We start from the raw sequence: 69,896 nt of genomic DNA on the forward strand, positions 1-69,896 counted from the left end.
CATAGTGTCATCGATGAGGAGGTCCTAGCGGTATGTGTGGGTCTGGTCTCGAGGTTAGACTCACATTTGGCACGTAAATAAATTCTTATCCATTGTTTCAAAAATCCCTCTTTAATTACTTGAAGGTTCCGAGTGACTTGGCTTAATTGTCTGCACTTACGTAATTTTCATTTCCATGTTTCTCATATCTTTAGAAAAGGTAATCGTTTGGCGGACATGTTTGCAAATTATGGTACAACTCATGAGGGTTCTATATGGTGAGAGACTCTTCCTACATACAGTGAGGTAGGCCTTGTGCCCTACGTTGTCAGAAATGTCCTATATTGTCCGATTTCATGAACTAATAACACCGAATCTCTTAAAAAAATAAAAAGATGAAAAAAAACTTAAAATTATCATAGTAATTTTGACTAGAAATTTCCAAATTGGATATTAGAATACAAGGTTTAAAATATAGATTAAAACCGAAAAAATATCAAATCCAAACCGAAACTCCTATTTGGGTTTCGCTTTGGATTCCTCATAGGGAAAAATTCACCAACGGTGTCTGGACACTTAGGGGACTTTCAGAATGATACCTGAACTTACAAAGTTATCAATGTGATACCTGGACTCATTTTTTCATATCAACGTCGTACCTACGAACAGTTTCCGTCACGGAGCCGTTAAATATTGCACGTGCAATGCACATGAGTCACTTAATGAAGATAAAAAGACCGATTTACCCTCAAAAAATTTTGGAAAAATTCACCAACGGTGTCTGGACACTTAGCGGACTTTCAGAATGATACCTAAACTTACAAAGTTATCAATGTGATACCTGGACTTATTTTTTCATATCAACGTCGTACCTAAGACCAATTTCTATCACAAAGCCGTTAAATTTTGCACTTGCGATGCCATGAGTCACTTAATGAAGACAAAAAGACCGATTTACCCTCAAAAGTTTTTTTTTCCTTTTCTTTTCTTTCTTTCTTTCTTTCTTTCTTTCTTTCTTTCTTTCTTCTTCTTCTTCTTCTTTTTCGGATTCTTTATTCTCTCCTTCTCTCCTTGCCAACACCACCGTTTTCGGAGAACCCACCATCGAATATGTAGGAAGAAAAATGGGGGAGAGCCACAACAACCTCCACCACCGCGCAATGACGTCGTCCTCCGTTGCTTCTTGATTGGGTTTGGGGATAAGGATTGCTTCTTCCTCCACCGCTAGCGAAATCGTGGAGGCTCAAGGCCACATTCTAAGGGCCACCGGCCGGAAGGACCGCCACAGCAAGGTCTGCACCGCCAAAAGCCCCAGGGACCACCCCGTCCGGCTCGCCTCCCACACCGCCATTCAATTCTACGACGTGCAAGACCGGCTCGGATACGACCGGCCCAGCATGGCCGTCGATTGGCTCATCAAGAAAGCCAAGGCCGCAATCGACGAGCTGCCGCCGTGGAACCCGAACTCAATTTCTGTTCAGACAACATCTTCTCCGACGGTGTCGATATTCGCCGCCCACACCGGCATTCAATTCTACGACGTGCAAGACCGGCTTGGATACGACCGGCCCAGCATGGCCGTCGATTGGCTCATCAAGAAAGCCAAGGCCGCAATCGACGAGCTGCCGCCGTGGAACCCGAACTCAATTTCTGTTCAGACAACATCTTCTCCGACGGTGTCGATATTCGCCGCCCACACCGGCATTCAATTCTACGACGTGCAAGACCGGCTCGGATACTACCGGCCCAGCATGGCCGTCGATTGGCTCATCAAGAAAGCCAAGGCCGCAATCGACGAGCTGCCGCCGTGGAACCCGAACTCAATTTTTGTTCAGACAACATCTTCTCCGACGGTGTCGATATTCGCCGCGCAGGACACGCAGAACGTGAGCCTCCATTTCTCGATGGTGGAGGCTCCGAGTTCTTTGTTTGCTAATCGGCGAGGCGCAATGGTGGGCAGCAGCAGAGTGGCAGAGCTGGTGAATCAGAACAGCTCGAATTTTCTGCAGGTGAGGATGGTGTGGAGGCCGAAGTTAATGTTAATCTTTGTCTGCCTACAATTGCCTCTGATCGAAGTTGGGCTAGAGGCTGAAGTTGTCGGCTAGACCGGTGAAGTTGCAGGTGAGGATGGTGTGGAGGCCGAAGTTAATGTTAATCTTTGTCTGCCTACAATTGCCTCTGATCGAAGTTGGGCTAGAGGCTGAAGTTGTCGGCTAGACCGGTGAAGTTGCAGGTGAGGATGGTGTGGAGGTGGTGTTGCATGTCGGGAACGACGGAGAGGCTGGCGGGGTGGGATTGGAGCTGTGATTTGAGAGTGGAGGGCTGGCGGGGTCTGTGTTTTTTATCAATGGTGTATAAAAAGGGGTCGGAGGAGAGAACAAGAGTGGTGGTGGCTAAGTCGTCGGCGGTGGGGATGAACTCGGAGTGAGCATTTTGTCTTCATCAAGTTACTCACATGCAAAATTTAACGGCTCCGTGACGGAAATTGGTCGTAGGTACGACGTTGATACGAAAAAATGAGTCCAGGTATCACATTGATAACTTTGTAAGTTCAGGTATCATTCTGAAAGTCCCCTAAGTGTCCAGACACCGTTGGTGAATTTTTTCCTAAAACAAATTGAGGGCAGAATGTCTTTTTTGCCCTCATTTTTGGGCTCACTTGCTCACAGTTGGCGGAGACTTGACGGAAGTTCGCCAGAGGTACGACGATAATACGAAAAGTAAAGTCTAGGTATCACATTGATAACATTCAGAGTTTATGTATTATTCTGAAAGTCACCAAAGTGTCCAGACACCATTATTTAGTTATTATGCTAGGTAAAAAGGGGAGCCTAATAAAAATCAGTTTCTAACTACGGTTGGGCTTTAGGTAGTAGAATAGATCAGGGGCTTCTTAAACACATATTAGGAAACTCTGAAGTGGGAAGAGCCCCTAAGAAACAGAACTCCTCCCATTCGAGCATACAAGAACCGGACGGTGTCTGGACAGTTGGTTGCATGAATTCAAAGTTGACAGTTACTTGGGAATTAAAACTCATAACGGTGCATTTAAGTTGATTGTCTCAAATTATAATCTCCACGGCTTTTGAATATCCTGAATCCTTTTAACGCGCGCCTGCAGCTTATGGCATTTATGAACTTGATTAACACCATTCGATTGCCGTTATTCATTATGCCACGACCATTCAATAGCGGTCATCCATTATGTGGCGGCTATTCAACCATTCAACTGCGGTCCTAAGCCAAATTTCTTGTGGACCCTACCCAATGTGTGTCATGTTGGCCTTGCCAAATTTAGGTTCAAACAGATACATGCATTCCAAATGAGAATGAAGATACTTCAAAGATAGATTCTGGAGTTGGGCACCAACAAAACACATGCCCACAAGGGCCAAAAGGTCCAAGCACTATCGATTTTGGTGGAGTTTTTTCATGACCATGAGGGGTTGTTCAAGGGTGCTTTTGCTCATAAAATTGATGTTCCTAGTGTCATCGATGAGGAGGTCCTAGCGGTGATTGAAGCTCTATGTGTGGTCTAGGGATGGCAAAAATCCCCAGCGGGGCGGAGCTCCATTGGATACCCGCCCCTAATGGGGGAGAATTCGGGGACAAATGGGGAATGGGGATGGGGATCCCCAATCCCCGCTATCTAAGATTGGGGATGGGGCGGGGATGGTATTGTGATCCCCATCCCCAAACCCGTCCCAATAATATATACATATATTTAACTTATATATATTTTAATTTATTTTTTATAATATAAATCATAAATATATACATTTACTATTTTACTTTAATGGCTACACTTTTACTTTAATGGTGTTTTGACTTTTGCACTCACTAAATATTTAATCATGTTTTAAATTTATTTGTTGTAGATTTTGATTTTAAAAAAGATAATATAAGAAAAAAGTATTTTATTTATTAAATTCTTATTGGGGATTTGGGGCGGGTTTGGAGGCTTAGTCCCCAGTGGGGATAGGGACGGGGAATCCCCAATATATTTTTATTGGGGATTGGGGCGGGGATGAGGGTAGAGAATGACCCCGGGGATGGGGATGGTATTGTGATCCCCATCCCCAACCCGCCCCATTGCCATCCCTATCTGGTCTCGAGGTTAGACTCAGATTTGACACGTAACAAATTCTTATCCATTGTTTCAAAAATCCCTCTTTAATTACATGAAGGTTCCGAATGACTTGGCTTAATTGTCTGCACTTACATAATTTTCATTTCCATGTTTCTCATGTCTTCAGAGAAGGTAATCGTTTGGCGGACATGTTTGCAAATTATGGTACAACTCATGAGGGTTCTATATGGCGAGAGACTCTTCCTACATACAGTGAGGTAGATCACTCGCATTCAGGTTTGAGGGCGGGCCTTGTGCCCTACGTTGTCAGAAATGTCCTATATTGTCCGATTTCGTGAACTAATAACACCGAATCTCTTAAAAAAAAAATAAAAAGATAAAAAAACTTAAAATTATCATAGTAATTTTGACCAGAAATTTCCAAATTAGATATTAGAATACAAGGTTTAAAATATAGATTAAAACCGAAAAAATATCAAATCCAAACCGAAACTCCTATTTGGGTTTCGCTTTGGATTCCTCATACATGCACGGATCCGAAACTTGCCACTAGAGGTTATTTAGTTATGGGATTTTGTCCTTTAGTTATTATGCTAGGTAAAAAGGGGAGCCTAATAAAAATCAGTTTCTAACTACGGTTGGGCTCGCTAGTAGTAGAATTCTTAAACACATATTAGGAAACTCTGAAGTGGGAAGAGCCCCTAAGAAACAGAACTCCTCCCATTCGAGTATACAAGAACCGGATGGCCTTACGCAATTGGATAGACATAGACCCGGAAGAGATTCTCCTTTTACAAGAGCTCTTTTTCTGTGCTGATTCAGCAATTTCATCCAACCACTCGCCCATGCCCATCCCAACTAACAAATGCAAAATGGTCCCCTTTTGTAACAGAGAAAATTTGGGATACATGCTCTGACCCCTCAAACAGTCACGTCGATGTGTCAGAAATAAATTCACAAAATCAATTGCGGTAGGTGAACACGCTCCTGTGCGGTACCGCCCGAATCACTCTGAAAAAAACAAAGGAAAAAAAAAAAAAAAAGTTGAATATTTCACACATTGGTGACTATAAATACCAAATACATCATCGCTGAGCTCTGCCCGATTCACTAGTCAAAACCACTGAGCGACTCTCTATCCCTTAGAAAAGAGTCGCCGATCCAAAACCTAATCAAACCACAATGGCGTTCGAGAAGATCAAGGTCGCTAACCCCATCGTCGAGATGGACGGTAAGAGTCTTCCCCCCATCTTTTCTGTTTCCTCCGATCTCTGATTCTCTACCTCAGCTCATCATTTTATTTCGCTGATTGATTCCACCTGATTCGATCGTTTCTCATATTTCTTTGTGAGCTTAATTTTATGCGACGGCGGTGAATTTAGTTTTGGTCTGGTACAGATTGTAAATTGACCGATTCGCCTTATCTAAATCTATAAGTTTGTTAATAAAGATATGAATCTGGAACTGTTTGATCTTTGTTATTCAGAAAACAGGCTCTGATTGGATTTGAATTTCTGGAGACTTTTCATATATGCAATTTGCTTGAATGAGTGAATATGATCTTAAGGGATTTATGTATTATCTAAATCTTAATTTCATCGTTTGCGACTCTCACTTATATTCCGCTACTCACTGTCTTAAGAGATTGGGGTGTTGATCATTGATTCACAATTTTTATGAAGAAAATCTAGTATGGTTTCGGATGGACAAGAGTATTGAGTCATCCAAAACAAGTCTTTTTTTTTTTTTTTCAAGTCATGCTAAGATAGTGTTAACACTGCATGGCACACTTGCAGACTTAATACACATTGTACTTACATGGGTTGAAGAGATTTTACATTCCTCTTTCTCATACTATGAGTCTTTTGGTATGTGTTACAGGAGATGAGATGACTCGAATTTTCTGGAAATCAATCAAGGATAAGGTGTGTTGATATAACTCTTATTGCTCCACCAATATGTGTGTGTGTGTGTGTCTTTTTTCCAGTTTAGATTTTCTGGTCAAGATTTTGATTACTCATGTTTTCTCTTCTCTTCATGTTACATCTGCAGCTTATTCTCCCCTTTTTGGATTTGGACATTAAGTACTTTGACCTTGGTCTTCCTCACCGTGACGCCACTGATGATAAAGTTACCGTTGAAAGTGCAGAGGCTACTCTTAAGTACGTCTTCTTGAATTTCCACTTACTGTTCTGAGAATGATATATTTCCCTGACTTGTGAAATAAAGAAAAGTGCCTAAAGTACCTTTTTACTTCTATATTATATTCTGGTATTCATGTTGCATCTCTCACTTTGTATTTAGGTACAATGTAGCAATCAAATGCGCGACTATCACACCAGGTAGACACTTCTGAACATGCTGGAAATTCGGTTGAACTCCATTTTAAGCCCTTTTATTAGCATTTATGTTTTCAACTGACACTCGAGGATACAAGTACATAATATTGTGGTTATAATGTCACAGATGAAGCTCGCATGAAGGAGTTTACCTTGAAGCAAATGTGGAGGAGTCCCAATGGGACTATTAGGAATATTTTGAATGGTTAGTAAACTTGAAGCAGTGAACTTTTTGTATTTTGAAACTTTAAATGGGTAAATTACAAGGGCTGCTGGCTTTCTTCAGGTACTGTTTTCAGAGAACCGATTCTTTGCAAGAACATTCCTCGCCTAATCCCAGGTATTGTAATTTCATATTGCGTCTATATTGTTTCGTTGGAGTACTGCCGTGCTGATTTTTTTTTTTTTTTTTTAGGTTGGACGAAGCCAATATGCATTGGAAGACATGCTTTCGGTGATCAATATCGAGCAACTGATACAGTTATCAAAGGACCTGGAAAACTGAAATTGCTGTTTGGTAAACTTCCATTGTTGCTTAGTAGTTTACAAGATTTTGTATGTCGTATATATTAGAAGTGCTTATCAATGCTCACTAAAACTTGATGAAAGAAGTGATTTTCCTTTCATTTCTTGTCTTTATACTTGGTGAATAAGGGATTTCTGATAACCTTGAAAATGCTTGCAGTTCCAGAAGGAAAGGATGAGAAGACTGAACTGGAAGTGTACAACTTTACAGGGGAAGGCGGAGTAGCAATTGCCATGTACAACACCGATGAGGTTGATTTGATAATCCATGGTGTTACTGAAACAGCTGCTCGATTGCTGCATGTAATCTCTTTGCTTCTTTAGTAGTGTAACTGTTTTTTTCCCCATGCAGTCAATCCGTGCTTTTGCAGAAGCTTCTATGAACACAGCTTATGAGAAAAAGTGGCCTCTTTATCTTAGCACAAAAAACACTATTCTTAAGAAGTATGATGGAAGGTATGCAGATTCTCCATGAGCCTGGTTTCAAATATTTATGATTATACTTGCTGTTCTCTGAGCATATACTCTTGTTTGTTCATGAGATTAGATTCAAGGACATATTTCAAGAAGTTTATGAAGCTCATTGGAAATCCAAGTATGAAGCTGCTGGCATATGGTGAGGAACTCTATTGGTTTTCCAATGATGGATTTTGAGGTCGTTTGCTTCTTATTGACTTTATATGATTGAATTGGCAGGTATGAACATCGTCTCATTGATGATATGGTGGCTTATGCACTTAAAAGTGAAGGTGGTTATGTTTGGGCATGCAAGAATTATGATGGAGATGTGCAAAGTGATTTCTTAGCTCAAGGTTTGTATGACACTACTAGCAATCTTTTGTTGCACTACCTCTATCATCATATTTGACATACAGAGGGTTATAGTTTCTAACTTCTGGCTGCATTATAGGTTTTGGATCTCTTGGATTGATGACATCAGTACTGGTATGCTAGACCTGATTTGGGTGTTTACTTTCTCTTTCTTATCCACCCTTCCTTCCATCAATACATTCTTTTTGTTGTATAAATTCTTTTTCTTCACTTACTAGAGCTGTTTACGGGTGCAGGTGTGCCCAGATGGAAAGACCATAGAAGCTGAAGCTGCTCATGGTACAGTTACTCGGCATTATAGAGTTCACCAGAAAGGTGGTGAAACCAGTACAAACAGCATAGCTTCAATTTTTGCTTGGACAAGAGGGCTTGCACACAGGTATTTTATAAAGTTTGTTCTCCGAGATCTCTTGATTTTTTATTGTTTTATGATAAAAAATTTAAATGGAATTTGAATGTTGTCTTTTTAACAGGGCAAAGTTGGATGACAATGCTAAATTGTTGGATTTCACTCAGAAGCTGGAAGAAGCTTGTATTGGAACTGTGGAATCTGGGAAAATGACCAAGGATCTTGCACTAATTCTTCATGGACCTAAGTAAGTATCTACTAGAGCGTTATTTGTTTGCATGTGCGCGCACGCTTGGGTTGTGTTTTTCTGTTTCTTTGCATGGACGTTGATTTCATCGTATGCTTCTTGTGGTGTAGGCTTGCTAGGAACCACTACTTGAACACGGAGGAGTTCATTGATGCCGTGGCTGCAGAACTGAAAGCAAAGCTTTCTTGAAAGCCTAGTTGTATGTGAACACTTGCAGACTTGATTCTATGCATTGAATCCTAATTTCTTTCTGTTTTGTGTTTCATGCTTGGTGTTCTGACATAATCATGTGCGAAGTAATGTCAGCCAAAACCTGTTTTATACATGGCAAATTAAACGTGTCAATAAAAGTAGAGTTCTCATTTGGATATTATTGCTTCTCATCCTTGCGATTTCACTTGTGTTTTCTTAAGAAACTATCCTACCTGCTTTTATGACTTTTTTTTCTCTCACATTTCTCATTTGTTATACCTAACGAGATGCGAGTTTTTTTTTTTCAGGGTCGGGCAACTGTGCCGTTTGTTCCTTTTCTCATTCGGAAAGAAATAATGGAGAGGGTGGGTAGAAATGGTGGCAGAATATTTTCCTTCTACTGTTATGTTAGAGATGTTGGCTCATCCAATTTCCAAGTGTATTAGTTTCTTATGTACTCTGGTTTCTGTACTTTTATTGAGTTCCATGTTCTTCCCTCTTCCTCAGTTTTTGGCTTTGGCAAGTTTACCATTTTCACGACCAACTAAATTTTGTAGTATAAAGCGGGAAAAAAGTGTGCCTTTTCATGGGAAATTATATATCCGTCTGCTGGCAAGCCTTACGAGTGTCGCAATGAAAGTTAGGCTACACTGCAGAACTTTATATGGTAAAAATTTACCCATGGATGTATATTTTTGGGGGTGAAATTGACACTTCTAGATAATTATAAAGAATGAAAAGCTAATGAGTTTGCTAACTGATACCAAATTACAACTCTGAGGTACTCGGTTTTAATTTGGGGTAACTAAAAAGTAAATTTTAGATCGGCATCTCAAAACTTGTGCACCCAAATTATTTTAGAAGAGAAAAATCGGTGCATTAACTTGTTTTGCTTAATTACGAAAATTGCAGACCGATAACTTGAATTTCACGTCCAAACAGCCCATCTTTGCACACACTCTCTTAGAGCAATTCCAACAACTTCCCTATAATTTCTGTATTATAGGGAAGCAAAAGTCAAAGCTTTAGCCTCTTTTTCTTCTCCAACTCCAACAGATTCCCTATTTTACAACAATCCTCTAAAATCTCCATATTCTTCCTTAAAATTTTGGAGTTTGCTGTAAATATAGGGAATTTGGTTTTCTCTTTCCTCACTTTCCCTAAAATATGGATAGTTATAGGGAATCTGTTGGAGCAAAAGAGGCTTATTTTTCTCTAAAGTAGAGAAAAATCAAAATATGGGGAATCTGTTGGAGTTGCTCTTACGGCCAAAGCTGAACATATAAGATTATAAGGTAAATAGTCAAAAGAACAATAGCCAATAAGTTCGCGAATTACAACAACTCACAATTTTTTTTGAACCAAACAACTCACAATTAAATAGCACTGAAAACGCAGCATGTCGTGTTATATTCGTCTGGAGACTTGTGCACTCAATTATGTTAGAAGAGAAAAATCGAGAACATTGGTTGTTTGTTTTTTTTTTTGCTGCTTAACTACGAAATGCGTACACCTAATAACTCAAATTTTCATATATAATTCTTTCATCAGTACGAATCTTCATTAAGGACAACTTCAAATAATTTGCGTCGAAACATGTTTGAGATTTTGAAAATCCACAATTAATTAATAAAAAAAAACACAGAGTACCGACTACTACTAATCTGTTGCTTTATATAGCATTTTCACTGTTCTAATTACGGTTAAAAGAGTCAACGTAAATAAGGGAAAAGGAGGAAAAAGAAAATGTGGAGCACCTCCTTTTAAGAAAAGGTGGAGCACCTCCTTTTAAGAACTCTAATCAACTCCACTAGGCACTAGCTACCTAACCAGTTCACCTAAAAGACAACCTCATTGGTACAATTCACCTGAATTTCTTCATCATTTCAAAATTGATCTCCTTTGGTACAAGATTATATACAATCTAAATACAAAAAGTTTCCATCAGTACATGATATAATAAATGTAGCAATAGTATTTGCCATAAAATTGCTGTGAGGGGCACCGTGAGGCAAAGCTTTCCCCTCCATCATTCAGACAACCAGATAACTTCTTTTGGTTACACCCTCGAAATTTTCAATTTCCACCATGCTAAATCACATAAATTGATCAGCTGAGTGATATAATCCTTTCCATCTTTTAAGCCCTTATCGGATTCAGTTGAGCTTTAAAGATAGCGAGACTTGCAGCCATGTATGGATGACAGTACTCCAGTGCAGGACCATAATATTGTTGATCCTTGAGATCAACCTTACTCACATTTCTTCCTTGATATTCATTGTGAGGCTCTCTAGTCATCTCCAAACTAGGCTAACCTTTATCTTCGAGAATGTGATGATTCTTTCTTATATTCAAAACAATCAGGATGACTCAGAGTGCACTAAGAAAACATGAGAAATGGCTTCTCATCCAAACAAATAGAAAGCTCTCTCTGTGTGACTTGGAATGTTTGATCATGAGTTGTCATGACTAAATTCCTAGTTCACCTAACATAAATTCTTTGACTATTTAAATGATGGAATAGGAGATCCAACTTCAGGAAGACGTTCTCCTCAAAAAAAAAAAAGGGTAAATTCCTCCTATGGTACCTGAGGTATTGCTACTTGGACAGTTTGATACCTGATGTATTAAAGGGGACAATTTGGTACTTGAAGTTAGACTTCGTTTGACACTTTGGTACTTCTGTTAATTTTTCTGTTAAATGTAAGGATAAAAATGACATTTAGAATATATGTATAAAAACATAATAAAAAAACATGAGTTTGTGGGTTGATTTTCTTCATAATTTTATAGGTATGGATTAATGCTTATGGGTTATGTTGAAGGTGAAATATTCGAATTTTATGTTTAAGAAATATAGTAATCATATAGTGAACACCCATGAGAGTACTCCATTGAAACTAGTCTCGTACAACTAATTTTTTTTAAACATAAAATTCAATTATGTCAACTTTAACATAACCCAAAAGCATTAATTCATTTTCATTTTCTCCTAAATGACCCAAAAAATGATGAAGACCTAAAATAATACCAAATAATATCATCGCATTGTGTTTATGAAGAGGAGGAAAAATCAGTGGATTCATAGAGAATAGTACCAAAAAAATATCTGATTATTATATTTCTTTAACATAAAATTCGAATATTTCACCTTCAACATAACTCATAAACATTAATTCATACCTATAAAATTATGAAGAACGGCAATCAACCCACAAACTCATGTTTTTTTTATTATGTTTTTATACATATATTCTAAATGTCAATTTTATCCTTACATTTAACAGAAAAATTAACAGAAGTACCAAAGTGTCAAACAAAGTCTAACTTCAGGTATCAAACTGTCCCCTTTAATACATCGGGTATCAAACTGTCTAAGTAGCAATACCTCAGGTACCATAGGAGGAATTTACCCAAAAAAAAAACACGGACTTAAAAATCGAAATTATTATTATTTTTTTTTCACATGACGATATTTTAATTACCTCCCAATTAAATTTCGTGAGATTTTATCGAAATTTCCCGAAATCTCGCCAATATCTAAAAAATCCCGAAAATATCGGGAACTTTGCCGCGATATTAGCATTTTTTCAGCAAATAAACCAACCAAAATTTCAAGGCTGGGTTTCGAACCTGTGCCAGCACCAAATAAATTGGAAGCCTTTGCCAATCCAACCAAACTGACGTTCAGCGTGCATGCACCTTGGATTATATTTAAACCATCAGCTCTTTCTTTCTTTGCTTTACCACCCTGTTAGTTTCTTACTTAGCTAAGCTCTTATCACACTCGTACTCCATATTTCCAAAACGAAATTAAATTAGTTAAAGCTTCTAACAATTAACAAAACCCAAATTTCTTGGTCAAATTTTGACCAAAAAATAAAAACCATATTAGCCAAACAATTATTTCTCTCTATAAAAATAAATGAAAATGTGTGATTAAACCTGTCTTTCATTCTAATTAGATTAGTTTTACATTAAGATGTTTCGGTAAATAGACGTAATAAAATGCAAATTATTTTCAACTATATTACACATAAACTAGGATGTGTAAAAGACTATAGGTGTAATTTCATGTTTCAAATTGTGTTCCAATCCATATAACATCAAAAGTTGAGAATTTGAGATGTATTAAGTTAAATGTCAAAAATCTTTATTTTGTCAGCGCATATGAATTTATCTTATTTCACTACAAATCCATATGCAATGAGTTTGCTCAACATTTTATTGATATAAATACAAGAGATAATTGATCAAATAAACATTTCTTAAAGCTTCATTTCAAATTTCCATATTTTTATATAGATTTCCGTTGTTTTTTTTTAAATATTTACCGAAATCGATATTTCCCCGATATTTCCGTTGAAATTTCCGTTTACAGGACCATCGATATTTCCTCGAAACTCGATATTTTGGTCCTTGCTTGGTCGACAATACCTTCCAGGTAATATTTTGGTTGGCAGTACCTCTAGAATATATATTCCAATCAGTAGTACCCTCCGATGCGTCATCTGGTTAGCAGTACCCTCCAGATGACATGAGATAGTTAGTCGGCAATACCCTCTAACTATCTATTCTGGTCGGCAGTACACTCCGATGCGTCATTTGGTCGGCACCACCTTCCAGATGGCATTAGATGGTTAGTTGGCAGAACCCTCTAGCTATCACCTCCTCGTGTTCCTGTCGACAGTACCCTTCGATGTGTCTCTGGTCGGCAATACCCTCCAGGTGGCACGAGATGATTGGTCGGCAGTTCCCTCATCGCCTGTTTTATGACATGAGTATTTTTAATGAGATTTCTGAGATTTTTAAAAGGATTTTGAGATGAGATTTACAGTATGATTTGACATACCAGTATATTTTCTAGATTTCTAAAATTGATTTCGAGATGTTTTATCATGAGTATTTTAATGAGATTTCTGAGATTATAAGATTTTCGAGATTTCTGAAATGAATATGAGATACTTGAGTTTTAAATGAATTGATTTGCAGTACATTTTTGAGATTTCAATAAAAAGGAGGATTAAGAGTATTTTCACGATAAATTACTGCATGCTCGGGCTTTATATGAAAATAAAATTGGGAAAACATTAAATCTTATTATTGTTTCCTTTGAAATTATTTGTTTTTCGTCCACTCACTCTAATGGTTTTGAAATGCTTTTCCTTGGGATTTTTGGTTTCTCATGCCCAATCTGCAGATAAGTTGAGGTCGGCGTGCGTAGGAGTTGAGGCATAGTGTCCACTGCTTCCATCTTCGTTGTAGGTTACTATTTAGTCTACTTTATCATATTTCAGTTCATTGTGTAGTTTGCTATGATAACCAACTTTTAGTTGTATTAATGATAATTTGAGATTAGAGATCTAAGTTTAAGTTTTCTTAGATATCCTATGAGAGCTGAATTATTTGTGGAGAGCATGTAGGCTCTTGAAGTTTGGGTTGCCTTTGTGGGTTTTAGAAGTGTTCCTTTTGTTTACAGGTTTGACGCTTTGGGTAGTCCAATTTTAAGGAAAATTTTTTTAAAAAATTTGGTAAAATTTATTCTAAGATCGGCCCTGCAGGGCCACTTCGGATTTCAGGGTGATTTTTGTCTGTCAACTTGGTATCAGAGCAGTTGGTTGTTAGGTCCTGTAGACTTTCTTACTCTCTTGTACCTAACATACTTGGTGATGCTCATTACCCCTTGAGTGATGGCCCAATTGCAGTGGTTCCCCATCTTATACTCTTCGGTGTTGGTGCAATCATCAAGTGTTTAAGGTATGCATCTCGATGTCGTTCCTTTCATTTATTTGGTCTTGACTTTCCATTTTCTGGTACTATGCCTCTTAGACACCAGCCTCATAGGAATTCTTCACGTGTAGAGTAATAAGTAATGTTTGCACCCTCTTGGTGATTGAAAGAAACTTACATTGCTAGGTTGAGCATGGATTACGAATTGAGAATCAAGATATGGCTATCCTTTGTTTTTGAGTTCAGCAAGTTTATTGATGCTAATTTGAGGTGTGAGGCCAGAGTGCAATTACACTCACGATTAATAGTGATGGGTGGCCTAAAAAAACCAAAACTGAAAATAAAAAATAAAAAATGGGGCAACACGAGGACTACCTAGGAGGTCGCTCATCCTAGCACTGCACTCACACAAGCAAGCTTAACTTCGGAGTTCTGATGGGATCTGATGCATTATTGTAGGTATGAACCCGTTAGTGTGTGCATAATCAATTTCTATAAAGGCTTTATCTCACTCCCTAGAGCGTTTGAACAAAAACGACAAAGGGATGGGCAGGGGCGGACCTGTTATTAGGCCCGACGGGGTCCGGACCCCCCCAGCCTTTTTCACTTAGCTCTTAATTATGCTTAAGCTTTATAATGAAAACAGCAAAAAGTCGAGTTTGCTGAGGAAAGTCTACTACTGGACACCACCCCCAGCTCTTTAACAACTCAGGTGAGTACTGATAAAAATAATAGTAGTATTTGATTGATTGACCATAGGAGTATTTAGGATTATGATAAATAACATAGCCATAAATAAATATACAGAAATAAAGGATGATTAGTGATTAATTCTTTCTTTCTTTTTCCTTATTTGCATGATCGTCAAATTAGTTTTGATACTTGGTTGATTAAAAGTCAAATTAGCTCAATAATTGGTGCTTGTTAGAATACATAGATTTTGTGGAGAGTTCTGGTATTATTTCAGGATGTTCTCTCTATGCTTATTGTAATCTGGGGTTCAGACTCTATGTCCCCCCCCTTGTATTCTGCAATTTCATTAATCAAGGCTTGAGGGCAGCCGCACTAGTCCGTTTTCAAAAAAAGTCATCTTATCTTCATTTATTGAGCTGTTCATTCGTGTTATCATTGGTTTAGTTTTAACTATTGGCTTATGAATTATATACTACATAATTTATTAAATTATTGTTATAGTTGTATTTATTTACAAACAAATTTTTTTATAATAAATTATTTCTGATAATTTATACTTCTATCTGGACCCCCCCAAGGTTTAAATCCTGGTTCCGCCACTGGGGATGGGTCCTGTACGTTACACCATCTTCATCACCTCCTTGCCCAGCAAAGGTAGCACCATCCCTGTTCTCTTTCTCTTAACTATCCATAAAAATATAGTGAGTTGTCAGAATATAATTCACTGGTCGAACAGAGCCCAAGAGCCCCAAGGTCCAAGGCCAATCTTTTATATACCTACTGTGTACAATCGCCACGGGCATCACATAAGCCTTCGAAGAGTTGGACCGAATTGGTACACAAACAAAGTAGCCGAAATAAAAAAGAGCGGAAATCAAAAATAATTAAATGAAAAAATCAAAGGCAAAAAGGGAAAAAGAGGGGTGCAATACGAGGACTTCCCAAGAGATCACCCATCCAAGTACTGCTCTCGCCCAAACAAGCTTAACTTCGGAGTTCTGATGGGATCCGGTGCATTATTGCGGGTATGATCGCACCCGTTAGTGTATGCAGAATCAATTTATATAAAGGCTTCATCTCACTTCTCTAGAGCGCTTGAACAAAGGCGAAAGAGTGGGTGGGTTCCGTACGTTGCACCATCTCCATCACCTCCATGCCCGGCTAAGGTAGCCCCATCCCTGTTCTGTTTCTGTTAAAAAAAATTAAAAATAGTGAGTTGTCGGAATATAATTCTTTGGTCGGACAGAGCCCAAGAGCCCCAAGGCCCAAGGCCAATCTTTTTGACATCTTAAGCTGTGTACAATCGCCACGGACATCGCATAAGCCTTGGAAGAGTCGGTACGCGAGCAAAGTAGCCGAAATCAAAAGGAGGCGGAAATCAAAAATAATTAAATGAAAAAAAATCAATCAAAGGCAAAAAGGGGGGTGCAACACAAGGACTTCCCAGGAGGTCACCCATCCTAATACTGCTCTCGCCCAAGCAAGCTTAACTTCGGAGTTCTGATGGGATCCGGTGCATTATTGCTGGTATGATCGCATCCGTTAGTGTATGCAGAATCAATTTATATAAAGGCTTCATCTCACTTCTCTAGAGCGCTTGAACAAAGACGACAGAGGGTGGGTGGGTGGGTGGGTTCCGTACGTTGCACCATCTCCATCACCTCCATGCCCGGCTAAGGTAGCCCCGTCCCTGTTCTGTTTCTGTTAAAAAAAATTAAAAATAGTGAGTTGTCGGAATATAATTCTTTGGTCGGACAGAGCCCAAGAGCCCCAAGGCCAATCTTTTTGACATCTTAAGTTGTGTACAATCGCCACGGACATCGCATAAGCCTTGGAAGAGTCGGTACGCGAGCAAAGTAGCCGAAATCAAAAGGAGGCGGAAATAAAAAATAATTAAATGAAAAAAATCAAAGGCAAAAAAGGGGGTGCAACACGAGGACTTCCCAGGAGATCACCCATCCTAGTACTGCTCTCGCCCAAGCAAGCTTAACTTCGGAGTTCTGATGGGATCCGGTGCATTATTGTGGGTATGATTGCACCCGTTAGTGTATGCAGAATCAATTTATATAAAGGCTTCATCTCACTTCTCTAGAGCGCTTGAACAAAGGCGACAGAGGGTGGGTGGGTGGGTTCCGTACGTTGCACCATCTCCATCACCTCCATGCCCGGCTAAGGTATCCCCGTCCCTGTTCTGTTTCTGTTAAAAAAAATAAAAATATTGAGTTGTCGGAATATAATTCTTTGGTCGGACAGAGCCCAAGAGCCCCAAGGCCCAAGGCCAATCTGTTTGACGTCTTAAGCTGTGTACAATCGCCACGGACATCGCATAAGCCTTGGAAGAGTCGGTACGCGAGCAGAGTAGCCGAAATCAAAAGGAGGCGGAAATCAAAAATAATTAAATGAAAAAAATCAAAGGCAAAAAAAGGGGTGCAACACGAGGACTTCCCAAGAGGTCACCCATCCTAGTACTGCTCTCGCCCAAGCAAGCTTATCTTCGGAGTTCTGATGGGATCCGGTGCATTATTGCTGGTATGATCGCACCCATTAGTGTATGCAGAATCAATTTATATAAAGGCTTCATCTCACTTCTCTAGAGCGCTTGAACAATGACGACAGAGGGTGGGTGGGTGGGTGGGTTCCGTACGTTGCACCATCTCCATCACCTCCATGCCCGGCTAAGGTAGCCCCGTCCCTGTTCTGTTTTTGTTAAAAAAAATTAAAAATAGTGAGTTGTCGGAATATAATTCTTTGGTCGGACAGAGCCCAAGAGCCCCAAGGCCAATCTTTTTGACATCTTAAGCTGTGTACAATCGCCACGGACATCGCATAAGCCTTGGAAGAGTCGGTACGCGAGCAAAGTAGCCGAAATCAAAAGGAGGCGGAAATCAAAAATAATTAAATGAAAAAAAATCAATCAAAGGCAAAAAGGGGGGTGCAACACAAGGACTTCCCAGGAGGTCACCCATCCTAATACTGCTCTCGCCCAAGCAAGCTTAACTTCGGAGTTCTGATGGGATCCGGTGCATTATTGCTGGTATGATCGCACCCATTAGTGTATGCAGAATCAATTTATATAAAGGCTTCATCTCACTTCTCTAGAGCGCTTGAACAAAGACGACAGAGGGTGGGTGGGTGGGTGGGTTCCGTACGTTGCACCATCTCCATCACCTCCATGCCCGGCTAAGGTAGCCCCGTCCCTGTTCTGTTTCTGTTAAAAAAAATTAAAAATAGTGAGTTGTCGGAATATAATTCTTTGGTCGGACAGAGCCCAAGAGCCCCAAGGCCAATCTTTTTGACATCTTAAGCTGTGTACAATCGCCACGGACATCGCATAAGCCTTGGAAGAGTCGGTACGCGAGCAAAGTAGCCGAAATCAAAAGGAGGCGGAAATAAAAAATAATTAAATGAAAAAAATCAAAGGCAAAAAAGGGGGTGCAACACGAGGACTTCCCAGGAGATCACCCATCCTAGTACTGCTCTCGCCCAAGCAAGCTTAACTTCGGAGTTCTGATGGGATCCGGTGCATTATTGTGGGTATGATTGCACCCGTTAGTGTATGCAGAATCAATTTATATAAAGGCTTCATCTCACTTCTCTAGAGCGCTTGAACAAAGGCGACAGAGGGTGGGTGGGTGGGTTCCGTACGTTGCACCATCTCCATCACCTCCATGCCCGGCTAAGGTATCCCCGTCCCTGTTCTGTTTTTGTTAAAAAAAATAAAAATATTGAGTTGTCGGAATATAATTCTTTGGTCGGACAGAGCCCAAGAGCCCCAAGGCCCAAGGCCAATCTGTTTGACGTCTTAAGCTGTGTACAATCGCCACGGACATCGCATAAGCCTTGGAAGAGTCGGTACGCGAGCAGAGTAGCCGAAATCAAAAGGAGGAGGAAATCAAAAATAATTAAATGAAAAAAATCAAAGGCAAAAAAAGGGGTGCAACACGAGGACTTCCCAAGAGGTCACCCATCCTAGTACTGCTCTCGCCCAAGCAAGCTTATCTTCGGAGTTCTGATGGGATCCGGTGCATTATTGCTGGTATGATCGCACCCATTAGTGTATGCAGAATCAATTTATATAAAGGCTTCATCTCACTTCTCTAGAGCGCTTGAACAATGACGACAGAGGGTGGGTGGGTGGGTGGGTTCCGTACGTTGCACCATCTCCATCACCTCCATGCCCGGCTAAGGTAGCCCCGTCCCTGTTCTGTTTTTGTTAAAAAAAATTAAAAATAGTGAGTTGTCGGAATATAATTCTTTGGTCGGACAGAGCCCAAGAGCCCCAAGGCCAATCTTTTTGACATCTTAAGCTGTGTACAATCGCCACGGACATCGCATAAGCCTTGGAAGAGTCGGTACGCGAGCAAAGTAGCCGAAATCAAAAGGAGGCGGAAATCAAAAATAATTAAATGAAAAAAAATCAATCAAAGGCAAAAAGGGGGGTGCAACACAAGGACTTCCCAGGAGGTCACCCATCCTAATACTGCTCTCGCCCAAGCAAGCTTAACTTCGGAGTTCTGATGGGATCCGGTGCATTATTGCTGGTATGATCGCACCCATTAGTGTATGCAGAATCAATTTATATAAAGGCTTCATCTCACTTCTCTAGAGCGCTTGAACAAAGACGACAGAGGGTGGGTGGGTGGGTGGGTTCCGTACGTTGCACCATCTCCATCACCTCCATGCCCGGCTAAGGTAGCCCCGTCCCTGTTCTGTTTCTGTTAAAAAAAATTAAAAATAGTGAGTTGTCGGAATATAATTCTTTGGTCGGACAGAGCCCAAGAGCCCCAAGGCCAATCTTTTTGACATCTTAAGCTGTGTACAATCGCCACGGACATCGCATAAGCCTTGGAAGAGTCGGTACGCGAGCAAAGTAGCCGAAATCAAAAGGAGGCGGAAATAAAAAATAATTAAATGAAAAAAATCAAAGGCAAAAAAGGGGGTGCAACACGAGGACTTCCCAGGAGATCACCCATCCTAGTACTGCTCTCGCCCAAGCAAGCTTAACTTCGGAGTTCTGATGGGATCCGGTGCATTATTGTGGGTATGATTGCACCCGTTAGTGTATGCAGAATCAATTTATATAAAGGCTTCATCTCACTTCTCTAGAGCGCTTGAACAAAGGCGACAGAGGGTGGGTGGGTGGGTTCCGTACGTTGCACCATCTCCATCACCTCCATGCCCGGCTAAGGTATCCCCGTCCCTGTTCTGTTTCTGTTAAAAAAAATAAAAATATTGAGTTGTCGGAATATAATTCTTTGGTCGGACAGAGCCCAAGAGCCCCAAGGCCCAAGGCCAATCTGTTTGACGTCTTAAGCTGTGTACAATCGCCACGGACATCGCATAAGCCTTGGAAGAGTCGGTACGCGAGCAGAGTAGCCGAAATCAAAAGGAGGCGGAAATCAAAAATAATTAAATGAAAAAAATCAAAGGCAAAAAAAGGGGTGCAACACGAGGACTTCCCAAGAGGTCACCCATCCTAGTACTGCTCTCGCCCAAGCAAGCTTATCTTCGGAGTTCTGATGGGATCCGGTGCATTATTGCTGGTATGATCGCACCCATTAGTGTATGCAGAATCAATTTATATAAAGGCTTCATCTCACTTCTCTAGAGCGCTTGAACAATGACGACAGAGGGTGGGTGGGTGGGTGGGTTCCGTACGTTGCACCATCTCCATCACCTCCATGCCCGGCTAAGGTAGCCCCGTCCCTGTTCTGTTTTTGTTAAAAAAAATTAAAAATAGTGAGTTGTCGGAATATAATTCTTTGGTCGGACAGAGCCCAAGAGCCCCAAGGCCAATCTTTTTGACATCTTAAGCTGTGTACAATCGCCACGGACATCGCATAAGCCTTGGAAGAGTCGGTACGCGAGCAAAGTAGCCGAAATCAAAAGGAGGCGGAAATAAAAAATAATTAAATGAAAAAAATCAAAGGCAAAAAAGGGGTGCAACACGAGGACTTCCCAGGAGGTCACCCATCCTAGTACTGCTCTCGCCCAAGCAAGCTTAACTTTGGAGTTCTGATGGGATCCGGTGCATTATTGTGGGTATGATTGCACCCATTAGTGTATGCAGAATCAATTTATATAAAGGCTTCATCTCACTTCTCTAGAGCGCTTGAACAAAGGCGACAGAGGGTGGGTGGGTGGGTTCCGTACGTTGCGCCATCTCCATCACCTCCATGCCCGGCTAAGGTATCCCCGTCCCTGTTCTGTTTCTGTTAAAAAAAATAAAAATATTGAGTTGTCGGAATATAATTCTTTGGTCGGACAGAGCCCAAGAGCCCCAAGGCCCAAGGCCAATCTGTTTGACGTCTTAAGCTGTGTACAATCGCCACGGACATCGCATAAGCCTTGGAAGAGTCGGTACGCGAGCAGAGTAGCCGAAATCAAAAGGAGGCGGAAATCAAAAATAATTAAATGAAAAAAATCAAAGGCAAAAAAAGGGGTGCAACACGAGGACTTCCCAAGAGGTCACCCATCCTAGTACTGCTCTCGCCCAAGCAAGCTTATCTTCGGAGTTCTGATGGGATCCGGTGCATTATTGCTAGTATGATCGCACCCATTAGTGTATGCAGAATCAATTTATATAAAGGCTTCATCTCACTTCTCTAGAGCGCTTGAACAATGACGACAGAGGGTGGGTGGGTGGGTTCCGTACGTTTCGCCATCTCCCTTTTAAAGAGATGGACTTGTCACACAGAATAAACAAGACACAAATTTGAGAAATCTCATGAACAAAACACCTCCTTTATAGGTTGAGATCATTCAAAAAAATCAAGATTTCCCTCACAGCACCAGGGCGCCACCGTTCTTTTCATAAAAATTAAATAGAAGCTGCTTGACCTTTGCTATCCAAGAAAGCAGCTCTAGGACCTCTGAAACATCAACAGAACTTTAGTCACCGTTCTTGATAACATGGTCTCTGTTAAATGGTTGATCATATGCATTCTTACCAAGAATAAGCCTTAACTGAAGGTAACTCACATATGCTGTCAATTGTGAGAACTTTACTTTAATAGCATTGTCTGAAACCACAATCAGAATGTTAGTATAAGAATTGTATGTTGGCATTCCCCTTATACAAAACTTGAGTGTTCTAGCTAAAAGTGTGTGAGTGATTTGATCTAAGCATTTGGATCAGTAACACATGACAATGACGCACTGACTCATACGTTTGTTGGGTGAGTTTCAGTCATCACATTGTGCAGAATTAATTATCAGGATTGTTAGGTGTCTTCAATCCTGAGGTCGTCAACTTTTGAAACACTTGTTAGTGGTCTGCATCAATTTCTGCATGCTTGAAAAGTTCTGATAAGTGCTATGCACTCTTCTCGTGCATCCATGTGTTTTCCTTCTTTACATGTCATAGGGTCAGGATTTGAGATATTGTGATAAGTGCTATGCACCTTTCTGTAAGCATCCATGTGGTTGATTTAATTAAGTCATAGTGCTGTGCACTCTCCATGTGGTTGTTTTAATTAAGTCATAGTACTGTGCATTCTTTGTGTCTACATGATGCGCCCATATGCCTTCTTTTTCTTTTTATCTTACAGGCTGGTGTCCCCTCACGTGGACTTGCACTTTGAGCGTTTAACAAAGTTCTTCTAAGCAGTCTGGGTGTATAAAAAGAATGCTTTGGTTCCATAAGTTGCATCGGTTTTGAGGTGTAGTGTCTGAGTTCAATGTTCAAGAGAATAAGTGAGTCATGAGTGTATTCTATTCTTAACATTCTCTTGTATTCAATACCGATGAGTTCAGTTGAGAAAATCAACTATGTTTGAGTTTTCAAGACCGATGTTGTCAAGACAAGTGGAGCACATTTAGAAGCTGTAGACAAATTACTGAGAGGTAGTTCAACTGGCTAAAAGAGTTTAGCTAGAGATAACCGAGTCCAGAGTTATCCGAGAGGTTGTAAGTGTACCTTGTATTTTGTTTACTATTTTATAGTGTGTGCTTAAGCACTTGGCCTGAGGCCCGCAGTTGTTTACCTCATTTTTGAGGGTTTTACTGCGTAAACATTTTCCTGTGTTCTTTACTTTTCTGTTATTTATTCTTATGCTTGCATATGGTAAATGCTTTATACTGTGGTTTGGGATAGATAGGCTTTTCCAATCCCTCAACAACGTCCAGGAAAATTGATTGCAAATAATTGTTAATTGCCTATTCACCCCCCCCTCTAGGCCATTCTAGTACTTTCACAGAATTAAGAAAATATTCAGATAGTATAGTACGAAGTGATAACAATCAATATAATTGAATGCTCATTCTAAAACAGCACCGACTAATTCCCAAACTTGGTTCCTTTCCGTCAAACGTAAAGTGTTGCTAACAAAAAATTAACCTCTGCTGCATTTGTTAAGTTGGAATCAGTACTTGTAATTTAATAAATATTTTGTTCTTTGAAAAACTTCTACACAAGAAGGTTGTTCTCTAGTTAAAAAATGACTTTCCATCGTACCCTTAAAAAGGGCAGGCTAAAAGAAAAAGAATATGGAAACTAATAGTACCCGAGATCAAAATTTACCAGATTCTGGATTCAACTTTGGGGAAAGACCATATAGTGCATATTTGGCATAGGCTAGTATCCTGACTCTTTGTCAATCGCCCAACTTACTAGCAATAGACCTCAATAGTCCACTGAATATAGAGAGAAAGATACAAGAGTAAAGGATGTGAAAAGTATCACAGCATCTTATAAAGAGAGCTGAGGTTGTGCTCATAGCTTACTCTGTACGCAATATTGTGAGGAAGTCAGATGGCAAAGATTCCATAAATGAAGATATGTCCTCCATCTTTAGGGACTGCAGCTCGTGCTTTAATTTCCTTCTCTCTTTAGTTGACATTCCTTTACCAAGAGCCGATGTACTGCAAAACAGGGTAAAAGTGTCATTAATTTGCTCATGTAATCTGTCAACATGTTGTATTAGCTCAAGCTTTTGGAATCGTGATAAACCAACAAACATAATGATATTGAATATATGTATATGAACACACACAAACATTTGGCTACAATATTGCAGGATATATTGATTATGAAGATATAAAAACATATGAAAAGAGTGCATCTGACAAGTGCATCCATGAGTACACACAATTATTAGATAGATAGATAGGTAGATAGATAGATGATGGTAAATATAAATGAGAGAGTTTGCAAGGTTGAAATTATAAATGATGGTGAATGTAGCGATACTTTGGATTATTCAAAATATCACCGAAATCATGGATGCTTATACTGATTACAAAACACATGGTAAATTATTGGTAACTTCAGATGCACAAATTGCCACACAAATTGCCAAAGTGCAGACTTCTGGTGAAAATTTCCAATTTGACTGAAAATTTGCAGAAGTAGCATCTGAGAAGACCCATACATGAGATATGCTTCAATAGAGGAGGTCCTGTACTTTTTCATTTTCTCTGCAGTACGTGTTATTGTATAAAACAGTGTGTGAATTGACCAAAGTCAGCAAACATCTTTTTACACTACCCATGTGCTTACAAATTTGGGATGGAGTGAATTATTGTTAAATTGTAAAAACTGCTATCCCTTGTTGACTGAGGTGTTTCTATGGCTAAGCGCTAAGAGGAGAGGTGTTATCCTGGTGTTCGCTGCTGGTCTCTATTTGTGTAGTGTGAATAGGAGGGAATAACAAAACTTGCAAAGGGAAGAGTTCCATTTTATTTTGTCGGGGTCTTTGTCTAAAGTGCTGTAAATCTAGGGGGGTGAAATTTGCACCCCCCAAATTTACAAACCACACCCACTTTCAATTTTTTTATAATATTTCATCCTAAATCTTTTGGCACTTCCTAAAATACCCTCAAAAGTTGAAATTTTTTTTTCTTCTTTTTGGGTCTTTTCTTCCCTGTCTCTCTTTCTCGCTCTCTCTCTCTCTCTTCTCCAAAATCACAACAACTCTTCCAAAACCACCGGTTATCTGTCTAGCTGTTTGGCAGTCTGGATTTCTGTGGATTGGAAATTTCAATTCCTATCAGAGTAAGATATATAATCATGTTGAATAGATGGGATAAGAGGTGGATATAAAAAGAGTGTGAGGAGCAGCTCGACGGCATGTAGTCGGCGGCGATGACGATAGTGGTGACGGAGAGCATGGTCTGCTCCTTGAGGGCGAGGGAAACGTGGACGCCATCGGCGGGTTTCTGGATCAGGGCGCAGAGGGTTTCGATGAGGCGGTGGAGGGTTTTGGGGAGGGAATCCGGGTCGGATGTGAAGAGCGGGTAGGAGAACTCTTCGAGGAAGACGATGAGCTGGAGCTTCAGAGGGCTTGGTCGATGAGGGTTGGGTTCGCAGAGGTCCACCGGACAATTTTTCAGAACCCAGGGATTTAACACTGCATCAACACACACCATCATCATTATAAACGCAGAGAATGAAGCAAAGGAGATCGAAATCACGACCTGCATGTTTTGGAGCTTGATGTGGCTCCAGATCTGCTTCACGGCCTCGGCGCGAGAGCACTCAGGGGCGCCGCCGAGGAAGCTGCCGAGAGCTGGAGAGATCGAAGTCGGCTTCAGAATGGCAGCGTTCCTGTTGACGTTTCTCTTGGGCTTGATCGCGTCGGCATTAGCGTCTGCTTTGGGCTTCGCCTTCCCCTTCGATTTTGGTGCGGCGACGGCGACCTTGACGGCGGTTCCAGCAGTGGATGATGTGGAGGACTTGGCCGGCAGTGGGAAGAGAAGAACGGGGACCTTGGTGGTGGTCTGGAAGAGAGAGGGGGAGGGTGTTTTAGGAAGTGCCAAAAACTTGGGATGAAATATTATAAAAAAATTGAAAGTGGGTGTGGCTTGTAAATTTTTGGGGGTGCAAATTTCACCCCCCTAAATCTATCTGCACAACTGAATGGAAGATTTATTCTAGGTAAGGTTAGCCATCTTCTCTCTTCTCTCTTTTACTTTCTGTTCCTCTTATGTTATACTTGTAGGACCAAATGATGTAAAGAAAACAAAAGCAATACATCAAAAGAACACAAAAGAACACAACCACATGATATATGTTTCATAGTGGGATGTCATGATTACCATTATTCTGCATATCAATGCTTTGTCCTGCCATGTCAGCTACAGCTTTCAACAACAAAAATTCCAGCAACAACTTGACAACCACAAACGTCCCTTGTCTGCACTCTGCACAGCAACTCCAGAAACCACGAACTCCAGAAGCTGCTAACTCCAGAACCTCCAATGCACCAACACAGAACCAGAAACAAACGAGAAGAAAAAGTCTTCTATGTTATACTACTAGAGCTTTCAGAATGGGACTGATCTTAATGCAAGTCGTAGTTAACACAGGGACTTTTTCCTGATATATATATAGAGGCCTAAACTTAGCCTTGTGCTCATCCCATAAAGAGTCCAAGGTTTGCTTAAGAGTTTATCAGCAGAAGCTTAACGTTTATCACTTACACTTGATGTCAATCAGGTTATTTGACAGATAAGATTCCTACTTCAATTGAGAGACATATACCTCAATTGATAACAGGATAGAGTCCTAGATATGTATTTCTATTGTTTAATTTTCAGATTAAATCAAAGCTTATTAACTTAATGCATTTTAGATAATGACAAGTCTGTTGTAGTATACATGAATCATATTGTAGTATATATGAGTCATAGTATAAATGTCTATATCATGTATAAATAGGCACTTGAGCGTATAGATAAGGTACTTGAGTGTATAATATAGGTATAGAGACTTGTGTGACAAGCTTTATGCCAAAGGGCAACAAGCATGGCAATTATCATCATCACAGCTACCATGTTGAGCTGCAGCTGTAAATCAAGTTGATACCAAGCTTGAGATTATCTTTGAGCTTTCACACTTGTAATGTATTCCTATAAATACCCTCTTGTATGAGATGAATAAACACACATGAATCTCCATTCTCTCTGAATTATTACTCTCTCTATATTTCTGTCAATTTATGCTTGTCCTCAAACACGTTATCAGCACGAAATTGCTCTAGAATTAGAATCGAAATTGTCAAAATAGAGGAAGTTCATAATCCGATTAAAGCCATTTTTCCAAACCTACAAAAAACCTCCAAACCCTAGCACATATCAAAGCCCTTGATCCAAGAAGCCCAGAACCGGTTTCAGAACCGCCAGAACCGGCCGGAAACAGCCTGAACCGGCCACCGGAAAAATTGAACCGCTGCCGAACCGCTGTCGAAGCCCTGCCGAGTCCTGCCGAGATCTGCCGAGAAGCTGCCGAGAGCTGCCGAGCGAGTCCTGCCGAGACCTGCCGAGAAGCTGCCGAGACCTGCCGAGCGAGTCCTGCCGAAAGCTGTCGACAGCACCTGCCGAAAGCTGCCGAGCTCATCTGCCGAGCCCCTGCCGAGCCCCTGCTGCGCAGCTGCCGAACAGCTGCCGAGCTGCTGCCTAGCAGCTGCCGAGCTGCTGCCTAGCATCTGCCGACAGATTCCGACAACTTTCCGGCGACTTTTCCGGCGACTTTCGGAACACTTTTCCGGCGACTTTCGGGACACTTTTCCGGCGACTTTCGGGACACTTTTCCGACAACTTTCCCGGCACTTTTCCGACAACTTTCCGGGCACTTTTCCGACAACTTTCCGGGCACTTTTCCGGCGACTTTCCAAGCCATTTTCCGGCGACTTTCGAGACATTTTTCCTGCAACTTTGTGGTCATTTCCGACAACACTATTTCAAGGATGTCGAATGAACCTAGACTCGATTTTCAAATCCTTGACTCAACAGGTTTGGAATACCATAGTTGGAGAACCGACGTTGAGAACCATCTCACATCGAAAGGGATATTGCCCATCATACAGGCACCAAGTGCGGGCCTTGTGTTCCAACGAACATCCATAAAGCATGCACAAGCAATTATCTTGATGCGACGCCATATGGACAAAGCACTCAAATTAGAGTATATGTCCATCAAAGATGCAAAGGACCTATGGGCAGCGCTAGAAGAGCGCTTTGGTAATATCCAAGATTCCCTCCTCCCTGACTTGAAGGTTCAGTGGAGCAATATACGCTTCTCAGACTTCAAGTCTGTTTCTGAATACAATTCAGAAGCTCTTCGCCTAAAGGCCATGCTAAAGTTCTGTGGAAAACCTATCACAGAAGAAGAGCTAATTGAGAAAACTCTCTCTACCTTCCCCGTCTCAGCAATTATACTATCAAAGCAGCATCACACTGAATATAATGCTGGACGACTGACAAAGTTCAATGAGCTCATCAATCTTTTGTCGGTAGCTGAGAAGCACGACAACATCCTTGTAAAGAATTATAATTCAAGGCCCGTTGGAACCAAAAGCGTTCGTGAGGCGAATTATAATGCACCCAAGAGAGGGCGCAAGGAGCGGTACCCTACTAATAGGGGACATGTATACCCTAATAACAGGGGACATGAAGGACGAACGGGTCCATATAACCGCCCCAACAAAGAAGGCAGCCGCAACTATAGTGCGGGCACACGTGGTGGTAACTACACACGTGGGAGAGGTGGATATAACAACACCATGGGCCGTAACACTGTGGGCCGTGGAGGTCGCACCATACGCCGTGGTAGTAGCAGTAACAACCCGCCTAGGGAATATCCACAACGTGCACCACCTGCACCTCAAATCAAGGGAGGCAACCACAATGACGTGTGTCATCGGTGTGGTTCAATCGAGCATTGGTTTAAGCAATGCCAGGCAAGTACTCAACTAGCTGCACGCTACAAGGAGTACAGGGAAATAAGGGAGCAAGAAGCCAACCTTGCTGAAGAAGAAAATGGTGAAGATGTCAATCTCACCATAGAAGACTTCAAAGCTGTAAATGAAGAGCACGAGGATGCCGCAGACTTTGATTAGAATAGTCTTTTCTATTTTCCAATAAAACGGCAAATGTGCCTTAGTCAATAAATGACAATTGTATTGACTCTTTCTCATGTGGCGTACCTAATGAAGTATGATGTCTAGGAAAGTAATTGAGATCGGGGTATTTAAGCGAGCCTCGCTCCACCAACATCTCTCTACTTCCCTGGTCATATTTCATTGGAATTACCAAACGGATTGAGCAATTACAATTTGTATAAGTTTGATTTTATTTTGGAATAGACTTTGGAAACTTTGATGTAATCATTGGCTTTTTTCCTTATTAATAAAGTATCGCATTATCATTCAATGTCATGGACATATGTTAATATTCCGAACTTTATTTTTTCAGTATGTTTTCGGGAGAATTGGAATGCCTTCTTGATAGTGGCACCACACATACTATATTACGACATAGGCAATTATTCTTATGGATGACGCCTAGTCAAACTTCAGTAACTACGATGGCAGGACCATCACAATTGATTCATGGTCGAGGACCAGCTCAATTTTTGTTGCCAAATGGCACAAATATTAATATCACCGAAGCTCTATATGCTCCAAGGGCTAGAAGAACCCTATTGAGTTTTAAAGATATAAGAGCCAATGATTTTCATGTGGAAACACATAGTGAGAATGGACAAGAGTTCCTTTGCATCACCTCTAATAACTACGGAAATACACGAGTATTAGAGAAACTTATGTGTCGCTCTAGTGGATTGTACGCAACCACTATTAGAGTCATTGAATCCAACCATGTCATGAATAAAAATTTATGGGATTCTGACACATACAGGCTTTGGCACGACCGTTTGGGACATCCAGGTCGTGATATGATGATCCGTATATTAAAAACTTCACACGGACATCCATTCTTCAAAACGAAAAGAAGTACGAACCCAAGAGAGGTTCAAAGAATTACTTCTCAAGCATATCATTCGTTTTGCAAAGCTTGCTCTTTAGCAAAAGTAGGATTGAGACCATCCTATGCAAAGGACACTAAAGAAAATATACCATTCTTGCAAAGAATACAAGGTGATATTTGTGGACCTATCCATCCAACTTGCGGACCATTTAGATATTTTATGGTGTTGGTTGATGCATCGACACGTTGGTCACATGTCATGCTCTTATCCACAAGAAATGCTGCATTTGCTAAACTCCTAGCACAAATCATTAAGTTAAGGGCTCACCACCTTGATCACCCTATTAAGTCAATTCGTCTTGACAATGCTGGGGAGTTTACATCAAAGACTTTTGATGATTATTGCATGTCCATTGGGATCGAGGTTGAACACCCTGTCCCTCATGTACATACCCAAAATGGTCTCGCAGAAGCTGCCATTAAAAGACTTCAAATGGTTGCTAGGGCATTGGTTATGCGCACCAATCTCCCTATTTCTGCTTGGGGCTATGCAATATTGCACGCAGCTGTGCTTATTCGTCTAAGGCCCACTGCCACACAACCCTTTTCTGCGTCCCAGATGGTAACTGGGTATGAGCCAAATGTCTCACACTTACGCATATTTGGGTGTGCAGTCTATGTGCCAATTGCGCCGCCACAGCGCACTAAAATGGGTCCTCAAAGACGATTAGGCCTTTATGTTGGCTATGACTCTCCAACCATTATCCGCTACATAGAACCCTTGACAGGTGATCTATTTACCGCTAGATTTGCGGATTGTCACTTTGATGAGACAGTCTTCCCGTCATTAGGGGGAGACATGAACACTAATGTTCAACAAAAAGGACAGGAATTGTCGTGGTTTGTCCCCACTTTGTCTCATCTTGATCCCCGAACCGCACAGTCTGAAATAGAAGTGCGGAGAATTCTCGATCTTCAGAACGTAGCAGAATCGATGCCTGATGCGTTTTCTGATATCGCTAAAGTGACAAGATCACACATACCTGCTGCAAATGTACCTGCAAGGATTGATGTCCCTAAAAGACATAATGCCATCTCAAGAGTACATGAGAATGGCGCCAACGTCCCCTCTATGGGTGACACATTGGCTAGGCCCACGGCTCCTGCCAGGAAGCGCGGGAGGCCCATAGGTTCGATGGATTCTCGCCCAAGGAAGAAAGCGAGTTTGGCACAAAATAATCCATTAATCATCGATACAAATAATCCATCTCATGAGAATATTCCGGATTATGGTTATGTCCAAGAGACATCATTGGGGGACGCTCCAATGACAGAACCAAATCCAGAGAATAGAGAGATCTCCATGAATTACACTAGTATGCATGTGATGATGGATAGAAATTCTATGACTATTGATGATGCATTTGCATATCATATTGCAAAAGGAATTATAGAATACGATGATATCGAACCTCGCTCCGTTGAAGAATGTCAACGTAGAGCAGATTGGCCTAAATGGAAAGATGCGATCCAGACTGAATTGGATTCACTAACAAAGAGACAAGTATTTGGGTCTATAATGCTGACACCACCAAATATAAAGCCTGTTGGCCACAAATGGGTCTTTGTTAGAAAGCGTAATGAGAAAAATGAGGTTGTTAGATACAAAGCCCGCCTTGTGGCGCAAGGTTTCTCACAACGCCCTGGAATCGACTACGAGGAGACATACTCTCCCGTAATGGACGTTATAACGTTCCGCTACCTTGTCAGTTTGGTAGTTTCCGAAAAACTTGACATGCAGCTTATGGATGTGGTTACAACATATCTCTATGGGGATCTAGATTCAGAGATATATATGAAGGTTCCAGATGGACTTCAATTACCCAAAATCAAGTGGCTCTAAACCACGGAGCGCGTTTTCAATAAGATTAAGACGCTCACTATATGGATTGAAACAATCCGGACGGATGTGGTATAACCGTCTAAGTGACTACTTGATTGGGAAGTGATATGTTAACAATGAAATATGCCCTTGCGTGTTCATTAAAAAGACAAGTTCCGGATTTGCAATTGTAGCAGTTTATGTCGATGACATGAACCTAATTGGAACTCTAGATGAGTTAAAGGAAACTGCTAAATATTTGAAATCCGAGTTTGAGATGAAAGATCTTGGGAAAACACGGTTTTGCCTCGGAATAGAACTCGAGCACCGTAGTGATGGGATTATGATCCATCAGTCAGCATATACTCAAAAATTACTAAGGCGCTTTAATGAAGATAAAGCAAAGCCTGTAAGTACTCCCATGATCGGCCGTAGTCTTGAGCCCACAAAAGATCCGTTTCGTCCAAGGGATGAGGACGAAGATTTATTAGAGGCTAAAATACCCTATCTAAGTGCGATAGGCGCATTATTGTATTTAGCTCAATGCACAAGACCGGATATCTCATTCGCAGTGAACTTGTTAGCTCGACATAGTTCTGCGCCAACACGCCGTCATTGGATTGGCATAAAGACAATCTTTCGATACTTAAAAGGTACGATTGATATGGGCTTGTTTTATCCCTACAGAGAGAAAAGAAAAGACGGAAGCATGGGATCAGACCCCAAGAGGCAAAAAGCCATCTTCCGTAATGTAGACGCCAGTGACACCGTCCATGGTGACCGACGTTCTCCTCCTCCCCTCCATCAAAATGATAATGATGTGTTGATGGGATTTGTTGATGCAGGGTATCTCTCTGACCCTCATAAAGGTCGATCCCAAACAGGTTATGTCTTTACCATGGGAAGCACGGCGATATCTTGGAGATCTACAAAACAGACCCTTGTTGCTACTTCCTCAAATCATGCAGAGATTATTGCTCTACATGAAGCTGTGCGTGAATGCATATGGCTAAGGTCTATAAATAGACATATTCGAGGAACTTGTGGTTTGAAGTTCACCACAAATGAGCCTACATGCATTTATGAAGATAATGCAGCTTGTATTGAGCAAATGAAATTAGGTTTCATCAAGGGCGACAATACCAAGCATATATCACCGAAATTCTTTTACAATCAGCAACAGCAAACACTTCTAAAAATTGAAGTAAATCAAATCCGATCAGAGGATAATGTAGCGGACTTATTTACTAAGTCGTTACCAAAATCCCCTTTCGAGAAACATGTGAAGAGCATCGGATTAAGAAGGTTATCCAAACTCCCATGATCTTCAGGGGAAGTCTAAATCAGGGGGAGTATCCAGAAACATACTCCACACTCAACGCGCGTTGTGCTCTTTTTCTCCTTCGACCAAGGTTGTTTTTTCCCACAGGGTTTTATTACTTGGCAAGGTTTTTAACGAGGCAATTTCGAAGCGCACGGCCTAGACAATGCTATTAAACATGAAATATCCAAGGGGGAGTGTTGTAGTATACATGAATCATATTGTAGTATATATGAGTCATAGTATAAATGTCTATATCATGTATAAATAGGCACTTGAGTGTATAGATAAGGTACTTGAGTGTATAATATAAGTATAGAGACTTGTGTGACAAGCTTTATGCCAAAGGGCAACAAGCATGGCAATTATCATCATCACAGCTACCATGTTGAGCTGCAGCTGTAAATCAAGTTGATACCAAGCTTGATATTATCTTTGAGCTTTCACACTTGTAATGTATTCCTATAAATACCCTCTTGTATGAGATGAATAAACACACATGAATCTCCATTCTCTCTGAATTATTACTCTCTCTATATTTCTGTCAATTTATGCTTGTCCTCAAACAAAGTCCAATATTTTTCCAACAATACTCCTAAAAACATTGAGGGGAATAGACATATTAAGTTCCTTGCTTCCTTTGGGCTTCCTTATCTAAATAATTTAAGGGTGGTGTTCCCTTTTGTTTGATTGATCTTGATTGCCTGATTGGGTTGCTAATTTGAATAAATAATGTTTTTCTGTTTTGGTTGATGCCAAGTTAGTGGCTTTGCTGCTTCTTGCGGAGTGTTTCAGATGGACCTCTTGTCCATCATGTACTGTAATTTCCTTCTCCTTTTATAATAGTATATTCGCGTTCCTTAAGAAAAAGTGTTAAACCCTATAACTTAACCTTTAATCACCATGCATCCCTAAAATCAAGTTAAGCCCTTTTGTTACAGATGAGAAATTTTTACATCCTAGGGCAGGTCATCTGAAATGCCAATCTGTATCATAGAGAGGTATACATATGTCATGCCGCAACCTAAGTGGAAAAGATAAAGTTGGACCTCCTCGTTGGGCTCTGATATTAGAATATTAGATGCATGCCAAGTAGACTGTATACCTAAGTGAAGTTCAAGTGAATACCATAAAATGTAACCATAGTTTAAGAATTTAAACATGCTCAGGATGCAAATCAAATCCACTTTATTAGATTAAATGATTGACTTTTATATTTTATAGTATGAATGGTATCCATGTATCATTTCAAACTTTAATTTAAATGGTCACATTCAGGTAAACCTAAAAAGATGAAGGTAATTTATATTTCTAGAGCAGAATTTGTTTGTCTCATATTGTTAATCACTATTTCAAGTAAACTAACAAATAAAAACAATCACCTGTCAACAGTTCTTCCTGTAAAAATGACAGGAAAGTATTTAGAATACTTTGCAACTGTTGGAAAGTATATCTCGCAGCATTGAATTGGGATTGTCTTGATATGCAAGAATATATTTGTATTAAGTAGTTTTGATTTGTTAGTATAGTCTTTGATTCCAATTGTAACTGTGATAACTGTCTTTCCTTACTGGTCTCCTAACTTGTTGGAGAACCACAAGAAATGCAGTAGGTGCCTTGTATATATGTTACAGGATTGAATACAATTAACACAATTTAGCCAAAACATCTTTTCCTATATGGTATCAGAGCAGGAATAATTCCTGGCTCTTCTTCTTCTCTCTGCCGCCACTAGCAGTCTCTCCATTCCAAATTTCCAATTTTTTCCTGCCAATTACAAGCAGTTTTTTCTGCTATTAAGTAGCAGCCTTGCACTTTTTTTTCAATGGCAATTGGTGACGATTTTTTCTCTGAAACTTCCAATAGTAGAATTGGTACTGGCAACTACTTTACACCACAAATTCCTCAAGCCAATGCTGCTTCTGCAACTGAATATGCTACAAGTTTGTTACCTGTTGCTCCAAATCGTTGGATACTCGACAGCGGAGCAACTCATCATATTACTTCTTCTCCTACATCATTGACAAATATCAAGCATCCTTCTTTGGCACCAGTTTCATTACCTAGTGGAGACACGGCTGGCATTTCTATGACTGGATCAATTCAATTTAATGATTCTTTTCAATTAAATGATGTCCTCTGTGTGCCAAGTTTTAGAGTTGATCTTATGTCTATTGGCAAAACAATCGATGATTTATCTTGTTCAGTGACATTTTTCCCATCTTGGTGTATTTTACAGGACTTGGCTACGAGGACGATAATTGGTGTGGGTAAGCGACGTGGTAACCTCTACTACCTTGTGGCGTTGGCTTCAACTTCTCCTTCCTCTCACTTCGCTTGCAATCTCATCATATCCTCTGATCTTTGGCATCGTCGTTTGGGTCACCTTTCCTCTGCTCGTCTCCAATTTTTAGCTAATAATTCTCTCCATTTTAATTTTGATTCTAATCATAAATGTGACGTTTGTCCATTGGCGAAACAAACTCGCCAACCTTTTCCTTCCAGTTCAATTTCAACTTCGAAATGTTTTTCTCTTATTCATTGTGATATTTGGGGACGTCATAAAATTCCTTCTCTTTCTGGTGCTCATTACTTTTTGACTATTGTGGATGATTTTTCCCGATTTACATGGATTTTCTTAATGCGACACAAAAGTGAAACACAACCTTTACTCCGTCGTTTTTTTAATTATGTAAACACTCAATTCAACACAAAAGTTCAACAACTTCGTTCAGATAATGGGGCTGAATTTCTTTCATTACAAAATTTCTTTCTTGAAGAGGGTGTTCTTTTTCAACATTCTTGTGTTTATACACCGCAGCAAAATGGTGTCGTTGAGCGGAAACATCGACATATCCTTGAAACCGCTCGTGCCCTTCGTTTTCAGTCACATCTACCCATTAATTTTTGGGGAGAATGTGTCCTCACTGCCGTATATATCATCAATCGTCTTCCCACCTTGCTGCTTCACCGGAAAACACCTTTTGAAATTGTTCATCATAAACTTCCTGATTATTCTCGGATGCGAGTATTTGGGTGTATTGCTTTCGCAACCATTCCCAACCCGTCTTCAAAATTTTCTCCTCGTGCTACCAAATGCATTTTTCTAGGTTATCCCATGGGACAGAAGGCTTACAAACTCTACGATATTGAGACCCGAAAAATTTTCACTAATAGAGATGTCATTTTTCTTGAGGACAAATTCCACCATTTACCAAACACAAGCCCAACCGAAACAAATCCAACGGCCCAGCCCATTCCTCTCCCTTTAGTCTCTGACTTTTTCTTCAGTCCTCCTTCTTCACCAAACACGCGTTCTTCTCCTTTCCCCGATTCAGAGACCATGCCATCGCCATCTCCACCACCACATACTCCACCGCCCTCTCCACCACCCAATCCATCGCCCTCTCCACCACCCAATCCACTGCCCTTTCCACCACGTATTCCGCCGCCACCCTCCACTATCAAAACCTATGTTCGCCGCCCTACAGTCCCAGCACCGGCGATCACGCCGTCCTCTCCTCCTCCGCCTGAGTCGTCCGGCTCTTCTTTGGCCCCCACCCATTCGTCTCCTCCTCATAATTCCACTTCTTCCGTTGATTTACCCGAACAGCCCCCAGTTGATGTCGACCCAATCGAAGCCATTCAACCTGACCCTCTTCCCATTGTTCCCGCTGAACCGCTTCGTCGTTCTCAGCGCTCTCGAGAAGCCAACGTTCGCCTAAAGGACTACGTTTGCTCGCAGGTGATTCTGCCTCCGCATCAATTGTCCTCAGCCTTGTCCCGTTTCACACCAGGTACGCGGTATCCACTCTGTCATTACATTTCATATGATCGGTATTCCCCTGCTCACCTCAGTTATATTGCTAATGTTAGTCGGGATGAGGAGCCGACTTCTTATGAGGTTGCATCAGTTGATCCCAAATGGCAGGAAGCTATGAATTCTGAGCTTCAGGCCCTCATTGATAATCGGACATGGAGTCTCGTTCCTTTGCCTCCTGGAAAACGCCCAATCAGCTGTAAATGGGTGTATCGAGTCAAGCGCAAGGCTGACGGTTCTGTCGAGCGCTATAAGGCTCGTCTTGTTGCTCGGGGTTTTACTCAGACCGCAGGTATCGACTATCACGATACTTTTTCTCCTACTGCCAAAATGGTCACTGTTCGTTGCCTTCTTGCTGTTGCTGCTAGTCTAAATTGGTCCTTACATCAATTAGATGTCAATAATGCTTTTTTGAATGGTGATTTATTGGAGGAAATTTACATGTCTCCTCCTCCTGGTCTTCGGCGACAGGGGGAGAATCTAGTGTGTCGCCTTCACAAGTCGTTGTATGGACTCAAACAGGCCTCTCGTCAATGGTTTTCTAAGTTCACAGAGGCCATTCTTGCTGCTGGTTTCTCTCAGTCCAAAGCTGACTATTCCTTGTTCGTCCGCAAGCATGGTACATCTCTCACTGTATTGTTAATCTATGTGGATGACATTCTGATAACAGGAAACAATATGGAGTCTATTAATGCTCTGAAACAGTTCCTCCATACTCGTTTTCGCATCAAGGACCTTGGTGATCTGAAATTCTTCCTTGGCATTGAGGTAGCTCGTTCTAAGAAAGGCATTTACATATCTCAACGCAAATATGCCTTGGAAATTATCAAAGATAGCGGCTACTTGGGTGCTAAGCCGGTTGAGTTTCCCATGGAAGAATCAAAGCTTTCAGACAAAGGAGAATTACTCAAAGATCCTGCCTCATATCGGCGCCTAGTTGGTCGGCTGATTTATTTGACCATTACTAGACCCGACATCACATACTCAGTACATATTCTTAGCCGGTTTATGCATGAACCTCGCTTGCAACATATGACTGCTGCCCTTCGAGTTGTTCGTTACTTGAAGTCATCTCCTGGCCAAGGTTTGCTTCTCCATGCCAATAATTCTTTAAACCTGAAGGCGTTTTGTGACTCTGATTGGGCGGGTTGTCCTATTACCCGCCGCTCTACTACTGGTTATTGTGTGTTCCTAGGAGATTCTTTAATTTCATGGAGGACCAAGAGGCAAAAGACTGTGTCTTTATCAAGTGCAGAAGCTGAATATAGAGCAATGGCAGGTACTTGTTGTGAGCTTACTTGGCTACGCTATTTATTGACCGATTTGCATATGCCTGTTCCAAGTCCTACTGTCTTACATTGTGATAATCAGGCTGCATTGCACATTGCTAAGAATCCTGTGTTTCATGAGAGAACTAGACATATTGAAATGGATTGTCATTTTATTCGGGACAAAATTGTTAAAGGTGAAGTTGTTACACGATTTGTGATTTCTTCACAACAATTAGCAGATGTGTTCACAAAAGCTTTGGGAAAGGAAAAGTTCAAACAGCTCATGTGCAAGTTGGGAGTTATTGATATACACTCTCCAACTTGAGGGGGAGTGTTGGAAAGTATATCTCGCAGCATTGAATTGGGATTGTCTTGATATGCAAGAATATATTTGTATTAAGTAGTTTTGATTTGTTAGTATAGTCTTTGATTCCAATTGTAACTGTGATAACTGTCTTTCCTTACTGGTCTCCTAACTTGTTAGAGAACCACAAGAAATGCAGTAGGTGCCTTGTATATATGTTACAGGATTGAATACAATTAACACAATTTAGCCAAAACATCTTTTCCTATAGCAACACCAAACTGCTCCCCCAAATGCTGCAACTTTTTTGAGTCGAGAAGAATTAGAGCCTTCCAGAGCTGACAGTAGTCCAACCTAAATTTATCATTGAGTTGTTTGTATATTCCATGATCTAGAAGAACTACATGAATTTGGAACACAAAAGGTCATATGAGGTGCACAACAATACAAGCAATTTCAACAATGACAACCACATGCAACCTTATAAAACCATTAAGCACATACCCAAAGAAAAGCCATTCTGCCCTTCTGGAGAAACTAATATATTACCAGGGTGCGGATCTCCGTGCAAGAAACCATGGATAAAAATCATTTCAGCAAACATTTCCAACAACACTTTGGCCACCTGTAATACATACTAAACAAATTAATTAAACGAATATAGTCTCAACTGCATGCAATCAACCAATGAAGGCCTTCCAGATTTGAACACTAACAAGTTGTTTGGATTCAAAAGTCAGTGACTCGATTAACTACAGAAAACACTTCCAACGGTACTTGTACCACTTAGGAGAAAAAGTATAAAAATAAATAGGAACATATATATTACCCAAGTGTAACAGTTAACTAATGTGTATGCATGCATATATATCAGTTTATGTGATGCATATTGGTGATATCAGTGCTATGCTTCAGATCAGGTCATACATGAAACATATGCAAGCAGACGAGCTCACCTACTTTATATAGGAATCTAATTAAATAAGAAGACATCGGGCCTGAAAGATGCTCGTAAGCATCTTGGGTTTGGTTTTATCAAATGCACCGATACTGAGAAATTGATATTTCCAAGCAAGTAGGCTAGCAGAGAAAACTGCTCTAGCCTGCCTGACCATGTAGGCATATATTGGCTGGAAAGGAGAAAAACGTCAATTACTATTTCAGTATTTCTGTAGGACCTTGTCAATCTGATTTAGTCCATATATGTGAATAAAAGCTGAGAGAAATATTGCATTGGCATACAGTAATGAAACTTTTGAAAACATTAGCAAGTTGAGTTCAGGTCATTGGCCTTCCTATGGGCATGCTGAATGTCACTACGAAGTCAAGTTAATAGTAAAATAATTGACCAAGCCAACCTCCAACTGAGAACCAACCAAGTCAAATATGATGACCTCAAATTCATCACTAAAACATACAACATTGCATATTCATAGTTTATCTTATGAGCTTAAAATAGAATATAACAAAGTCTTAGCTAACTTCTGCAAACCAACCTTCACTGGATCTATTTTCCTTTCCTTCAGATAGTCTACATCATCAACCTGGGTTCTAAAGAGATTTAGTAGTATTAGTAGCAAAGAACAGTCATAAATTTATTATATGACTAAACTAACATCAGTAACGTCATACAGTGAAGTGCCAACAATCATAAATTTATCATGTACCACATAAGCTATACCTTGTGTCCAGTACAGAATTCCATCGTCAGAACTTGTTTAGTTGTCAAACCCTGCATACAAACAAGGTGGTCAACTTATTTACCTAGTTGTATTACCAAATAAAAGATATTTCACACATACTAAATTAACAATCAAGTGCCACAATCATACCCAAAATACATGAGGAACCTTGACCCATTTGTTGTTTTTGAAATTATTGGCAGTTCTCTCAGAGTTTCCAGCTTCTTGAATAAAATCTGTGAAAAAAGTAACAGTTAATGTCTTGGTAAAGGTGCTTTTTCAGCATATGTAACAATGATCTAATAAAAAAGTGAAAATAGAAGTACAGAGTAAGAAAGACCAGGAGTCTTGGTAAAGGTTCTTTAACATGTCTTATTCCAACTTACTGAAACTTCAAGTCCGTACTCAATCCAGAAATAATATGTTTCATATCATTGATATAAGAGAAAAATTCAGTCACCGTCCCCAAACTATGCTGCCAAGGCCAATTTGATACCCGAACTCTCAAAAGTATCAGGGTGATACCCAAACACGTATTTTGACATCAAGGTGATACTTCAGTCAAAAATTCCTAACGGGGCCGTTTGTTTGCTGATGTAGCAAGCACGTGGGTCTTATGTGATATTTTTATCAAGGGCAGAATAGTCTTTTACTACTAAAAAAAAAAAAAAAAAGGAACGAAGCACAGAGCTCCATCCCCCCCCCCCCTCACTCGTTTCTGGTTTTCGGGTTTCTGGATCAATCTCTCGCTCTCTCTCCTTCTCTCAACCCCCGTCTCCTCTCTCTCACCAACTTCATCCTTGATTTCTTCACTATCCACCATGCCTCCATATCCATAGTACCTATTGGTACTCCTCCACGACCAGCCGATCCGGACACCAACACCAACATCGACGACGCCGCCGCAGCCGTCGATTTCGAAGACGACAAGGATCACCATCCCCAAAACGACGCCGTTGTTTTCCCACGTGCAGCTGCTCCCCAACGGCGAATTATGAACCAGGGGCAGAGGGGAGTGTCGCCGGGAGGCTCGGAGAAGGCGGCGGAGACAAGATCAGAGACGACGAAGCAATGTTCTAATCGATCTGTCTGGGCTTTTACTTTCTGGGTTTTCAATCAATCTCTCTCATGAACATCTCCATTACTTTCTGGGTTTTCAATCGGAGAACCTCAAACTCTTGGTTGCTCTCTTCCTCAAGCAGCAAAGCAAAAACTCTTGGTTATTTTCTGGTTCGATTTCTGATTCTTCAACGTTAAAGTCTCTCTCTGAAACTCTTGGTGAGTTACTGTGTTGAAATTGGAAGTATGCAGCTTCATACTATGCCTCAATTTATATGTAGGGATCAGATTTTAAAATGGCTTTGCCAAGAGAAAGAAGGTGGCAACTGCCAAGAAGAAGAAATCTACCAAAGAGTTGGATGCGGCTGCAAAAGCTGCTGCTCAAGAGGCTGCTTCCAGGAGGCTCTGCGGTAAAAGCCCAGTTTTGTTCAACATGTTAAATATGAGCATGTAATTTACCATTGTTCATATGGCCAAGTTGTGCGAAATAAAGAGTGGGTTTTGGGTCTGGTTTTGTTAAAGATGACCCTAATTGTATTGCGGTCGGTTGACTACAGGAAGTTTCACTTGAGCTTTTTTGTTTACTCAGTTGCATTAGACATATATGTGGATTGACCAGTTTTGCTCATTGCATATTATTCCTTTTCATAAGCAATTGAATTGAGCCCCCCTCGGAAGCAGTTAAGCAGAGGAGATTCAAACTCGAGATTAAGTACCAGATTAGAAATTCTCAAAGATTAAGATTGTTGAAAGGTAGAATACCTATCTTTTGTCTGATGAAGAAGAAGAAGAAGAAGAAGAAGAAGAGAGAGAACAAAAAGAAATGAAAAGAAGAAGAAGAAGAAGAAGAAGAAGGAGAAGAGAAAGAAGAAAAAGAAATGAAAAGGAAAAAAATGAATTAAAAAAGGGTAAATTGGTCATTTTACATTTTTTTGGGGCCCACGTGCTTGCCACGTCAGCAAATAGACGGCTCCGTTAGGAATTTTTGACGGAAGTATCACGTTGATGTCAAAATACATGTTTGGGTATCACACTGATACTTTTGAGAGTTCGGGTATCAAATTGGCCTTGGCAGCATAGTTTGGGGACCGTGACTGAATTTTTCTCTTGATATAATATACAGCTTACCAAGCTCAAGAGAGATAGCCTGCACAAACTCTGCTACCAGCCATCCAAATCTGTACTCTGGGAAAAACTGTTGAATGAAAAGGAAGTTCTTTAACTGGAAAGCATTTGACATGTAGAAGTCTAATCTTCATTTGCAAAAATCTATGTGGGGAATTTAGAAATAAAATAAGGGAAGAAATGCTACTCGATGTGCGCCATTTAGACTTTTTAACTTCAGATAGCTTCGAGTATAAGTCTTTTCAGATACATAAATTATTTTATATCAAAAGAAGAATTAAACTTTAGCTTTACTATACAGTTACCCAAAACCAATCACTTTGGAACACTTCATATCTCATCATGAAGGGGTAACAAAAGTATGAAATTGCATCGCTTGGATACTAAAACCAATTATCAGTAGACATAATATTTGCAGAGATAGAAACTGGGGAGTTGGCACTACTTGATGTACTCTAAAGTAGGTATTCAACCATCCAAAATAACATAATTTGCAACCAAGGGTCCCTTCATTAGTCAAAATATAGATAAGGGAAAGTGAAATTCCTGTAACCCATTATTTAGAAAGAAGTTTATGGTGATGCAGAGTGATCAGTTCTAACCATGAGTACAAGAAGGGAAAATGGCATGGCTTTCCTTATTTCAGGTAAGTCAATTCATTTTCACCTGAAAAATCATTATTGCTGATAATTTACTTATTCTCCCTGGTATACTAAAATCAATCAAACACAAGAAAGTGAAAAAAATATAATTAGTATTAAAAGGACAAAATTTTGTATAATAATCTTCTGATGAAATAAATGGGCCAAGGTGATAATAACAATTTCTAGTCTTAATGTTGTGTTGAAAAGGTAATAAGGCTGCAAATCAATACAAAATGTACGCAAACCTCATATATGCATACGTGCATTAACAGTATTTACTTGTGAATCAGTGATAAACAAATGTACTTTAAGACTTGGTGATTGAGCACATTTTGGAATATATACGCCAATATTCATAAACTTAAGGCTGGAAAGAAATGTACCCACCCCAGGGGTCAAAACGAAAAGTAGCTTGGCTTGGGAAACTGGTTGCTTAGACATTACCAAGCACCAATCCAATACTTGAGATTAAAGAAATTATTATTATCATTAAAATAATAATTATTATCAAAAATAAATAAATAAAAACAGGTCACAAGCATAAGGTGATTGATTAGCTAGGTTTGTGTGAACATTTCAGAAATCTCAATAACTTTTGTAATAAAAGATATCATGCTTGTGTTGGTGGTAGACTAAGTCAATCTGCCTTTCTTGTTGTGGGAGAGACAAAAGTTGGTTGGCACAACTATAATATTTCACATTGTTTGCAGCAATCATGAAATGAAGTGTTATGAGATTCAGTATGTACCCATGTAATGGATTTTGAAATGAAATACATTGTTGTTGTATCTAGTTTCATTTGCTGCTCCAGACCAGGGTACTGCACCTATTATAGAACCAAGAAATAATCAACCAAAAGCATCTGATTTTTTTGTTTTTTATGAGTACCAAAGCTTTTATTAACACAAATAAGGGGAATTCAGAATAGGGCGCAAGGAGTCCAGTAATATCTCTAACAAACATAGAAACATCTATAAAACAGAAAAAACATTTAAGTGAAACAAAGAACCAGAACACGACAGCTAAAGTCCAACAGCTTTTGAATCCAAAAGAGTGTTCAATTGGTATTAATGTATATGAAAGTTAACGAATGGGCAAATGTATCCCTTTTAGAAATTGAGACTCCTTTTCATAAGAATATTGTAATGCCACGATGTATTTACTAATGAAAATCCTGATAAATGATTATATTATATATGTTAAAAGCAGGTTAATTGACTGACTATACAACCACAGGAAAACTTCTAAAGAGAACCCTTTTTATAGAAAAATAAATGGTCAAAATAATTGTGATAAAATGGTCCAACTTCCAATGTGATCCAAAATCCAAACCATCTATTTGTTAGGTACTCATAAAAGAATTATTATTACCAAAAAAAAAACAAAGGCAAAAACAAAAAGCCAGACAAATTGGAAAGCCATTAGACATCTAACTCTGATCAAATAAGTAAAGGAATATAGTGTTTCTAATAAACATTTAAATGATCATGATGATAATTTACAACTTGACTGATTTATTTCCATGAATGATTCTCGAGTATAAAACCAATTTAAGACTTAGGGGGGTGTATTCATTTAAGAGTCTACAAGATTTTTTTGTATTTTGAAAATCTATGGGTATTCAATTGAGATTTTAAACAATCCTTTAAAATCTTGATGTATTCAATTAAGATTTAAAATTATCCATTCAAATCTGCAGATATTCAAAAGTATACGGATTTTTAAGGATTTCATTAAATGCTGGATTTTGAATGATTTTATAGTGCTTTTTATACTTATCAAAACTCAAAAACAATCCAACCATTTTCCAAGAGATTTTGATGGATTCTTTCTCACTCAAAAAATGAAGAAGCTCTTCACCAAACAAAAAAAAAAAAAAAAAAAAAAAAAGAACAAGAACAAGAAGCAGCTCTCAATAGGTGACACTCATCTATTTTGTCTTAAACCTATCTTCCCACTATCCTCCTCTGCCTGTGCCTCTGCTCTCATCTAATAATTTATTTTTATTTTTATCACTATAGCTCTGGAAGCCTTAATCCTTCTAGCTAATTAAGCTCACTTTCAATGGTATTGTTAAGATGATACATACACACATGTTTCTTTTTTTTTAATCAAACCCGAAGCCGGGTGCCGATATATATACATATATTCATCTAAAACCATAATAGGCCGTTACATACACACATGTTTCTTTTGTAAATTAGATATGAAATAAATTATGTCATTAGTTTACTACTTTATTTTTTGTGTAACATTTTGGTTGATTAGTTTTATCTTATTATTCATATATCATTATACACAACATAAAGAATGGTAGATTGCCATATATATATATATATATATATATATATATATATATATATATATATAGACACACACACACTTTTTTGTCACTGATCTAGCATTATAGTTGGATCCATACATCCATTGCTTTTAAAGAAGAAGAAAAAAAATAACCTACCAAAAACATCATAAGAACTTGTAAAATCTAAACAAATACTAGTAAATCAATCCATTAGAATCAATCAGAGTCCATATAGAATTTAAACTGTCACGCCCCGAATTTTGAATAACAAATTCAAATCCGAAACATGAATTAAACAACTTAAACAAATAAACGTTCTGAATTTTTTTTTCTCAGAAACAACCTCGCCACTCACGCTCAAATTCAAAACTCGAAGACCTCGAGTTAATTATTACAACTCACTCGTACAAAGTAAATTGTAAAGCTCTAATGAGCATAACAAACCTCACAACTGAAAATCAGAGTATTACAAAGCAGCTACTCTACACGGTTCGATCACCTTCCTGAATTCTCCAGTCCTGTAGGATTATCCGCTACACCGTTTGAATAGTGTACCGGGATTGCAACAACACAAAACCCGGTAAGCTTTTGACAGCCAGTATGAGTAAAAGAAAGAATGGTTGATTTATTATAACACAGTACTTTTAACTCAAGTAACAACCAACAATTTCAACATCCACAAAGAAAACCACAATCTCGATAATCGATCACCAAAATCATTAACTCCAAATCATTTGAAATCACACACAAGAAATCAAATGAATCACTCATCTCTACTCTTAACAAGATGTCTTTATCCCCACAATACGGAATAATATTTCTCAACTTTCTACAAGTCTCATCCATCACTGCATTTCCCAATTAAACTAATAAGAACATTAATCATGCATAGAAAATTTGTCACACCCCGAATTCTGAATTTAAGTAATTCATATTCGAAGCATGAACCTCAAATACCCTGTTTATAATCTCAGAATTTTTTTCTCAAAATCAACAGCACATTACACCTCTCGATAATTACATAAACCAAATCCTCAAGCTACTTATTACAGTACACTCTCACCAAAACAAATTATAAAGCTCAAGAGAGCACAATTCTCCTCACAAAACAAATGCTATAAATCTAATACTAATACTCTAAACCGCACGATCACTGCCCTGATTCTCCTGACCTGTAAGACTACCCGCTACACAATTTGAATAGTGTACCGGGAGTTGCAACAACACAAAACCCGGTGAGCTTTTGACAGCCCGTATGAGCAAACAAGAAAGAACTGTTGATTTATTCAATTATATTTATTATAACTCAAGTAAACAATCGACGCACTCACAATGTAATTCCAAAAATCAAAGAAACATATATAAGCATATTTATTCTCGATACTTCTTTTAAAACTCAGCATTTGACTGATCACCACCAACAAATATTGCAACATTAATATGCGAAATAACATTAAAGCAAAGCATGCTTGATTCTCTTTCCACTAACACCTTCACATATTAACAATATATCACAAATAGATATTTGATCAAAATAATATAAGTACACTTTTCTTTTTAGTGAATTTTCGGATTAACTGGTAACAAATCATAAATACAAGTGCTAGGGTCCAACGTACTATACCCAAAGCACGAGTAAGCCAGGTTGACTGGTAACAAATCACAAATCCACGTACTAGGGTCCAACGTACTATACCCAAAGTACGGGAAAGCCGCAGCATACTAGGGTCCAACGTACTATACCCAAGTATGTATACTCAAAGTAAGCAACCTTCCTAAGAGTATAATAGTGCACTATCTGTAGGGACTAGGGCCCAAGGCTAACTTCCACATAACACCAAAACACATTTACCAGTAATTCACTTAAGCACGGGGTAGTAGATAACACCCGACTTCACAATTGTACTTCTCAGACATAATCAAAATCACCAAAATACAATCTTTATGATTTATAGATCGTATATATGTATATGTACACCCACATAAAGAGACATATTATTTCAAGACAAATCTTTATTTCTTAAAATAATTTCCACATATTCACCATTGGGCATATAAAATAACTTTCACATCACATTATCAACATTTCATTATTCAACAATTAAATGTGAGATTAATATCTTGAATAATATCCAAATCCATTCTCAATCATTTCATCACACCAATCACACGTCAACCAATATATATATTCCACGTAAATATATATATACGTAATCATCCGCTCAGGGATGACCACTAATACCAACTATAGTTCAAGCATAAAAACCGTGAAATTCATTTGTATAATAAAATCATTTTACTTACCTATGGACCGTAGTTGATCAAGTCCATATGATTTAAAACAAATATTTATTCCATAAATATTTTCACACAATTATGACAAAAATAAAGTAATTAAATTTATTCAGTTCGTAATATGAACCACGTGAGGTTTACTCACCTCTAATCCAGCTGCGTCTTCTTAACAGCTAAAACAACAATTTTCCCGAATTGTCCGCCAAATCAATCCGTCGATAACCTAATCCAATAATGATCTTAACTTAGCCAACAACTCATAAATGTAATTAAACGACGATCCAACGCTCAGATTCAAATTAAACGATGATCCAACGGTCGGAACCTCACGGATCGCCTTTAGGATCATCCTCCAAAATTATCACGAAGATCCAACGGTCAGATCTTCCTGAATCGCCTTTACTAACATCTCCACAAAATTATACGAAAATCCGACGGTCGGATTCTCACGAATTGCCTTCCGAATTACTATTTCTCAATTATACGAAGATCCAACGGTCGGATCTTCGCCCGTGACCTCACAAAGTCACCGGGACAGTCATACGATCAACATATTAAAATTTGAAGTAAAACCGATGGTCTGATCTTCGCAGATCGTAAACCGAAGATAAAACGTAAAAACCGTAAATAGTAACGTAAAAACGTAAATCCACTATTTATCAACTTTTTCTAACATGACCAAGTTATATATCAAAACGCTCGTATGGATGCATAGATCATCGCCTAGATAATGAAAACTCGAAATATGGTCTGATACGCCGCCACAAGCGGTGGTCAGTGGGCGGTCAACGCGGAGGTCAACGCAGGTCAACCACCTCCGATGGCAAAGTGACCAACTACAAACTGGTTCAAAATGAAAGGGTGATCGACTTCCATACCTGGAGCTAAGTCTGGTTTGGCCTAGATCGTCCTAGATCAAGCTTTGAAGTTGGATTAATCCGGAGCGTCTGATCTGATTCCAGATTGAATCAGAGCCGTCGAAAAAGTCAAACCTTGATCAAGCGCTCTACACCCAAAATCGTCATGCAAGGCTTATATGGGGATGATCAGGGGGAGGAGGAGATCACGAAAATGGGAACGATCGGCCCACGAAACGCCGGAAAAATGGAATTCCGGTCGGGTCGGGTCGACTAAGACCCGTCGGGTCTGAGGGTCGAAGGAAGAGAGAGAACGGAGAGAGCTGGGGGACTGTTCAGCAAAAATGAAAATGTTTCGTCCTTAAATGAAATTTCTGATTTTTTTTCGATATTTATAGAAAATTCCCAAATTTCAAAAATTCATAACTTATTCATACGAACTCCGAATATTGCGTTCCACATGTCCACGAACTCGTATCGATGAGCTCTACAACTTTCATGAAGGAAGTTTTCCTAAATTTTGAACGTATAAAAAGTCAACTTTCTCGGCCCCCCCTAAAAAAACGTTCGTTTTCGAAAATAAAATCGTTCGAACTAATTCCACAACTTCTCCAAGCTTCGTACTCGCTCCTACTATCGTGAAATCATTTCTAAAAATCCATGGAATTTAATTTGGATTTTCGGGGTATTACAGTCTACCCTCCTTAAAGGAATTTCGTCCCGAAATTTAATCGTGAGTCCATTTCTCCCGATTAAAGTTTTCAGAACACTAACCAAGCATCAACTTGATCACCACAATTCTTACTTCAACTACCACGCTTGACTATACTATCTCCAACTTTACCAATACTGTAGAAATCTACAGATACCATACCGTAGAAATATACAAAGCTACGGTTCTACGTATAAAAATACGTCCGTATACTGAGCGTATACAAGATCCAAAAATAAATGTAAGAGGCAAGGGTCGAACTCCCGACCTCGAACACAAAAGTTTTGCTCCCAACCACTGAAGCAAGAGCTGCTTCCAATAATATATGCTCACGTGTTATATTTATTATGTCATAAGCGACATAAATAAAATAAAAGGGGTGACAAGGTTCGAAACCTTAACCTGCTGCACAAAGGCTTTGCCCCCCAACCACTGGAGCACAAGCTGCTCTCGATGATAACTATACCATTCCTTTTATTTAAACCAAGCTGTTTCAAATTGTTTCAACAATCCGGCCCAAAACACCCAAAACTGTTGCAGAAATCCGGCCCATGAATTTCATCCCAAAACTATTCAGAAATTTGGCCCATGGATTTCACCCAAAACTATTTCAGAAGTTCAGCCCATTGGGCCTCCACCCACAACTACAGTGAGGGCCTTGATCCGAGACAAGCCCACGTACGGCCCACCTGCCACGGCTTATCCCTTCCGTGATTTAAGGCAATCAGAATCACTTTCGGCTAAAGCTGTCTGCCACAGCGCCTCGAAATTCGGCATGTCCCCTTACACGCTCAACACGCGCCAACAGCTTTTCCGGGTTTCGGGGCGACTTTAATCCAACGCGTGGATTCAAATTCTGAGATCGTTCATCCAACGGTGGAGATCTGCTCACCTTGTTCTATAAATAGGTGCATTCTGGAGACGCGACTGTTCACTCCAAAGGAAAAGAAATTTTCTTCCGAGCTCAAGCCTTTCTCTCTCAACTCTTCAGCCTTTCTCTTCTCAAATCCCCAGTTTTTCACTCTCAGATCTTCAATCTCTTCCTCCAAATCTTCAATCCTTCTTTCTCAGATCTTTTCTTCCATTTGAAGATTCGACCTCATCTTTCCTCTGAGAATCTTAGATCTCCAATCACCAGTTTAACAACTCCAATCCTTCTAACAAAATCTCCCTCAAACACTAAACCATGTATTCCTCGATTTTCACATTCTCTCACCCCATGACCCAAGAGCCACGAACTCTGCAACTAATGGAGCTCCAAACCCCGCAACAAATGGAACTACAACAACAGCAACCAACAGAGGAGGGAGGAAACACCCAAGCAGCCGGAAGTAGTGCCAACATGGATTTCTGGCGAAGCCGTACCAGGTGGATTCCTACTCCAGAACAAATAAGAATCCTCAAGGATCTTTACTACGTCAAGGGATTTAATTGCCCAACTACAGAGCACATTCACGAGATCTGCCTCCAGCTGAACCAGTATGGACATGTTGAGGGTAAGAACATTTACTTTTGGTTCCAGAACGTCAGGGCTCGAGAGAAGCAGATGAATAGGTGTAATCAGGCTGCTCCAGTGCCCATGGGAACTAGTTCTCTTGGTACTGGTGGATCCATTGATCTCAATTTTGGGTCCACTGGTTCTACTGGTGCTGGTGGATCCATCGACATCAATTTTGGGCCAGCTGGTGGATCCATTGACATCAATTTTGGGTCCACTAGTTCTACTGATGATGGTAGATCCATTGATCTCAACTTTGGTTCCACCTATTCTACTGGTAATGAAGGATTTCTTGATTTAAATTTTGTTTCATATTCTTCCTCACACTTCAACACTAATACCAGTACAACTCTTTTGGCACAACAGGAGGACAAACATCCCTGCAACAACGAGGAGGAGATCACCAGGAGGTTCAAACTCTTCCTTTGTTCCCCGTGCATGGCGAGGACGTCTTTGGTAACCTGAAGGCTACTTCCGAGGAAGGTAGCGCTTTTGGTTACTATTCTGGTGGCTCAGGCGGTTACCACAGTGGCTCAAACGTTTCTCTTGAGCTCAGCCTCAACCCATCCGGAGCTGCTGACTAGGCTTAGCATAGCATAGTCCTTGTTTTCCTTTTTTTTTTGTAATATAAAATCAATAAGATGGTGTGCATGTTTTCTTTTCTTTTTGTTTAACCATCAACAACACCAAGGATCGAACCTTGGTCACCCAATACTATTTTCAAAACCTTAGCCAATTATGCTGCACACATCTTTCATAATTGGCATCCTCCTACGAAGAGCTTAGAGTATTAACTCTATTGCCCCAGCACTAATTAAAGTGGTAAAAGACTCATCCTAAAATTAATAAGATTGAATGTATGTTGATACTCTTCCAAAATCACAACAAACACTCAAATAATTTCGAACACAACAAGATAGTATTGCACACACAAACAAAGTTGTAAAAGACTTCTCTGTTAAATAACGAAAGATGCATCATGCAACATACCACATAGAACAACACTTTACAAAAAGAAGTCACACGCAAAAGTCTACTATAGACATCAAGCACAGCCTGTCACAACACACCAAGGAATCAGGTTCTCCGGTATCACACTTCGCTTTAGTAAGAAAAGTCTTAAGTCTAATAAGGCACCTTTATTCCTCACACATTGCTAAAATTAGCATCCATTTGTCTCATAATCTCTCACACTCCTATCATATTGAGTTATAAGATCAATTCTCTTTCCAACTACTCCTAACTCCTAAATCCTCAACATTTTTCACCATTTCAACCTAAGAATAGAATTCATCACATCAACCACTAATGGAACAGGCAGCTCAACCTCTAATGCCTACACCTCATCCTCAATTGTCTCCATAGAAAGATCACGTTCCTACACCAGACTAGGCCTCTACCAAAGGGTCTACTTCAATCCTTAGTTATGCTTCCCAATTTGTCCATTACTTCTGAAGCATAGCAAAAATTGTTTAAAACTTGTATAACACTCAAACATAGCATCAGTCAATACAAGTACCTAATAACCAATATACTAACACACCAAGGGTATTTCATAACTCCTACTACGACCAAACGTCCTAGATGACTTCTAACACTCTCACATACCAATGACTTGATCAATACTGAAGAGCACACGATGGGGATCCGCTGCAGACGGGCCATCACTCGGAAAGTATTGACAAATCATTAAGTATGCACCTCACGCTCTGATACCAATCTGTCACACCCCGAATTCTGAATTTAAGTAATTCATATTCGAAGCATGAACCTCAAATACCCTGTTTATAATCTCAGAATTTTTTTCTCAAAATCAACAGCACATTACACCTCTCGATAATTACATAAACCAAATCCTCAAGCTACTTATTACAGTACACTCTCACCAAAACAAATTATAAAGCTCAAGAGAGCACAATTCTCCTCACAAAACAAATGCTATAAATCTAATACTAATACTCTAAACCGCACGATCACTGCCCTGATTCTCCTGACCTGTAAGACTACCCGCTACACAATTTGAATAGTGTACCGGGAGTTGCAACAACACAAAACCCGGTGAGCTTTTGACAGCCCGTATGAGCAAACAAGAAAGAACTGTTGATTTATTCAATTATATTTATTATAACTCAAGTAAACAATCGACGCACTCACAATGTAATTCCAAAAATCAAAGAAACATATATAAGCATATTTATTCTCGATACTTCTTTTAAAACTCAGCATTTGACTGATCACCACCAACAAATATTGCAACATTAATATGCGAAATAACATTAAAGCAAAGCATGCTTGATTCTCTTTCCACTAACACCTTCACATATTAACAATATATCACAAATAGATATTTGATCAAAATAATATAAGTACACTTTTCTTTTTAGTGAATTTTCGGATTAACTGGTAACAAATCATAAATACAAGTGCTAGGGTCCAACGTACTATACCCAAAGCACGAGTAAGCCAGGTTGACTGGTAACAAATCACAAATCCACGTACTAGGGTCCAACGTACTATACCCAAAGTAAGGGAAAGCCGCAGCATACTAGGGTCCAACGTACTATACCCAAGTATGTATACTCAAAGTAAGCAACCTTCCTAAGAGTATAATAGTGCACTATCTGTAGGGACTAGGGCCCAAGGCTAACTTCCACATAACACCAAAACACATTTACCAGTAATTCACTTAAGCACGGGGTAGTAGATAACACCCGACTTCACAATTGTACTTCTCAGACATAATCAAAATCACCAAAATACAATCTTTATGATTTATAGATCGTATATATGTATATGTACACCCACATAAAGAGACATATTATTTCAAGACAAATCTTTATTTCTTAAAATAATTTCCACATATTCACCATTGGGCATATAAAATAACTTTCACATCACATTATCAACATTTCATTATTCAACAATTAAATGTGAGATTAATATCTTGAATAATATCCAAATCCATTCTCAATCATTTCATCACACCAATCACACGTCAACCAATATATATATTCCACGTAAATATATATATACGTAATCATCCGCTCAGGGATGACCACTAATACCAACTATAGTTCAAGCATAAAAACCGTGAAATTCATTTGTATAATAAAATCATTTTACTTACCTATGGACCGTAGTTGATCAAGTCCATATGATTTAAAACAAATATTTATTCCATAAATATTTTCACACAATTATGACAAAAATAAAGTAATTAAATTTATTCAGTTCGTAATATGAACCACGTGAGGTTTACTCACCTCTAATCCAGCTGCGTCTTCTTAACAGCTAAAACAACAATTTTCCCGAATTGTCCGCCAAATCAATCCGTCGATAACCTAATCCAATAATGATCTTAACTTAGCCAACAACTCATAAATGTAATTAAACGACGATCCAACGCTCAGATTCAAATTAAACGATGATCCAACGGTCGGAACCTCACGGATCGCCTTTAGGATCATCCTCCAAAATTATCACGAAGATCCAACGGTCAGATCTTCCTGAATCGCCTTTACTAACATCTCCACAAAATTATACGAAAATCCGACGGTCGGATTCTCACGAATTGCCTTCCGAATTACTATTTCTCAATTATACGAAGATCCAACGGTCGGATCTTCGCCCGTGACCTCACAAAGTCACCGGGACAGTCATACGATCAACATATTAAAATTTGAAGTAAAACCGATGGTCTGATCTTCGCAGATCGTAAACCGAAGATAAAACGTAAAAACCGTAAATAGTAACGTAAAAACGTAAATCCACTATTTATCAACTTTTTCTAACATGACCAAGTTATATATCAAAACGCTCGTATGGATGCATAGATCATCGCCTAGATAATGAAAACTCGAAATATGGTCTGATACGCCGCCACAAGCGGTGGTCAGTGGGCGGTCAACGCGGAGGTCAACGCAGGTCAACCACCTCCGATGGCAAAGTGACCAACTACAAACTGGTTCAAAATGAAAGGGTGATCGACTTCCATACCTGGAGCTAAGTCTGGTTTGGCCTAGATCGTCCTAGATCAAGCTTTGAAGTTGGATTAATCCGGAGCGTCTGATCTGATTCCAGATTGAATCAGAGCTGTCGAAAAAGTCAAACCTTGATCAAGCGCTCTACACCCAAAATCGTCATGCAAGGCTTATATGGGGATGATCAGGGGGAGGAGGAGATCACGAAAATGGGAACGATCGGCCCACGAAACGCCGGAAAAATGGAATTCCGGTCGGGTCGGGTCGACTAAGACCCGTCGGGTCTGAGGGTCGAAGGAAGAGAGAGAACGGAGAGAGCTGGGGGACTGTTCAGCAAAAATGAAAATGTTTCGTCCTTAAATGAAATTTCTGATTTTTTTTCGATATTTATAGAAAATTCCCAAATTTCAAAAATTCATAACTTATTCATACGAACTCCGAATATTGCGTTCCACATGTCCACGAACTCGTATCGACGAGCTCTACAACTTTCATGAAGGAAGTTTTCCTAAATTTTGAACGTATAAAAAGTCAACTTTCTCGGCCCCCCCTAAAAAAACGTTCGTTTTCGAAAATAAAATCGTTCGAACTAATTCCACAACTTCTCCAAGCTTCGTACTCGCTCCTACTATCGTGAAATCATTTCTAAAAATCCATGGAATTTAATTTGGATTTTTGGGGTATTACAAAATTAATTCAGGAAATAACCAACACGCATAAAATCAGAAGTCATAGTAATCCCTGCATATAATTTAGTTCAGGAGATTACATTAAAATCAAACAATAAAATGAAAACGAGAAATAAACGGGAAATCGAACCATAGAAATGATCAAGGAAATAAATAGAGATAATAAACAATATAACCGAAAAAGAAGAAAAGAGAAAAAGAATAGAAATTTAAACAAAAGAATTAACAAGGAAATTAATTAAAAACATCATCAACTCACACTAATAAATCCATCCAAAACTCAACACCTTTTACCAAAAGGACTTTTACAAGTCACATCGTGACAAAATCATAGGAAATGTTAACCTAACAAATCATTATGAAATTCCGGTCCAACCTGGACACGTTGGCAGACAGACTAGAGCTCTAACTGATCGAAATCACTAACCGGGCCAAAGGCGTAATTACGATATATTGCCTGAGGATGCAACCTGCAAACCCCGGATCTTTAGGCCAACCTGACCCTTAGATCAAAACATTTAAGCGAGTCGCACTGGACCCAAAATGTTAAAACAAATCAAACGGAGAAATCACAACCTGTGACTCTCAAATCCTCAGACCACCGGTCGTCAGATTAAAACATTTAAAATGGTCATACCGGACCTGAAAATGTTTCCCAACCCAAAAGGAGAAATCACAACCTGCAACTCCCCAAATCCTCAAACACTTTTCAAAACAATAGAAATACCATTTCCCACGACATATTGTTTCCCGAAAAGTCATACCCAAAAACAATATATGAACTCACTCACAAATATTGTTTGCATCACAACAATTCTACCAATACATATATGTTTCCGACATATGTAAATATTCAATTCAATAATCCACATACCACAATGCCACACCATCCATATATATATTCCACATAAATATATATATACGTAATTATCCGCTCAGGGATAATCACTAATACCAACTATAGTCCACACAATAAAATCGTGAAATTCATTTTTATAGTTTAAATACATTTTACTTACCTATGGACCGTAGTTGATCAAGCCCATATGATTTAAAACAAATATTTATTTCATAAATATTTTCACACAATTACGACAAAATAAAGTAATTAAATTTATTCGGTTCGTAATATGAACCACGTGAGGTTTACTCACCTCTGATCCAGCTGCGTCTTCTTAACAGCTCAATTAACAATCTCACGAATCGTCCGCCAAATAAATCCATCGATCACCTAATCCAATAATGATCTTAACTTAGCCAACAACTCAAAAGCACACATATACGGGAATCTGACGGTCGGATTCTAACTTATATAAAAATCCGACGGATGGATTCTCACAAATCGCCTCCCGAATCACCATTTCTCAATTATACGAAGATCCAACGGTCGGATCTTCGTCCGTGACCACAAAAAGTCATCGGGACAGTCATACGATCAACATATCAAATCTACAATTCCATCAGACGGTCTGATCTTCACAGATCACAAATCGAACGATCGAAATCGATCGAAACTTAAAAATTCATAACTTAATCATACGATATCCAAAAATTACGTGTAATCTACCAAAATGATCGTATTGAAATATAGAATCTGAAAATGTACAGAAACCATATTTTTGATCCCCGGAGGTGGCCGGAAAGGGCCGCCGGAGTTAGTGGCAGAGCCGCCGCCGACCACCGCCAATGGTGTCGGGGCCGGGCTGCTCTTCTTCCTCTCATCATGCTTAACAAAAAACTCTAAAGGCTTGCTATCAGAAAACATCAAGAAGAGGTCGAAAATTACCAAACTCAGTCACGGTGGCCGGAATTTTTCCAGAATCCGGCGAGAGCTCCGATCAGCGTGAAAACGTCCACCACTCGCTTCGATTCCTTCTGGAGACTGGTTCAGAATCTCAAGGCGAGTTCATCAAGCCAAGAATCACAAAGAAAGGTGGCCGGAAACTCAAGATATCGGCGTTGACTCAAAATCGGGCTTAAATCGGGACAAGCTTTCCGCCGCCGCTACAGGCCGCGCCGCCATGAAAGGCTGCCACAGACAGGTGCGCAAGGACCATACGAAGCCAATGGAAGAAGTTTGGTGAGGATCGGTGGCCGGAGGAGGAAGATATGGCCGGACGAAAAATCAAGGCGATTTCCGGCCGAGAGCGTTTTCTGCAGCAGATTTTCCATTTTTGGAAAATCTGTTTTTATTTTTGGAAATTTCCAAAAATGGAAGCTTTATACCAAATTGGAAACTTTTTCAAAAAAATCATAACTAATTCATACGAACTCCAATTTTTGCGTTCCACATATGCACGCGATCGTATCGACGAGCTCTACAACTTTCATGAAGAAAGTTTTCCCAAATTCTGTATGTATAAAAAGTCACTTTTTGAGACCCCCTAAATAACGTTCGTTTTCGAAAATTAAATCGTTCGAACTAATTCCACAACTTCTTCAAGCCTCGTACTCGCTCCCACAATGGTGAAATCATTTCTAAAAATCCACGGAATTAAATTTGAATTTTTTTTCTGGGTATTACATAAACAATCCGTGGATTAAGTAAATCCATGGATTATAAAAACTCAAACAAAATCTTTTAAAATCTGAATTGAATACACCCCCCTTAGTAATTGAGCATGTACTCAGCATCATAGTGAAAATTGTACAGACATTCCCTAAATCAAGACTCATGGAGCTCTGTTTATATCTATTACTGTATGTATAAAATTCATATTGTCTAAACCAGAACAATGCGAATCACAGAATGTAATCAAGGAACAAGATATCATTTATTCAAGAAACTCTGATCCCTAAATATTCAATGACCAGAGTCTCTCAGGAACCAAACCAAATAAATGTTGGATTATTGTACACATTTGAAGTCCCTCTATTACATAATTCCTACAAGACCTTCATTAAATCACTCCTGCAATATTAATTCTCATGTGACCTACATACTGTTTTTCTTTTTAGCTTTCCCATCTCCTAGGAATTGAATTTAAACTTAAGGAATAGCAAGATCAGTACTGAGAGCTCTGAAGAAGAATTAGTGGTTAACTCAAAAATTACAATTTAACTTCAAGACAAAAAAACTATATAAGATTTATCAAAACAGACATTACTCTGGACACCAACCTTGATTGCTACTGCTTGATGATCCTTCAGAACTGCTTTGTGTACCTGAGCAATTGATGCAGCAGCTAAGGGTTGTTCATCCAGTGACAAAAACCTGAGGTAGCCGTAGATCCCAAATACATAAAAATAGCCTTATAAATTTGGAGTACACTGGAAAAAAAATAAACCAAAAAAAAAAAAAAACACACACACACACACAATAAGAAGATGCAATAGTTTTGAAGGCACGTGTTACAATCAAGAATTTCCAATGACTCCTACAGGCATGTCACGGATGTGAAATAAATGATTTCGAGTGACCCCTAAACATGAAGACAATACAAAACATTATCTATATAGTTCATAAAAGCAACAAATATCACATTATATTTTCTATGACTGGAAAACAGCTACCTTTACAATGGCAAAAAAGAGATCAGTGCACAGGCCACTTTTAGATCTTAAATGTGAAAGACTCTTTGTATATGAACCTATGCATGTGTATTCCTGACATAACCTCGGAAGCTGCTAGTTGTAAGTTGCAAATGCTTAAAGACACTGGTACAAGTTGACTGTGCTATTAGAGCTCCATGAACGGAGTCAATGAATTATCACTCATATTACCATTTCAACAAATATGATAAATCAAACCAGTGAATATCACTGGAAGCAAAGTAACCAATAGTTCAAATCCAAATTTTTGCTAAAAAGAAGTAATCATCTAAATCAAAAGCGACCAATCTAGCCGTATAGTGTCACGAAATACTTACGTATCTGACAGGTTGTGCCCCAGATTACGAATTAGTACTTCTTCAATAGCTTTAAAGTGACAAGGAACTGCCTAAGCCACCAGTTAAAGAGAATTAGCAACCATATGTTAGATTAACTTTCACCGCATAAATTGATAAATATATACATCACATAGTCAACAAAGTGCAATTCAAAGATATTAATTACAGACAAACTTCATCTATACCTTTACTTTTATTTATTTTATTTTATTTTATTTTATCATTGTATATTAGAAGAAAGGAACTTTATTAAGACAAAACTCGGAAAAACTTACCATGGACAAGAAGTGCACACATCAGAAAAATTTACTAGAACTAAACAATTATGAAGTCCACCCTAGTTCATTATACCTGATCCTGTAATGAGGAAAGAGTTGATGAGTATTCTTTTGGAACCTGACGCATAGCTGCAACAAATTGACCAGCTTTCACATAAAATCCTTTGTTGGCTTCACACAATTTCAGAATTCTCCAAGCTGATCGAAAATGAACCTAAAAAAACCATAAGACACAAATGCAGCACCGTAATTCAGTTCTCAGACTATAAGACGACTATTACTTGTTTGAGCATTATCTTATTATAAAGTTATCTGTCTAATACTGATACTTTAGAAAAGAGGACAAAATGGAGAGGGGGACTCAAATGCTGGCCTTGGTTCTGGGTCTTATCACTCTCTACTGCTGGAGCTCTAAGCCTGCACTCTTTTATTGATTTGACAAAACATAAGAATGTGACAAGCGCGGAGTCACTAGAATATGTCATACAGTCCCATGAGTTACTGTTGTTTGAATAATACCAGTATCCTAAAGGGGAGGGCCTAAGATCAAGGTGCACGCGCTTGAAACATAACGGTTAAGCACAGCAAAGGAGTCTTATCTCCAGGATCCTAGAATCAAGGACTGACAGCATAAGAAATTCTTGATAGCAAACACTCCTAAACACTTATTGCCAATTTCTCATGCGAAACTCTTGCATCAAAATAAGCCTAACGGCACCCTCAAGTGCTCTCTGGTCCTTATTCTTAACTGTGAATAAACTCTAAAATACAACCTTGCAGCAGCCACTATAGTCTGCTATTAAATACACCTGTTCCACAATCATTTTGTTGGAATCAGTACTTGTAATTTAATAAATATCTTGTTCTTTGAAATATTTTGTTCCGCAGAAGAAGGCTGTTCTCTAGTTAAAAATGACTTTCCATCGTACCCTTAAAAAGGGCAGGCTAAAAGAAAAAGAATATGGAAACTAATAGTACCCGAGATCAAAATTTACCAGATTCTGGATTCAACTTTGGGGAAACTAATATGGTTTTCTCTCTTCTCTCTCCTCACCCCCGAGCCTTTTCTCTTCCGTCTGGGCTTCCTTCCTCCGCCTGCAGCGCCGCCGTCCGGCAACGCCAAGCCGCCCCCAAGGGCTCCACAGCCTCGCCTCGACCTCACCTAGCTGCTGGACGTGACCTTTTCCACAGGGCCGGCCTCAAATCCGGCAGATCGGAGCTGCAAACTTTGAACAAAAAAAAAAAGGTCAACGCCGGTTTTCTCCTAGCTCCGGCCACCAAAGCTCACGATCCTTATCTCCCTGAACTCGCCTTAATCTCCTTAGCGAGAACCAAGAAGGACCGGACCTGGGTCGATCGTTTTCACCTTCGTCGGAGCTCGACTTCTTTAGATCGAAAAACAACCCTTCGATCCGAGTATCTCGAGTTACAGACCACCTCTTCCTGTGATTCTTGGCTTGGTGAGTTCGCCTTGAGTTTCTGAACAATTTTTCAGAAGAGATAGAGGCGTGTTGTTGAAGTTTTTACGTCGAACTAGGAGTTCGCCGGTTTCTGGGTATTTTCCGGCCACCTCGACTGGTTCTAGGTAATTTCGATCCCTTCCAGTAATTTCCAGCTTACATGCTAGTTAGGAAAGTTGTTAAGCTTGATGAGACGAAGAAGAGCAGCCCGGCCCCGACACCATTGGTGGTGGTCGGCGGGGGCTCTGCCACTAACTCCGGCACGCATTTACGGCCACCTCCGGGGGTCACAAGAACAGTTTCTGTTCATTTTTAGATTCTATACTTCAATACGATCATTTCGATATATTATACTCAATTTTTTGATATCGTATGATTAAGTTATGAATTTTTACATTTCGATCGATTTCGATCGTTCGATTTGTGATCTGTGAAGATCAGACCATCTGATGGACTTGTAGTTTTAATATGTTGATCGTATGACTGTCCCGATGACTTTGTGAGATCATGGGCGAAGATCCGACCGTTGGATCTTCGTATAATTGTGAAATGGTGATTTGGAAGGCGATTCGTGAGAATCCGACCGTCGGATTTTTGTATAAATTTGTGGCGATGTTTGTAAGGACGATTCAGGAAGATCATACTGTTGGATCTTCGTGATAATTTTGGAAGATGATCCTAAGGGCGATCCGTGAGGATCCGACCGTTGGATCATCATTTAATTTCGATCTGACCGTTGGATCATCATTAATTTAGAATCCGACCGTTGGATTGCCGTATATGTGTGGTTTATGAATGATTTGCTAAGTTAAGATCGTATCTGATTAGGTGATTGACGGTTTGAATTGGTGGACGATTGTGAATCGTATTTTGAGCTGTTAAGAAGACGCAGCGGGATTAGAGGTGAGTAAATTGCACACGGTTCATTTACGAACCGAAATTCAGTGATTTATATTTAGTTGTGAATTTGTGGAACTTGTTTTAAGAAAATAAATGTTTGTTTTAAATTATATGGACTTGTTCAACTACGGTCCATAGGTAAGTAAAATGTATTTAAAATATAAAATGAATTTCTTGTTTTATTACATGTGAACTATAGTTGGTATTAGTGGTCATTCCTGGGTGAATGATTATGTATATATATATTTACTTGGAATATATATATTGAATGGTGTGACAGTGAATGAATTGATTTATGATAATGGTGATTTATTATCTTGAGTAATTACATTACATCATGTAATTGTTGATATTCTTGTGAGGTAGTGTAAGGGAGTCAAAGTGTAACTTTTGAGTCATATAGGACGACTTTTTATGTTGATCTACGGATCATGTCACAATAGTGACTAAGGCATTATTATCGTAACACTGCACCTTGGCCAAGATAACAGGTTACTATTCAGTTAGATCCACCAGTACAATAACATGATTTAAGGACACCTAAACCGTGTCCTTAAATACATATAAGGACACGTAAAAAAAGAGTCCTCTATCCGGGTGTCATTGTAAGTCCCAAACAAGGACATCGAAAATGTGTCCTCTTATCTATACGAGGACACAGTTTATGTGTCCTAATAGCTGAGTAAGTGGTGTCCTGAAATGTATAAGAGGACACCTAAGTTGCATCCTTACATTATCAAATCAGTGTCCTCTCTTCTGTATGAGGACACACAAATTGTGTCTTAAAAACTCTAGGAATAGAGTCCTTAAATCTATTAGAGGACACAAAAGCAACACTCTCAAATGTGTCCTCTATTTTATACAAGAACACATAAATTGTGTCCTAAAAACCTTGGAAATAGAGTCCTTAAATCAATAAGATGACACAACAAATACACTATCAAGTGTGTCCTCTTTTCTATATAAGAACACACAAATTGTGTCCTCAAGTACCTGTAAATGTAGTCCTTAAATTCATAAGGACACAAAAATACATTCTCATATGTGTCATGTTTTTTATACTAAGACACATCAATTATATTCTCAAAGTTCTGAAAATTGAGTCATTAAATCCATAAGGGAATACGATCTCATATTATAAAAATTGTGCGCATAACATCGAGTATACATCAAACAAGTCCATATAAACCTAAGATTCAAAAGATGCAGCCTGCAAAAAGCACAAGTCCAACACTAGATCAAATGTACTACAACTGATTTGAAGCTAACTAGCTACCTAATTCAAAGCACTAGCTGCTAGGTAGCTGCTGCTGCTGCTGCATATATGTACACCATCCAAAACAAGTATTAATACCTGCAAAGACAACAAGTCCAACATCCAGAATTAACTTATTACTACATTCAAGTGGCCTGTATTTTAAAGAAAGGCATGTAGATTAGAGTTCTGAACATACCTCGTTAATAAATCCTCCTAAAATATACTATACAATAGCAATCATTAGAAAAGGAGTACATCCTGTACTATTAATGCCGAAGTTTACAAATCTACAGAACTTCTATTTGCAGAGGATGCATGGTGTAGGAAGGTTCTGGAAACTGATGTAAAATGTGCAATCTGGGATAAGCACGCCTTATCTCTGTATTTCTCAAGTCTTCCTCTCTGTCTCGGTCATGACAATTGGAAGTGAATGGATCCCTGCAAACACAGATGATGAAAATCATGAAACTAATCCATGATTTTCTCCCATTTGAAATGATGCTATTAGTACTAAGGTAAACATAACTACTACTTAGTGTAACGCATAAAATCAGAGTCAAAGTTTTTTGAAATAGTGCTCACTAACTCAATCTTCTCTATAATTACCTTGGCATATTTTAATTTTCCTTTTCATGATGTGACTGTGTGTTATCCACCAATGCTGAAATTCGCAGACGGATTTTGAACTGATACATATGGTGAATGATGTCTGGGATAGTGAGGCAAGAACAAATAAAGTTACTTTTGCACCAAACGACCAATACTGCCAAGCTAATTGAACATTCAGTATTATTCTAAAACTCACTCTAACTTGAGCTCATCAAGCTCAAGCTTATTCACCAATCTCCATGGCATCAACTGAAAATCCAAGGGATGCAAAAATTGCCACCAAAGTGGTCAGACAAAATCTGTCATGTAAGGCAGAATCCAGAAGTTTAATTCTACTTCGATTTTGAAATTGCAAGAGGGTAGCAGAAGTAATCCTAATCATTAATCAAGGAGTACTTCCATATCAGAGAGAATCAAAACTTTCCCTGCTTTCTTTCATCCAAAACTCTCACAAAATCGTTAACAACACAAATCACAATTGAATTCCATACAACCAAATCTAAATAACAGAGAAATAAGTTGAAAAAATTCACCTCAGGAACACTTTCAGCTGCTTCAAAAAAGCTTTCCCTACCTGAAACCAAATAACACTGTCAGTGAGTATAAAATCCTAACAAATTTGGAGAACCAAACCAAATAGTACTAAACATTAAAATGTGAATAAAATCAAAGTAAAAACTTAAGATTTCAGAGTTTTCCATTCAAAACGATGAACTTAAGCATTTACTAAACAATAATAAAAAAAATAAAAAATAAATAAAAATTCATGTTTGTTGACAAACATATGAATTTGAAGTTTGCTGACAATTTAGTAAAAGATGGAGCTTTATCATATTGTTAATAGAAGAACTCGGATAGAATCAAAGGTACATGCAATTAAACAAAATATTATGATGCAGAGAGAAAAAGAGGGCATTGCAGTAAAGAGATTATGATCTAAGTGGCCAAAATTTCGTTGAAATTAATGTAGCTTTGTGTGATTTGCTGGCCATTGCAATAGCAAACCAAAACACTTGCATAGCTACGGCTTAGTTAATATCGCTGTGTTCTTCGTGTTTGGTCTTATGCAGCTGTTACTTATGTTCGGATTTTAGAAGTTCTTGTTTCCCTTTATTAATAAACAAAAATACTTGAGAAGCTCCCAACTAATAATCATCATCAGATTGGCCACAAAAGATTGGAAATATAATTTGATAATGTATGTCAACTAAAGAAATGTAGAACAGTAGAAAAGGAAAGGAAAAAAACTGTCAAAAGAGAAAACCAAAGGAAATTAACAAAAAGACTTTTCTACAGAACATTATACTAACATCAAATTAAAGGAAAAAAAGGGTCACTAAATGCCCATTCAGTTGAATTTGAGTAATATCAAGTGATAAACAACCATTTAAAAAGATACTACTTACCATTCCAAAGTAAAAACATCATGGCAAGAGCTGCTACTGTAGACACTCCTGCACCTGACAATGATGCTTCTGTCAAATGTCTTGGAATTTTTCTGCACATAGGGTAGGCTGTAGTATATATATTATTTTAAAGGGCAAGTCATTTCGGCTATTTTTTATTTATATATCTACCTTTTTTTCTGCTTTCAAATAGACACACCAAACCTCAGATCACTATGTAGATACCTCAAAAAAGAATTCAGAACAATACCTCTGCCCTTGATTCTACCAGAGCGGTCTCTGAAGACTCATCACCCTTGTTGTATCGTGCAATAGTTCGCTTCATACTATAAAAAGTTAGAACAGATAAACATCAGCAGCTATAATTTGTATAAAACAGGGTACAATTAAATCCTATACACTACAAATTAAGTTACAAACAAAAATTCAATGATTATACTATCTGCCAACAATCATTGACTAACTCACCTCAATGTAGAGTAATTACGCTGCAGAGATCAAACCATGACCACAACAAAACAATATATAGACAGTACACCTTCATTCAACAAAAAATAGATAAAAAGAGAAAAACTCATTCATTCAAGAACAAAATTAAAGTAAATATGCTGCTTTCAAATAGACAATAACATAAGAAAATATACCCACTTCTTTTCCATCTTTTTGAATTAACTTGATCAAATTGATTACATTTACATCCTCCTTCCAACAATCTTTTAACCCGTTTCGTTGTCTTGTAGATGCCATCACTGCAACAACATATGTAATCCAATTAAATTTTTAGACCATCATATTGAAATAACATTCAACAAAACTTTTTAAACTGCATTAACAACTTCAACCAAACATTTATACCTGAGTCTAGAAAATTTGTAGATTTTGATCGCTCACTGTTCCCAATATCTGCACAACTAAATGAAACAAACCACATCATAAACAACAATCAAGCAAGCACAAATCTTCTGCTGACAATCAAGAAGAACAATGCATAACCTCAAATAAACCAAAAAAATAATGGGGCAATCAATAATCTGAACACAAAAGTTACATACCTGAACAACAATAGGACACCAAACTAACACCAAGCAACAAAACCAGGAACAGAGGCAAAAGAATAATCCAGATACTCCTTTGCATAGACTCCTGAAATCACAGAAATCAGAACATTACCCTATTATGCTCCAGAAAATACAAAACCCATCTGAAATCACAGAAACCTATGCTTCTTATCTCTCTCTCTCTCTCTCTCTCTTCGACGAACAACAAAATCCCAAAAGAAAAAAAATTTAATCAGCTCGAATCTGAAATAGAAACCCAAACTTTATTGAACTTTGGTCGATAGCTCAACCTCATAATCTTGACGACTTAATATTATCAAAAGGAACCCAAACTCTATTTGATGAATGACTAAACCCATTGAAGCTTTAATTCAATTGAAAGAAGAGGTTTATAGTGGATCATATAGATAATATGGAGAAAAAAGCCACAGATAATGATTGGTGATGCTAACCCAATCCTTGCGACAACTGATGGTGATCGCAAATCTGAAACAGTGCAGATATTGTGTTTGCCGACCCTATGTATGATGCTATCATCCACAACCAGAATATGGAACTAAAAAAGCATGGGAACTAAAATATCATTTAACAAATGATTCAAACATTCTGCAATTTGTGGTTTGTGCATCATATGCATCAACTGTCTAATTTATTCTATGCTCAAACATCCACCATATGCATATAAGACAAACCAATTATGCAAATAACCAAACTCAAAAGGATTTGAACAAAAAATATGAAGAACTAAAAAAGCTAAAAAACAAATTCAAGAGTAAAAAATAAAAGAAAATATAAAAAAACATAAGAAGCAACTCACCCAAATAGGCAAAGAAGAGCCAATCGATGCATGCAGAGTGAACAACAAAACCGGAGAGCAGCAACAGCAACGGGAAGAGAGTGAACAGAAAAAGCTGAAACAAAATTTAAAAAAATTAAAAATCGATTGGACCTGAATCTTCCAAAATCAAAACAAAAAAAAAAATACCATTCCAATACAAAATAGAACACAAACTACTCACCGAAATCAGCAAATAGGAAGCGCCCAACAGCAAAAAAGAAGTGGTTCTAGACAAAAGAGAAATCGAATAGACTTCCAGTTGTAAACTCGTATCAAGAGGCATCAATTCATTAACACTGCAAAATATAGACAATGGCATATCAATCTCACTAATGACTTCAATAAAAGTTTATATTTTTAAGCCCAAATTAGTATCACTACATGTGTAAGATTAATTCAATTTAGGCACCATCTAGTTTAGTACTTCCTACTTGTTTACTACTAAGACTAGAAGCTGGCAGATCATGTTCAATTACAAGAACCCACAGAGATATATATGCAATCGCTACTTTTCCAATTCCACCCCATGCCCCAAATCCCAATACATGCGAAACATCTTCCTATCAAAAATGGGTTCGGAACCTCAACATGCTGCAATAAGACATTCAGTGCTATCAAATTTTTCCCAAAATCTCCCAACCCAAGACACAAGCATAACAAGAAATTAGAAAAAATAAGGATCAAGTAACCTCCAAATTCAACTAACCTCACTAACCACTGAACCCATGATATGTCTCACACCATTACTCCGAGTTAGACCTTGTTGCGAGTCGCCTTGTAGTCGCCACCTCCTCCACCGACTCGAATCAGCACGAAGTTCCTTTCAGATCGAGTTTCTTTTTTTTGTTCTAAAAACTGGAAATAGATTAAAAGAAATATCATCTTTCCTCTTCTAGTGGGTTTCAATTGAAGAGGGAAGTCGAAAATTTGGGGAGGAGGGAAGTGAAATTTGGGAGGGAGGAAGCGAAATTTGGGGAGGGAGAGAGCTCGGGCGCGAAAGCAAATTTTGGAGCTGTTTTGGAGCAGTAAACTGAAATTGGATTATTTAGGACACCACATTAAAGAGGCCGGCTGTGTCCTCCGAATTGTCTCAACCCTCTAAATAATCTCATTTATATGTGAGTGTCCTTATAACCCTTCAAGGACACCACATGAATAATGTGTCCTTGATAGGTGTCCTTATAGCATATAATTGTAGTAGTGAGAGCTCTAGTCTGTCAGCCTTAGTGTTTCAGGGGAGTAACAGAATAGGGTTACATGAAACCTTTGAACACACAGTCTGTCTATCAGTGTTTCAGGGGAGTAACAGAATAGGGTTACATGAAGCCTTTGAACACACAGTCTGTCTATCAGTGTATTCAGAGGAGTAACAGATAAGGGTTACACGAAGCCTTTGAACACACAGTCTGTCTGTCAGAGTATTCAGGGGAGTAACAGATAAGGGTTACATGAAACCTTTGAATACCTTTTGTTAGTAAGAAAAAAAAAAAAGAAAAAAAAAGTGAGTTTTCAAGTACGATCTTTATTGAGAGAGTGTCAAGGGTGAGTCCTTGTTTTGGAAATGATTTTTAATGGAGGTTGATTATTGAATTGTGCTAAGAATGCTTGGGTTGTTATCGTTAATTTAAATTGTGTAATTTCTAAGTTTAGTCATACGAGCTTTGCAAAAAGCTTACCGGGTTTGTGTTGTTACAATCCCGGTACACTATTCAAACGGTGTAGCGCGTAATCCTACAGGACAGGAGAATCAGGAAGGTGATCGAGCTGCGTAGAGTAGCTGCATTTGTGTTATTCTGAGATCCTTTTGTGAGGTGTGTTATGCTCATTAGAGCTTTACAATTTTACTTTGTAAGAGTGAATTGTAATAATGAACTCGAGGTTTTCGAGATTTTATATTTGAGTGGTGTGAGGCGTGTTTGTTTATGAGAAAAAAATTCATAACCTTAATTGTAAGTGTTTTTATTCATGTTTCGGATTTGAATTGGTTATTCAAAATCCGGGGCGTGGCAGTTTGGTATCAGAGCGTAAGGTACATATTCAGTGATGTGTCAATACTTCCGAGTGATGGCCCGTCTGCAGCGGATCTCCATCGTGTGCTCTTCAGTATTGACAAATTCATTGGGTATGTGAGAGCGTTAGATGTCGTCTAGGACGTTAGGTCGTATTAGGAGTTTTGAATTACCCTGGACATGTTAGTAACTTGGTTAATATGGACTTGTATTTGACTTACACTATGTTTAAGTATTATACATGTATTAACCAGGTATGCTATGCTCATTAGGAAATGGATTTGGTGGGAGGCGAAGGTAGAGGCCGAGGTCGAGGCAGGGTTCCTCCTGTCGAGATGCACGAGGATGAGGAGGAGGTGCCTCTGGTCGAACCGCCTGATACCAAATTGTCACGGGGTTATGTTTAAGCCTAAACTTTTTGCCCTCGTGATGGCGCCAAGCAGCCCTCTCTGCCTGACCAGCCTACCTCTTACTTGCTTGCTAGAGTATGCAGCGGAACTATCAAGTAAATAACAGCAGCAAGTATTCGAACACCCACACACAGTGTTTACGGGAAGAATCCTTCCCAACCTTTTCTCTCTATTAAAGGACTACAAGAGTACAACACAGCTTTCAGCCTTAGTGATCTCGACACTCAATTTGCCTAGCTATTCTCTTTCTGCCAATGTATGTGTTGCTGCCCATGACACATCCATGGGTCAGCTTATATAACATTTCCTTGCAACAGTCCTCTGACTATTGCTTTCCTTGGATTCCCTTCTTGATTGCTGCACCTTGCCAGCTGCCAAGAGAGACTGGCCCGTGCCCAACATCATCCCAAGATTCCCTCCTTGGATGCTGCTCCCTGTCAGTCAGCTGCCCAAGAGAGGCTGGCCCGTGCCCAACATTAATCCCACGATTCCCTCCATGTTTGCTGCTCCCTGTCAGCTGCCATGATGGGATGGCCCGTGCCAACATCAATTCCTTGATTCCCTCCATGTTTGCTGCTCCCCTTGTCAGCTATCATGATAGGTCGGCCTGTGCCATCATTTGCCTTGTTGCTTTGCTGCCTTTCTCGACATGACA

At 39.1% G+C, this 69,896-nt stretch overlaps 3 protein-coding genes, 3 long non-coding RNA genes and 12 other non-coding genes across 32 annotated transcripts; 2 read left to right on the forward strand and 16 right to left on the reverse strand.

Annotated features, from left to right (window-relative positions):
- The first annotated feature begins 5,141 nt into the window (after positions 1-5,141).
- Positions 5,142-9,058, forward strand: LOC133720968 (isocitrate dehydrogenase [NADP]). The gene is made up of 16 exons (XM_062147463.1): positions 5,142-5,300; positions 5,951-5,994; positions 6,122-6,231; positions 6,374-6,411; positions 6,536-6,613; positions 6,695-6,748; positions 6,824-6,925; positions 7,094-7,185; positions 7,286-7,389; positions 7,481-7,549; positions 7,630-7,745; positions 7,844-7,878; positions 8,001-8,143; positions 8,238-8,360; positions 8,471-8,559; positions 8,861-9,058. Exons 1-15 carry the CDS (start codon positions 5,252-5,254, stop codon positions 8,547-8,549), a joined length of 1,236 nt encoding a protein of 411 aa, XP_062003447.1. The 5' UTR covers positions 5,142-5,251; the 3' UTR covers positions 8,550-8,559; positions 8,861-9,058.
- A 6,837-nt stretch (positions 9,059-15,895) lies between these two features.
- LOC133724011 (5S ribosomal RNA) lies at positions 15,896-16,014 on the reverse strand. The gene has a single exon (XR_009853430.1). It is a non-coding gene; the product is annotated as a 5S ribosomal RNA (ribosomal RNA).
- Positions 16,015-16,397: 383 nt separating this feature from the next.
- Positions 16,398-16,516, reverse strand: LOC133724005 (5S ribosomal RNA). The gene has a single exon (XR_009853424.1). It is a non-coding gene; the product is annotated as a 5S ribosomal RNA (ribosomal RNA).
- Positions 16,517-16,897: 381 nt separating this feature from the next.
- On the reverse strand, positions 16,898-17,016 carry LOC133724014 (5S ribosomal RNA). The gene has a single exon (XR_009853433.1). It is a non-coding gene; the product is annotated as a 5S ribosomal RNA (ribosomal RNA).
- A 383-nt stretch (positions 17,017-17,399) lies between these two features.
- On the reverse strand, positions 17,400-17,518 carry LOC133723987 (5S ribosomal RNA). The gene has a single exon (XR_009853407.1). It is a non-coding gene; the product is annotated as a 5S ribosomal RNA (ribosomal RNA).
- A 386-nt stretch (positions 17,519-17,904) lies between these two features.
- LOC133724039 (5S ribosomal RNA) lies at positions 17,905-18,023 on the reverse strand. Its single transcript, XR_009853455.1, has one exon. It is a non-coding gene; the product is annotated as a 5S ribosomal RNA (ribosomal RNA).
- A 381-nt stretch (positions 18,024-18,404) lies between these two features.
- LOC133724015 (5S ribosomal RNA) lies at positions 18,405-18,523 on the reverse strand. Its single transcript, XR_009853434.1, has one exon. It is a non-coding gene; the product is annotated as a 5S ribosomal RNA (ribosomal RNA).
- Positions 18,524-18,906: 383 nt separating this feature from the next.
- Positions 18,907-19,025, reverse strand: LOC133724019 (5S ribosomal RNA). The gene has a single exon (XR_009853438.1). It is a non-coding gene; the product is annotated as a 5S ribosomal RNA (ribosomal RNA).
- A 386-nt stretch (positions 19,026-19,411) lies between these two features.
- Positions 19,412-19,530, reverse strand: LOC133724051 (5S ribosomal RNA). Its single transcript, XR_009853465.1, has one exon. It is a non-coding gene; the product is annotated as a 5S ribosomal RNA (ribosomal RNA).
- A 381-nt stretch (positions 19,531-19,911) lies between these two features.
- On the reverse strand, positions 19,912-20,030 carry LOC133724016 (5S ribosomal RNA). Its single transcript, XR_009853435.1, has one exon. It is a non-coding gene; the product is annotated as a 5S ribosomal RNA (ribosomal RNA).
- A 383-nt stretch (positions 20,031-20,413) lies between these two features.
- Positions 20,414-20,532, reverse strand: LOC133724029 (5S ribosomal RNA). Its single transcript, XR_009853447.1, has one exon. It is a non-coding gene; the product is annotated as a 5S ribosomal RNA (ribosomal RNA).
- Positions 20,533-20,912: 380 nt separating this feature from the next.
- LOC133724017 (5S ribosomal RNA) lies at positions 20,913-21,031 on the reverse strand. Its single transcript, XR_009853436.1, has one exon. It is a non-coding gene; the product is annotated as a 5S ribosomal RNA (ribosomal RNA).
- A 383-nt stretch (positions 21,032-21,414) lies between these two features.
- On the reverse strand, positions 21,415-21,533 carry LOC133723994 (5S ribosomal RNA). Its single transcript, XR_009853413.1, has one exon. It is a non-coding gene; the product is annotated as a 5S ribosomal RNA (ribosomal RNA).
- Positions 21,534-21,642: 109 nt separating this feature from the next.
- LOC133723573 (uncharacterized) lies at positions 21,643-34,322 on the reverse strand. 3 transcript variants are annotated; one of them, XR_009853134.1, is made up of 4 exons: positions 34,267-34,322; positions 23,497-23,837; positions 21,926-21,997; positions 21,643-21,847 (listed from the first exon to the last, which is right to left on the reverse strand). It is a non-coding gene; the product is annotated as an uncharacterized LOC133723573 (long non-coding RNA). The 3 variants fall into 3 exon arrangements; XR_009853133.1 differs by lacking the exon at positions 34,267-34,322 and having other exon boundaries at positions 23,497-23,609; positions 23,700-24,757; XR_009853132.1 differs by lacking the exon at positions 34,267-34,322 and having other exon boundaries at positions 23,497-24,757.
- Positions 34,323-38,368: 4,046 nt separating this feature from the next.
- Positions 38,369-60,422, reverse strand: LOC133723571 (uncharacterized). Of its 3 annotated transcripts, XM_062150430.1 has the most exons (11): positions 60,289-60,422; positions 59,367-59,507; positions 58,995-59,065; positions 58,246-58,339; positions 43,538-43,615; positions 42,149-42,215; positions 40,112-40,197; positions 39,961-40,011; positions 39,776-39,823; positions 38,784-38,904; positions 38,384-38,679 (listed from the first exon to the last, which is right to left on the reverse strand). In XM_062150430.1, exons 2-11 carry the CDS (start codon positions 59,418-59,420, stop codon positions 38,516-38,518), a joined length of 834 nt encoding a protein of 277 aa, XP_062006414.1. In that variant the 5' UTR covers positions 59,421-59,507; positions 60,289-60,422; the 3' UTR covers positions 38,384-38,515. The 3 variants fall into 3 exon arrangements, with proteins under 3 accessions (XP_062006417.1, XP_062006416.1, XP_062006414.1); XM_062150433.1 differs by lacking the exon at positions 43,538-43,615 and having other exon boundaries at positions 38,369-38,679; XM_062150432.1 differs by lacking the exon at positions 39,776-39,823 and having other exon boundaries at positions 38,376-38,679.
- On the forward strand, positions 40,676-41,604 carry LOC133723574 (uncharacterized). Its single transcript, XR_009853135.1, has 2 exons — positions 40,676-41,191; positions 41,302-41,604. It is a non-coding gene; the product is annotated as an uncharacterized LOC133723574 (long non-coding RNA).
- Positions 45,382-57,101, reverse strand: LOC133720123 (uncharacterized). Its single transcript, XR_009851698.1, has 3 exons — positions 56,912-57,101; positions 56,280-56,356; positions 45,382-45,627 (listed from the first exon to the last, which is right to left on the reverse strand). It is a non-coding gene; the product is annotated as an uncharacterized LOC133720123 (long non-coding RNA).
- Positions 60,423-63,089: 2,667 nt separating the features above from the next.
- On the reverse strand, positions 63,090-67,668 carry LOC133723572 (uncharacterized). Of its 11 annotated transcripts, none has more exons than XR_009853129.1 (8): positions 66,437-67,668; positions 65,979-66,069; positions 65,782-65,829; positions 65,177-65,252; positions 64,927-65,034; positions 63,717-64,094; positions 63,518-63,620; positions 63,090-63,349 (listed from the first exon to the last, which is right to left on the reverse strand). XR_009853129.1 is itself a non-coding variant. In XM_062150434.1 (6 exons), the coding sequence occupies exons 1-5, from the start codon at positions 66,341-66,343 to the stop codon at positions 65,396-65,398; spliced, it is 378 nt and encodes a 125-aa protein (XP_062006418.1). In that variant the 5' UTR covers positions 66,344-66,425; the 3' UTR covers positions 65,177-65,252; position 65,395. The 11 variants fall into 11 exon arrangements, 5 of the variants coding, with proteins under 5 accessions (XP_062006422.1, XP_062006418.1, XP_062006419.1 ...); XR_009853128.1 differs by having other exon boundaries at positions 64,927-65,018; positions 66,437-67,666; XR_009853131.1 differs by having other exon boundaries at positions 64,927-64,974; positions 66,437-67,662.
- Between the last annotated feature and the right edge of the window lie 2,228 nt (positions 67,669-69,896).

Source organism: Rosa rugosa, chromosome 7 (genome assembly GCF_958449725.1).
Source record: "Rosa rugosa chromosome 7, drRosRugo1.1, whole genome shotgun sequence".
In the NCBI taxonomy this organism is placed as follows: domain Eukaryota; kingdom Viridiplantae; phylum Streptophyta; class Magnoliopsida; order Rosales; family Rosaceae; genus Rosa; species Rosa rugosa.

What these genes read in the sequence shown, in the direction of transcription:
- LOC133720968 (XM_062147463.1), top strand. Translation starts at nt 5,252, where the DNA reads ATGGCGTTCGAGAAGATCAAGGTCGCTAACCCCATCGTCGAGATGGAC. An exon ending in AAAACTGAAATTGCTGTTTG is followed by an intron (nt 6,926 to 7,093) that starts GTAAACTTCCAT and finishes AAATGCTTGCAG; the next exon opens with TTCCAGAAGGAAAGGATGAG. An exon ending in GATTGATGACATCAGTACTG is followed by an intron (nt 7,879 to 8,000) that starts GTATGCTAGACC and finishes TTACGGGTGCAG; the next exon opens with GTGTGCCCAGATGGAAAGAC.
- LOC133723571 (XM_062150430.1), bottom strand. Translation starts at nt 59,420, where the DNA reads ATGCGTCAGGTTCCAAAAGAATACTCATCAACTCTTTCCTCATTACAG. An exon ending in TTTCCTCATTACAGGATCAG is followed by an intron (nt 59,066 to 59,366) that starts GTATAATGAACT and finishes CTGGTGGCTTAG; the next exon opens with GCAGTTCCTTGTCACTTTAA. An exon ending in GGAAAATAGATCCAGTGAAG is followed by an intron (nt 38,905 to 39,775) that starts GTTGGTTTGCAG and finishes TATGTATTACAG; the next exon opens with GTGGCCAAAGTGTTGTTGGA.
- LOC133723572 (XM_062150434.1), bottom strand. Translation starts at nt 66,343, where the DNA reads ATGGGTTTAGTCATTCATCAAATAGAGTTTGGGTTCCTTTTGATAATA. An exon ending in TACAAATTTTCTAGACTCAG is followed by an intron (nt 65,676 to 65,781) that starts GTATAAATGTTT and finishes ATGTTGTTGCAG; the next exon opens with TGATGGCATCTACAAGACAA. An exon ending in TTCAAAAAGATGGAAAAGAA is followed by an intron (nt 65,465 to 65,574) that starts GTGGGTATATTT and finishes TGTTGAATGAAG; the next exon opens with GTGTACTGTCTATATATTGT.